The sequence below is a fragment of the Oncorhynchus nerka genome, linkage group LG12, assembly GCF_034236695.1.
Source record: "Oncorhynchus nerka isolate Pitt River linkage group LG12, Oner_Uvic_2.0, whole genome shotgun sequence".
NCBI classification, from domain to species: domain Eukaryota; kingdom Metazoa; phylum Chordata; class Actinopteri; order Salmoniformes; family Salmonidae; genus Oncorhynchus; species Oncorhynchus nerka.
In genome coordinates, this window is record NC_088407.1 from 17,397,973 (window position 1) to 17,470,061 (window position 72,089).

Consider the following 72,089-nt stretch of genomic DNA (forward strand, 5'->3'; position numbering starts at 1 on the left):
GGCCAACTCAGCTACTGCTGTCATAGAATGTACAGTATACAGGCCAACTCAGCTACTGCTGCCATAGAATGTACAGTATACAGGCCAACTCAGCCAGTATACAGGCCTCAGCTACTGCTGTCATAGAATGTACAGTATACAGGCCAACTCAGCTACTGCTGTCATAGAATGTACAGTATACAGGCCAACTCAGCTACTGTCATAGAATGTACAGTATACAGGCCAACTCAGCTACTGCTGTCATAGAATGTACAGTATACAGGCCAGCTACTGCTCAGCTACAGGCCAACTGCTGCTGTCATAGAATGTACAGTATACAGGCCAACTCAGCTACTGCTGCCATAGAATGTACAGTATACAGGCCAACTCAGCTACTGCTGTCATAGAATGTACAGTATACAGGCCAACTCAGCTACTGCTGTCATAGAATGTACAGTATACAGGCCAACTCAGCTACTGCTGTCATAGAATGTACAGTATACAGGCCAACTCAGCTACTGCTGTCATAGAATGTACAGTATACAGGCCAACTCAGCTACTGCTGTCATAGAATGTACAGTATACAGGCCAACTCAGCTACTGCTGCCATAGAATGTACAGGCCAACAGTATACAGGCCAACTCAGCTACTGCTGTCATAGAATGTACAGTATACAGGCCAACTCAGCTACTGCTGCCATAGAATGTACAGTATACAGGCCAACTCAGCTACTGCTGCCATAGAATGTACAGTATACAGGCCAACTCAGCTACTGCGGTCATAGAATGTACAGTATACAGGCCAACTCAGCTACTGCTGTCATAGAATGTACAGTATACAGGCCAACTCAGCTACTGCTGCCATACAGTATACAGGCCAACTCAGCTACATAGAATGTACAGTATACAGGCCAACTCAGCTACTGCTGCCATAGAATGTACAGTATACAGGCCAACTCAGCTACTGCTGTCATAGAATGTACAGTATACAGGCCAACTCAGCTACTGCTGTCATAGAATGTACAGTATACAGGCCAACTCAGCTACTGCTGTCATAGAATGTACAGTATACAGGCCAACTCAGCTACTGCTGCCATAGAATGTACAGTATACAGGCCAACTCAGCTACTGCTGCCATAGAATGTACAGTATACAGGCCAACTCAGCTACTCAGCTACTGCCATAGAATGTACAGTATACAGTACTCAGCAGGCCATAGAAACAGTATACAGGCCAACTCAGCTACTGCTGTCATAGAATGTACAGTATACAGGCCAACTCAGCTACTGCTGTCATAGAATGTACAGTATACAGGCCAACTCAGCTACTGCTGTCATAGAATGTACAGTATACAGGCCAACTCAGCTACTGCTGCCATAGAATGTACAGTATACAGGCCAACTCAGCTACTGCTGTCATAGAATGTACAGTATACAGGCCAACTCAGCTACTGCAGGCCAACTCAGCTCATAGAATGTACAGTATACAGGCCAACTCAGCTACTGCTGTCATAGAATGTACAGTATACAGGCCAACTCAGCTACTGCTGTCATAGAATGTACAGTATACAGGCCAACTCAGCTACTGCTGTCATAGAATGTACAGTATACAGGCCAACTCAGCTACTGCTGCCATAGAATGTACAGTATACAGGCCAACTCAGCTACTGCTGTCATAGAATGTACAGTATACAGGCCAACTCAGCTACTGCTGTCATAGAATGTACAGTATACAGGCCAACTCAGCTACTGCTGTCATAGAATGTACAGTATACAGGCCAACTCAGCTACTGCTGTCATAGAATGTACAGTATACAGGCCAACTCAGCTACTGCTGTCATAGAATGTACAGTATACAGGCCAACTCAGCTACTGCTGCCATAGAATGTACAGTATACAGGCCAACTCAGCTACTGCTGTCATAGAATGTACAGTATACAGGCCAACTCAGCTACTGCTGTCATAGAATGTACAGTATACAGGCCAACTCAGCTACTGCTGCCATAGAATGTACAGTATACAGGCCAACTCAGCTACTGCTGTCATAGAATGTACAGTATACAGGCCAACTCAGCTACTGCTGCCATAGAATGTACAGTATACAGGCCAACTCAGCTACTGCTGTCATAGAATGTACAGTACAGTATACAGGCCAACTCAGCTACTGCTGTCATAGAATGTACAGTATACAGGCCAACTCAGCTACTGCTGTCATAGAATGTACAGTATACAGGCCAACTCAGCTACTGCTGTCATAGAATGTACAGTATACAGGCCAACTCAGCTACTGCTGTCATAGAATGTACAGTATACAGGCCAACTCAGCTACTGCTGTCATAGAATGTACAGTATACAGGCCAACTCAGCTACTGCTGTCATAGAATGTACAGTATACAGGCCAACTCAGCTACTGCTGTCATAGAATGTACAGTATACAGGCCAACTCAGCTACAGAATATACAGGCCAACTCAGCTACTGCTGCCATAGAATGTACAGTATACAGGCCAACTCAACATAGAATGTACAGTATACAGGCCAACTCAGCTACTGCTGTCATAGAAGGCCAACTCAGCTACTGCTGCCATAGAATGTACAGTATACAGGCCAACTCAGCTACTGCTGTCATAGAATGTACAGTATACAGGCCAACTCAGCTACTGCTGTCATAGAATGTACAGTATACAGGCCAACTCAGCTACTGCTGTCATAGAATGTACAGTATACAGGCCAACTCAGCTACTGCTGTCATAGAATGTACAGTATACAGGCCAACTCAGCTACTGCTGTCATAGAATGTACAGTATACAGGCCAACTCAGCTACTGCTGCCATAGAATGTACAGTATACAGGCCAACTCAGCTACTGCTGTCATAGAATGTACAGTATACAGGCCAACTCAGCTACTGCTGCCATAGAATGTACAGTATACAGGCCAACTCAGCTACTGCTGTCATAGAATGTACAGTATACAGGCCAACTCAGCTACTGCTGCCATAGAATGTACAGTATACAGGCCAACTCAGCTACTGCTGCCATAGAATGTACAGTATACAGGCCAACTCAGCTACTGCTGTCATAGAATGTACAGTATACAGGCCAACTCAGCTACTGCTGCCATAGAATGTACAGTATACAGGCCAACTCAGCTACTGCTGTCATAGAATGTACAGTATACAGGCCAACTCAGCTACTGCTGTCATAGAATGTACAGTATACAGGCCAACTCAGCTACTGCTGTCATAGAATGTACAGTATACAGGCCAACTCAGCTACTGCTGTCATAGAATGTACAGTATACAGGCCAACTCAGCTACTGCTGTCATAGAATGTACAGTATACAGGCCAACTCAGCTACTGTCATAGAATGTCATAGAATGCTACAGTATACAGGCCAACTCAGCTACTGCTGCCATAGAATGTACAGTATACAGGCCAACTCAGCTACTGCTGCCATAGAATGTACAGTATACAGGCCAACTCAGCTACTGTCATAGAATGTCATAGAATGTCAGTATAGGAGCTACTGCTGTACATGTACAGTATACAGGCCAACTCAGCTACTGCTGTCATAGAATGTACAGTATACAGGCCAACTCAGCTACTGCTGTCATAGAATGTACAGTATACAGGCCAACTCAGCTACTGCTCATAGAATGTACAGTATACAGGCCAACTCAGCTACTGCTGTCATAGAATGTACAGTATACAGGCCAACTCAGCTACTGCTGTCATAGAATGTACAGTATACAGGCCAACTCAGCTACTGCTGTCATAGAATGTACAGTATACAGGCCAACTCAGCTACTGCTGTCATAGAATGTACAGTATACAGGCCAACTCAGCTACTGCTGTCATAGAATGTACAGTACAGGCCAACTCAGCTACTGCTGCATAGAATGTACAGTATACAGGCCAACTCAGCTACTGCTGCCATAGAATGTACAGTATACAGGCCAACTCAGCTACTGCTGCCATAGAATGTACAGTATACAGGCCAACTCAGCTACTGCTGTCATAGAATGTACAGTATACAGGCCAACTCAGCTACTGCTGTCATAGAATGTACAGTATACAGGCCAACTCAGCTACTGCTGCCATAGAATGTACAGTATACAGGCCAACTCAGCTACTGCTGCCATAGAATGTACAGTATACAGGCCAACTCAGCTACTGCTGTCCAGAATGTACAGTATACAGGCCAACTCAGCTACTGCTGCCATAGAATGTACAGTATACAGGCCAACTCAGCTACTGCTGTCATAGAATGTACAGTATACAGGCCAACTCAGCTACTGCTGTCATAGAATGTACAGTATACAGGCCAACTCAGCTACTGCTGTCATAGAATGTACAGTATACAGGCCACTCAGCTACAGGCCATAGAACAGTATACAGGCCAACTCAGCTACTGCTGTCATAGAATGTACAGTATACAGGCCAACTCAGCTACTGCTGTCATAGAATGTACAGTATACAGGCCAACTCAGCTACTGCTGTCATAGAATGTACAGTATACAGGCCAACTCAGCTACTGCTGTCATAGAATGTACAGTATACAGGCCAACTCAGCTACTGCTGTCATAGAATGTACAGTATACAGGCCAACTCAGCTACTGCTGCCATAGAATGTACAGTATACAGGCCAACTCAGCTACTGCTGTCATAGAATGTACAGTATACAGGCCAACTCAGCTACTGCTGTCATAGAATGTACAGTATACAGGCCAACTCAGCTACTGCTGTCATAGAATGTACAGTATACAGGCCAACTCAGCTACTGCTGCCATAGAATGTACAGTATGCTGTCATAGAATGTACAGTATACAGGCCAACTCAGCTACTGCTGCCATAGCCATAGCCAACTCAGCTACAGTAGAATGTACAGTATACAGGCCAACTCAGCTACTGCTGTCATAGAAATGTACAGTATACAGGCCAACTCAGCTACTGCTGTCATAGAATGTACAGTATACAGGCCAACTCAGCTACTGCTGTCATAGAATGTACAGTATACAGGCCAACTCAGCTACTGCTGCCATAGAATGTACAGTATACAGGCCAACTCAGCTACTGCTGTCATAGAATGTACAGTATACAGGCCAACTCAGCTACTGCTGTCATAGAATGTACAGTATACAGGCCAACTCAGCTACTGCTGTCATAGAATGTACAGTATACAGGCCAACTCAGCTACTGCTGTCATAGAATGTACAGTATACAGGCCAACTCAGCTACTGCTGTCATAGAATGTACAGTATACAGGCCAACTCAGCTACTGCTGTCATAGAATGTACAGTATACAGGCCAACTCAGCTAATGTACAGTATACAGGCCAACTCAGCTACTGCTGTCATAGAATGTACAGTATACAGGCCAACTCAGCTACTGCTGCCATAGAATGTACAGTATACAGGCCAACTCAGCTACTGCTGCCATAGAATGTACAGTATACAGGAATATACAGGCCAACTCAGCTACTGCTGTCATAGAATGTGTATACATACAGTATACAGGCCAACTCAGCTACTGCTGTCATAGAATGTACAGTATACAGGCCAACTCAGCTACTGCTGCTAGAATGTACAGTATACAGGCCAACTCAGCTACTGCTGTCATAGAATGTACAGTATACAGGCCAACTCAGCTACTGCTGTCATAGAATGTACAGTATACAGGCCAACTCAGCTACTGCTGTCATAGAATGTACAGTATACAGGCCAACTCAGCTACATAGAATGTACAGTATACAGGCCAACTCAGCTACTGCTGTCATAGAATGTACAGTATACAGGCCAACTCAGCTACTGCTGCCATAGAATGTACAGTATACAGGCCAACTCAGCTACTGCTGTCATAGAATGTACAGTATACAGGCCAACTCAGCTACTGCTGTCATAGAATGTACAGTATACAGGCCAACTCAGCTACTGCTGTCATAGAATGTACAGTATACAGGCCAACTCAGCTACTGCTGTCATAGAATGTACAGTATACAGGCCAACTCAGCTACTGCTGTCATAGAATGTACAGTATACAGGCCAACTCAGCTACTGCTGCCATAGAATGTACAGTATACAGGCCAACTCAGCTACTGCTGTCATAGAATGTACAGTATACAGGCCAACTCAGCTACTGCTGTCATAGAATGTACAGTATACAGGCCAACTCAGCTACTGCTGTCATAGAATGTACAGTATACAGGCCAACTCAGCTACTGCCATAGAATGTACAGTATACAGGCCAGCTCAGCTACTGCTGCCATAGAATGTACAGTATACAGGCCAACTCAGCTACTGCTGTCATAGAATGTACAGTATACAGGCCAACTCAGCTAGAATAGAATGTACAGTATACAGGCCAACTCAGCTACTGCTGTCATAGAATGTACAGTATACAGGCCAACTCAGCTACTGCTGTCATAGAATGTACAGTATACAGGCCAACTCAGCTACTGCTGCCATAGAATGTACAGTATACAGGCCAACTCAGCTACAGTATACAGGCCAAGCTACTGTCATAGAATGTACAGTATACAGGCCAACTCAGCTACTGCTGCCATAGAATGTACAGTATACAGGCCAACTCAGCTACTGCTGTCATAGAATGTACAGTATACAGGCCAACTCAGCTACTGCTGTCATAGAATGTACAGTATACAGGCCAACTCAGCTACTGCTGCCATAGAATGTACAGTATACAGGCCAACTCAGCTACTGCTGTCATAGAATGTACAGTATACAGGCCAACTCAGCTACTGCTGTCATAGAATGTACAGTATACAGGCCAACTCAGCTACTGCTGCCATAGAATGTACAGTATACAGGCCAACTCAGCTACTGCTGCCATAGAATGTACAGTATACAGGCCAACTCAGCTACTGCTGTCATAGAATGTACAGTATACAGGCCAACTCACTGCTGCCATAGCTACTGCTGTCATAGAATGTACAGTATACAGGCCAACTCAGCTACTGCTGTCATAGAATGTACAGTATACAGGCCAACTCAGCTACTGCTGTCATAGAATGTACAGTATACAGGCCAACTCAGCTACTGCTGCCATAGAATGTACAGTATACAGGCCAACTCAGCTACTGCTGCATAGAATGTACAGTATACAGGCCAACTCAGCTACTGCTGTCATAGAATGTACAGTATACAGGCCAACTCAGCTACTGCTGTCATAGAATGTACAGTATACAGGCCAACTCAGCTACTGCTGTCATAGAATGTACAGTATACAGGCCAACTCAGCTACTGCTGCCATAGAATGTACAGTATACAGGCCAACTCAGCTACTGCTCATAGAATGTACAGTATACAGGCCAACTCAGCTACTGCTGTCATAGAATGTACAGTATACAGGCCAACTCAGCTACTGCTGTCATAGAATGTACAGTATACAGGCCAACTCAGCTACTGCTGCCATAGAATGTACAGTATACAGGCCAACTCAGCTACTGCTGCCATAGAATGTACAGTATACAGGCCAACTCAGCTAGCATAGAATGTACAGTATACAGGCCAACTCAGCTACTGCTGTCATAGAATGTACAGTATACAGGCCAACTCATACTGCTGTCATAGAATGTACAGTATACAGGCCAACTCATAGAAGCTACAGGCCAACTCAGCTACTGCTCATAGAATGTACAGTATACAGGCCAACTCAGCTACTGCTGTCATAGAATGTACAGTATACAGGCCAACTCAGCTACTGCTGTCATAGAATGTACAGTATACAGGCCAACTCAGCTACTGCTGCCATAGAATGTACAGTATACAGGCCAACTCAGCTACTGCTGTCATAGAATGTACAGTATACAGGCCAACTCAGCTACTGCTGTCATAGAATGTACAGTATACAGGCCAACTCAGCTACTGCTGTCATAGAATGTACAGTATACAGGCCAACTCAGCTACTGCTGCCATAGAATGTACAGTATACAGGCCAACTCAGCTACTGCTGTCATAGAATGTACAGTATACAGGCCAACTCAGCTACTGCTGTCATAGAATGTACAGTATACAGGCCAACTCAGCTACTGCTGCCATAGAATGTACAGTATACAGGCCAACTCAGCTACTGCTGTCATAGAATGTACAGTATACAGGCCAACTCAGCTACTGCTGTCATAGAAGAATCAGCTACAGTATACAGGCCAACTCAGCTACTGCTGTCATAGAATGTACAGTATACAGGCCAACTCAGCTACTGCTGTCATAGAATGTACAGTATACAGGCCAACTCAGCTACTGCTGCCATAGAATGTACAGTATACAGGCCAACTCAGCTACTGCTGTCATAGAATGTACAGTATACAGGCCAACTCAGCTACTGCTGTCATAGAATGTACAGTATACAGGCCAACTCAGCTACTGCTGTCATAGAATGTACAGTATACAGGCCAACTCAGCTACTCAGCATAGAATGTACAGTATACAGGCCAACTCAGCTACTGCTGTCATAGAATGTACAGTATACAGGCCAACTCAGCTACTGCTGTCATAGAATGTACAGTATACAGGCCAACTCAGCTACTGCTGCCATAGAATGTACAGTATACAGGCCAACTCAGCTACTGCTGTCATAGAATGTACAGTATACAGGCCAACTCAGCTACTGCTGTCATAGAATGTACAGTATACAGGCCAACTCAGCTACTGCTGCCATAGAATGTACAGTATACAGGCCAACTCAGCTACTGCTGTCATAGAATGTACAGTATACAGGCCAACTCAGCTACTGCTGTCATAGAATGTACAGTATACAGGCCAACTCAGCTACTGCTGCCATAGAATGTACAGTATACAGGCCAACTCAGCTACTGCTGTCATAGAATGTACAGTATACAGGCCAACTCAGCTACTGCTGTCATAGAATGTACAGTATACAGGCCAACTCAGCTACTGCTGTCATAGAATGTACAGTATACAGGCCAACTCAGCTACTGCTGCCATAGAATGTACAGTATACAGGCCAACTCAGCTACTGCTGCCATAGAATGTACAGTATACAGGCCAACTCAGCTACTGCTGTCATAGAATGTACAGTATACAGGCCAACTCAGCTACTGCTGCCATAGAATGTACAGTATACAGGCCAACTCAGCTACTGCTGTCATAGAATGTACAGTATACAGGCCAACTCAGCTACTGCTGTCATAGAATGTACAGTATAGAATGTACAGTATACAGGCCAACTCAGCTACTGCTGTCATAGAATGTACAGTATACAGGCCAACTCAGCTACTGCTGTCATAGAATGTACAGTATACAGGCCAACTCAGCTACTGCTGTCATAGAATGTACAGTATACAGGCCAACTCAGCTACTGCTGTCATAGAATGTACAGTATACAGGCCAACTCAGCTACTGCTGTCATAGAATGTACAGTATACAGGCCAACTCAGCTACTGCTGTCATAGAATGTACAGTATACAGGCCAACTCAGCTACTGCTGTCATAGAATGTACAGTATACAGGCCAACTCAGCTACTGCTGTCATAGAATGTACAGTATACAGGCCAACTCAGCTACTGCTGCCATAGAATGTACAGTATACAGGCCAACTCAGCTAGCTATACAGGCCTGTCATAGAATGTACAGTATACAGGCCAACTCAGCTACTGCTGCCATAGAATGTACAGTATACAGGCCAACTCAGCTACTGCTGTCATAGAATGTACAGTATACAGGCCAACTCAGCTACTGCTGCCATAGAATGTACAGTATACAGGCCAACTCAGCTACTGCTGTCATAGAATGTACAGTATACAGGCCAACTCAGCTACTGCTGTCATAGAATGTATACAGGCCAACTCAGCTACTGCTGTCATAGAAGTACAGCCAACTCAGCTACTGCTGTCATAGAATGTACAGTATACAGGCCAACTCAGCTACTGCTGTCATAGAATGTACAGTATACAGGCCAACTCAGCTACTGCTGCCATAGAATGTACAGTATACAGGCCAACTCAGCTACTGCTGTCATAGAATGTACAGTATACAGGCCAACTCAGCTACTGCTGTCATAGAATGTACAGTATACAGGCCAACTCAGCTACTGCTGTCATAGAATGTACAGTATACAGGCCAACTCAGCTACTGCTGCCATAGAATGTACAGTATACAGGCCAACTCAGCTACTGCTGTCATAGAATGTACAGTATACAGGCCAACTCAGCTACTGCTGTCATAGAATGTACAGTATACAGGCCAACTCAGCTACTGCTCATAGAATGTACAGTATACAGGCCAACTCAGCTACTGCTGTCATAGAATGTACAGTATACAGGCCAACTCAGCTACTGCTGTCATAGAATGTACAGTATACAGGCCAACTCAGCTACTGCTGTCATAGAATGTACAGTATACAGGCCAACTCAGCTACTGCTGTCATAGAATGTACAGTATACAGGCCAACTCAGCTACTGCTGCCATAGAATGTACAGTATACAGGCCAACTCAGCTACTGCATAGAATGCCATAGAACTCAGCTACTGCTGTCATAGAATGTATACAGGCCAACTCAGCTACTGCTGTCATAGAATGTACAGTATACAGGCCAACTCAGCTACTGCTGTCATAGAAGAATGTACAGTAGAATATACAGGCCAACTCAGCTACTGCTGCCATAGAATGTACAGTATACAGGCCAACTCAGCTACTGCTGCCATAGAATGTACAGTATACAGGCCAACTCAGCTACTGCTGTCATAGAATGTACAGTATACAGGCCAACTCAGCTACTGCTGTCATAGAATGTACAGTATACAGGCCAACTCAGCTACTGCTGCCATAGAATGTACAGTATACAGGCCAACTCAGCTACTGCTGCCATAGAATGTACAGTATACAGGCCAACTCAGCTACTGCTCATAGAATGTACAGTATACAGGCCAACTCAGCTACTGCTGTCATAGAATGTACAGTATACAGGCCAACTCAGCTACTGCTGCCATAGAATGTACAGTATACAGGCCAACTCAGCTACTGCTGTCATAGAATGTACAGTATACAGGCCAACTCAGCTACTGCTGTCATAGAATGTACAGTATACAGGCCAACTCAGCTACTGCTGTCATAGAATGTACAGTATACAGGCCAACTCAGCTACTGCTGTCATAGAATGTACAGTATACAGGCCAACTCAGCTACTGCTGTCATAGAATGTACAGTATACAGGCCAACTCAGCTACTGCTGTCATAGAATGTACAGTATACAGGCCAACTCAGCTACTGCTGTCATAGAATGTACAGTATACAGGCCAACTCAGCTACTGCTGCCATAGAATGTACAGTATACAGGCCAACTCAGCTACTGCTGTCATAGAATGTACAGTATACAGGCCAACTCAGCTACTGCTGTCATAGAATGTACAGTATACAGGCCAACTCAGCTACTGCTGTCATAGAATGTACAGTATACAGGCCAACTCAGCTACTGCTGTCATAGAATGTACAGTATACAGGCCAACTCAGCTACTGCTGTCATAGAATGTACAGTATACAGGCCAACTCAGCTACTGCTGTCATAGAATGTACAGTATACAGGCCAACTCAGCTACTGCTGCCATAGAATGTACAGTATACAGGCCAACTCAGCTACTGCTGTCATAGAATGTACAGTATACAGGCCAACTCAGCTACTGCATAGAATGTACAGTATACAGGCCAAGAATGTACAGTATACAGGCCAACTCAGCTACTGCTGTCATAGAATGTACAGTATACAGGCCAACTCAGCTACTGCTGTCATAGAATGTACAGTATACAGGCCAACTCAGCTACTGCTGTCATAGAATGTACAGTATACAGGCCAACTCAGCTACTGCTGTCATAGAATGTACAGTATACAGGCCAACTCAGCTACTGCTGTCATAGAATGTACAGTATACAGGCCAACTCAGCTACTGCTGTCATAGAATGTACAGTATACAGGCCAACTCAGCTACTGTCATAGAATGTACAGTATACAGGCCAACTCAGCTACTGCTGTCATAGAGTATACAGGCCAACTCAGCTACTGCTGCCATAGAATGTACAGTATACAGGCCAACTCAGCTACTGCTGTCATAGAATGTACAGTATACAGGCCAACTCAGCTACTGCTGTCATAGAATGTACAGTATACAGGCCAACTCAGCTACTGCTGTCATAGAATGTACAGTATACAGGCTGTCATAGAAACAGTATACAGGCCAACTCACTGCTGTCATAGAATGTACAGTATACAGGCCAACTCAGCTACTGCTGCCATAGAATGTACAGTATACAGGCCAACTCAGCTACTGCTGTCATAGAATGTACAGTATACAGGCCAACTCAGCTACTGCTGCCATAGAATGTACAGTATACAGGCCAACTCAGCTACTGCTGTCATAGAATGTACAGTATACAGGCCAACTCAGCTACATAGAATGCTGCCATAGAATGTACAGTATACAGGCCAACTCAGCTACTGCTGCCATAGAATGTACAGTATACAGGCCAACTCAGCTACTGCTGTCATAGAATGTACAGTATACAGGCCAACTCAGCTACTGCTGTCATAGAATGTACAGTATACAGGCCAACTCAGCTACTGCTGTCATAGAATGTACAGTATACAGGCCAACTCAGCTACTGCTGCCATAGAATGTACAGTATACAGGCCAACTCAGCTACTGCTGCTCATAGAATGTACAGTATACAGGCCAACTCAGCTACTGCTGTCAAGAATGTACAGTATACAGGCCAACTCAGCTACTGTCATAGAATGTACAGTATACAGGCCAACTCAGCTACTGCTGCCATAGAATGTACAGTATACAGGCCAACTCAGCTACTGCTGTCATAGAATGTACAGTATACAGGCCAACTCAGCTACTGCTGTCATAGAATGTACAGTATACAGGCCAACTCAGCTACTGCTGTCATAGAATGTACAGTATACAGGCCAACTCAGCTACTGCTGCATAGAATGTACATACAGCCAACTCAGCTATGCCACAGAATATACAGGCCAACTCAGCTACTGCTGTCATAGAATGTACAGTATACAGGCCAACTCAGCTACTGCTGTCATAGAATGTACAGTATACAGGCCAACTCAGCTACTGCTGCCATAGAATGTACAGTATACAGGCCAACTCAGCTCAGCTAGAATGCAGTATACAGGCCAACTAGAATGCTGTCATAGAATGTATACAGGCCAACTCAGCTACTGCTGTCATAGAATGTACAGTATACAGGCCAACTCAGCTACTGCTGTCATAGAATGTACAGTATACAGGCCAATCAGCTACTGCTGTCATAGAATGTACAGTATACAGGCCAACTCAGCTACTGCTGTCATAGAATGAATACAGGCCAACTCAGCTACTGCTGCATAGAATGGCCAACTCAGCTGCTGTCATAGAATGTACAGTATACAGGCCAACTCAGCTACTGCTGTCATAGAATGTACAGTATACAGGCCAACTCAGCTACTGCTGTCATAGAATGTACAGTATACAGGCCAACTCAGCTACTGCTGTCATAGAATGTACAGTATACAGGCCAACTCAGCTACTGCTGCCATAGAATGTACAGTATACAGGCCAACTCAGCTACTGCTGTCATAGAATGTACAGTATACAGGCCAACTCAGCTACTGCTGTCATAGAATGTACAGTATACAGGCCAACTCAGCTACTGCTGTCATAGAATGTACAGTATACAGGCCAACTCAGCTACTGCTGCCATAGAATGTACAGTATACAGGCCAACTCAGCTACTGCTGTCATAGAATGTACAGTATACAGGCCAACTCAGCTACTGCTGCCATAGAATGTACAGTATACAGGCCAACTCAGCTACTGCTGTCATAGAATGTACAGTATACAGGCCAACTCAGCTACTGCTGTCATAGAAGTACAGGCCAATACAGGCCATAGAAACAGTATACAGGCCAACTCAGCTACTGCTGCCATAGAATGTACAGTATACAGGCCAACTCAGCTACTGCTGTCATAGAATGTACAGTATACAGGCCAACTCAGCTACTGCTGTCATAGAATGTACAGTATACAGGCCAACTTAGCTACTGCTGTCATAGAATGTACAGTATACAGGCCAACTCAGCTACTGCTGTCATAGAATGTACAGTATACAGGCCAACTCAGCTACTGCTGTCATAGAATGTACAGTATACAGGCCAACTCAGCTACTGCTGTCATAGAATGTACAGTATACAGGCCAACTCAGCTACTGCTGTCATAGAATGTACAGTATACAGGCCAACTCAGCTACTGCTGTCATAGAATGTACAGTATACAGGCCAACTCAGCTACTGGCCATAGAAACAGTATACAGGCCAACTGCTGCTGTCATAGAATGTACAGTATACAGGCCAACTCAGCTACTGCTGCCAACTCAGCTACTGCTGTACATAGAATGTACAGTATACAGGCCAACTCAGCTACTGCTGCCATAGAATGTACAGTATACAGGCCAACTCAGCTACTGCTGCATAGAATGTACAGTATACAGGCCAACTCAGCTACTGCTGTCATAGAATGTACAGTATACAGGCCAACTCAGCTACTGCTGTCATAGAATGTACAGTATACAGGCCAACTCAGCTACTGCTGTCATAGAATGTACAGTATACAGGCCAACTCAGCTACTGCTGTCATAGAATGTACAGTATACAGGCCAACTCAGCTACTGCTGTCATAGAATGTACAGTATACAGGCCAACTCAGCTACTGCTGCATAGAATGTACTATACAGGCCAACTCAGCTACTGCTGTCATAGAATGTACAGTATACAGGCCAACTCAGCTACTGCTGTCATAGAATGTACAGTATACAGGCCAACTCAGCTACTGCTGTCATAGAATGTACAGTATACAGGCCAACTCAGCTACTGCTGTCATAGAATGTACAGTATACAGGCCAACTCAGCTACTCTGTCATAGAATGTACTACAGGCCAACTCAGCTACTGCTGCCATAGAATGTACAGTATACAGGCCAACTCAGCTACTGCTGTCATAGAATGTACAGTATACAGGCCAACTCATAGAATGTACAGTATACAGGCCAACTCAGCTACTGCTGTCATAGAATGTACAGTATACAGGCCAACTCAGCTACTGCTGTCATAGAATGTACAGTATACAGGCCAACTCAGCATAGAATGTACAGTATACAGGCTGCTGTCATAGAATGTACAGTATACAGGCCAACTCAGCTACTGCTGCCATAGAATGTACAGTATACAGGCCAACTCAGCTACTGCTCATAGAATGTACAGTATACAGGCCAACTCAGCTACTGCTGTCATAGAATGTACAGTATACAGGCCAACTCAGCTACTGCTGTCATAGAATGTACAGTATACAGGCCAACTCAGCTACTGCTGTCATAGAATGTACAGTATACAGGCCAACTCAGCTACTGCTGTCATAGAATGTACAGTATACAGGCCAACTCAGCTACTGCTCATAGAATGTACAGTATAGAATGTACAGTATACAGGCCAACTCAGCTACAGAATGTACAGTATACAGGCCAACTCAGCTACTGCTGTCATAGAATGTACAGTATACAGGCCAACTCAGCTACTGCTGTCATAGAATGTACAGTATACAGGCCAACTCAGCTACTGCTGTCATAGAATGTACAGTATACAGGCCAACTCAGCTACTGCTGTCATAGAATGTACAGTATACAGGCCAACTCAGCTACTGCTGCCATAGAATGTACAGTATACAGGCCAACTCAGCTACTGCTGTCATAGAATGTACAGTATACAGGCCAACTCAGCTAGCTACTACAGGCCAACTCAGCTGTCATAGAATGTACAGTATACAGGCCAACTCAGCTACTGCTGTCATAGAATGTACAGTATACAGGCCAACTCAGCTACTGCTGCCATAGAATGTACAGTATACAGGCCAACTCAGCTACTGCATAGAATGTACAGTATACAGGCCAACTCAGCTACTGCTGTCATAGAATGTACAGTATACAGGCCAACTCAGCTACTGCTGTCATAGAATGTACAGTATACAGGCCAACTCAGCTACTGCTACTGCTGTCATAGAATGTACAGTATACAGGCCAACTCAGCTACTGCTGTCATAGAATGTACAGTATACAGGCCAACTCAGCTACTGTCATAGAATGTACAGTATACAGGCCAACTCAGCTACTGCTGCCATAGAATGTACAGTATACAGGCCAACTCAGCTACTGCTGTCATAGAATGTACAGTATACAGGCCAACTCAGCTACTGCTGTCATAGAATGTACAGTATACAGGCCAACTCAGCTACTGCTGCCATAGAATGTACAGTATACAGGCCAACTCAGCTACTGCTGTCATAGAATGTACAGTATACAGGCCAACTCAGCTACTGCTGTCATAGAATGTACAGTATACAGGCCAACTCAGCTACTGCTGTCATAGAATGTACAGTATACAGGCCAACTCAGCTACTGCTGCCATAGAATGTACAGTATACAGGCCAACTCAGCTACTGCTGCCATAGAATGTACAGTATACAGGCCAACTCAGCTACTGCTGTCATAGAATGTACAGTATACAGGCCAACTCAGCTACTGCTGTCATAGAATGTACAGTATACAGGCCAACTCAGCTACTGCTGTCTCAGCTACTGCTCTCAGCTACTGCGGTCAAAGAATGTACAATATACAGGCCAACTCAGCTACTGCTGCCATAGAATGTACAGTATACAGGCCAACTCAGCTACTGCTGTCATAGAATGTACAGTATACAGGCCAACTCAGCTACTGCTGTCATAGAATGTACAGTATACAGGCCAACTCAGCTACTGCTGTCATAGAATGTACAGTATACAGGCCAACTCAGCTACTGCTGTCATAGAATGTACAGTATACAGGCCAACTCAGCTACTGCTGCATAGAATGTACAGTATACAGGCCAACTCAGCTACTGCTGTCATAGAATGTACAGTATACAGGCCAACTCAGCTACTGCTGCCAACTCAGCTACTGCTGTCATAGAATGTACAGTATACAGGCCAACTCAGCTACTGCTGTCATAGAATGTACAGTATACAGGCCAACTCAGCTACTGCTGTCATAGAATGTACAGTATACAGGCCAACTCAGCTACTGTCTGTCAGTATACAGGCCAACTGTACATAGAATGTACAGTATACAGGCCAACTCATAGAAGCAGTATACAGGCCAACTGCTACTGCTGCCATAGAATGTACAGTATACAGGCCAACTCAGCTACTGCTGTCATAGAATGTACAGTATACAGGCCAACTCAGCTACTGCTGTCATAGAATGTACAGTATACAGGCCAACTCAGCTACTGCATAGAATGTACATAGAATGTACAGTATACAGGCCAACTCAGCTACTGCTGTCATAGAATGTACAGTATACAGGCCAACTCAGCTACTGCTGTCATAGAATGTACAGTATACAGGCCAACTCAGCTACTGCTGTCATAGAATGTACAGTATACAGGCCAACTCAGCTACTGCTGTCATAGAATGTACAGTATACAGGCCAACTCAGCTACTGCTGTCATAGAATGTACAGTATACAGGCCAACTCAGCTACTGCTGTCATAGAATGTACAGTATACAGGCCAACTCAGCTACTGCTGTCATAGAATGTACAGTATACAGGCCAACTCAGCTACTGCTGTCATAGAATGTACAGTATACAGGCCAACTCAGCTAGGCATAGAATGTACAGTATACAGGCCAACTCAGCTACTGCTGTCATAGAATGTACAGTATACAGGCCAACTCAGCTACTGCTGTCATAGAATGTACAGTATACAGGCCAACTCAGCTACTGCTGTCATAGAATGTACAGTATACAGGCCAACTCAGCTACTGCTGTCATAGAATGTACAGTATACAGGCCAACTCAGCTACTGCTCATAGAATGTACAGTATACAGGCCAACTCAGCTACTGCTGTCATAGAATGTACAGTATACAGGCCAACTCAGCTACTGCTGCCATAGAATGTACAGTATACAGGCCAACTCAGCTACTGCTGTCATAGAAATACAGGCCAACTCAGCTACTGCTGCCATAGAACAGTATACAGGCCAACTCAGCTACTGCTGCCATAGAATGTACAGTATACAGGCCAACTCAGCTACTGCTGTCATAGAATGTACAGTATACAGGCCAACTCAGCTACTGCTGCCATAGAATGTACAGTATACAGGCCAACTCAGCTACTGCTGCCATAGAATGTACAGTATACAGGCCAACTCAGCTACTGCTGCCATAGAATGTACAGTATACAGGCCAACTCAGCTACTGCTGTCATAGAATGTACAGTATACAGGCCAACTCAGCTACTGCTGTCATAGAATGTACAGTATACAGGCCAACTCAGCTACTGCTGTCATAGAATGTACAGTATACAGGCCAACTCAGCTACTGCTGTCATAGAATGTACAGTATACAGGCCAACTCAGCTACTGCTGTCATAGAATGTACAGTATACAGGCCAACTCAGCTACTGCTGTCATAGAATGTACAGTATACAGGCCAACTCAGCTACTGCTGTCATAGAATGTACAGTATACAGGCCAACTCAGCTACTGCTGTCATAGAATGTACAGTATACAGGCCAACTCAGCTACTGCTGCCATCAGTATACAGGCCAACTCAGCTACTGCTGTCATAGAATGTACAGTATACAGGCCAACTCAGCTACTGCTGTCATAGAATGTACAGTATACAGGCCAACTCAGCTACTGCTGTCATAGAATGTACAGTATACAGGCCAACTCAACATAGAATGTACAGTATACAGGCCAACTCAGCTACTGCTGTCATAGAATGTACAGTATACAGGCCAACTCAGCTACTGCTGTCATAGAATGTACAGTATACAGGCCAACTCAGCTACTGCTGTCATAGAATGTACAGTATACAGGCCAACTCAGCTACTGCTACTGTCATAGAATGTACAGTATACAGGCCAACTCAGCTACTGCTGTCATAGAATGTACAGTATACAGGCCAACTCAGCTAGCTACAGTATACAGGCCAACTGCTACTGCTCATAGAATGTACAGTATACAGGCCAACTCAGCTACTGCTGTCATAGAATGTACAGTATACAGGCCAACTCAGCTACTGCTGCCATAGAATGTACAGTATACAGGCCAACTCAGCTACTGCTGTCATAGAATGTACAGTATACAGGCCAACTCAGCTACTGCTGTCATAGAATGTACAGTATACAGGCCAACTCAGCTACTGCTGTCATAGAATGTACAGTATACAGGCCAACTCAGCTACTGCATAGAATGTACAGTCATAGAATGTACAGTATACAGGCCAACTCAGCTACTGCTGTCATAGAATGTACAGTATACAGGCCAACTCAGCTACTGCTGTCATAGAATGTACAGTATACAGGCCAACTCAGCTACTGCTGTCATAGAATGTACAGTATACAGGCCAACTCAGCTACTGCTGTCATAGAATGTACAGTATACAGGCCAACTCAGCTACTGCTGTCATAGAATGTACAGTATACAGGCCAACTCAGCTACTGCTGCCATAGAATGTACAGTATACAGGCCAACTCAGCTACTGCTGTCATAGAATGTACAGTATACAGGCCAACTCAGCTACTGCTGTCATAGAATGTACAGTATACAGGCCAACTCAGCTACTGCTGTCATAGAAACAGGCCAACTCAGCTACATAGAAGTATACAGGCCAACTCAGCTACTGCTGTCATAGAATGTACAGTATACAGGCCAACTCAGCTACTGCTGTCATAGAATGTACAGTATACAGGCCAACTCAGCTACTGCTGTCATAGAATGTACAGTATACAGGCCAACTAGCTACATAGAATGTACAGTATACAGGCCAACTCAGCTAACTCAGCTACTGCTGTCATAGAATGTACAGTATACAGGCCAACTCAGCTACTGCTCATAGAATGTACAGTATACAGGCCAACTCAGCTACTGCTGTCATAGAATGTACAGTATACAGGCCAACTCAGCTACTGCTGTCATAGAATGTACAGTATACAGGCCAACTCAGCTACTGCTGTCATAGAATGTACAGTATACAGGCCAACTCAGCTACTGCTGTCATAGAATGTACAGTATACAGGCCAACTCAGCTACTGCTGCCATAGAATGTACAGTATACAGGCCAACTCAGCTACTGCTGTCATAGAATGTACAGTATACAGGCCAACTCAGCTACTGCTGTCATAGAATGTACAGTATACAGGCCAACTCAGCTACTGCTGCCATAGAATGTACAGTATACAGGCCAACTCAGCTACTGCTGTCATAGAATGTACAGTATACAGGCCAACTCAGCTACTACATAGAATGTACAGTATACAGGCCAACTCAGCTACTGCTGTCATAGAATGTACAGTATACAGGCCAACTCAGCTACTGCTGTCATAGAATGTACAGTATACAGGCCAACTCAGCTACTGCTGTACAGTATACAGGAATCATAGAATGTACAGTATACAGGCCAACTCAGCTACTGCTGTCATAGAATGTACAGTATACAGGCCAACTCAGCTACTGCTGTCATAGAATGTACAGTATACAGGCCAACTCAGCTACTGCTGTCATAGAATGTACAGTATACAGGCCAACTCAGCAGCTACTGCTGCCATAGAATGTACAGTATACAGGCCAACTCAGCTACTGCTGTCATAGAATGTACAGTATACAGGCCAACTCAGCTACTGCTGTCATAGAATGTACAGTATACAGGCCAACTCAGCTACTGCTGTCATAGAATGTCATAGAATGTACAGTATACAGGCCAACTCAGCTACTGCTGCCATAGAATGTACAGTATACAGGCCAACTCAGCTACTGCTGTCATAGAATGTACAGTATACAGGCCAACTCAGCTACTGCTGCCATAGAATGTACAGTATACAGGCCAACTCAGCTACTGCTGTCATAGAATGTACAGTATACAGGCCAACTCAGCTACTGCTGTCATAGAATGTACAGTATACAGGCCAACTCAGCTACTGCTGCCATAGAATGTACAGTATACAGGCCAACTCAGCTACTGCTGTCATAGAATGTACAGTATACAGGCCAACTCAGCTACTGCTTCATAGAATGTAACAGTATACAGGCCAACATCATGCCTGAGACTTACAGCCAACTCAGCATGTCATAGAAACACAGGCCACTCATTCATTCTGTACAGTATACAGGATTGGTCATAGAATGTACAGTATACAGGGCTACTGGGCCATAGAATGAAGTAGACAGGCCAACTCAGCTACTGCTGGAATGTACAGTATACAGGCCAACTCAGCTACTGCTGTCATAGAATGTACAGATACAGGAAGGAGAATGGGAGGGATGCTGTCATAGAATGTACAGTATACAGGTCATTCTTTCCTTGTACAGTATAACACTATAGACATCATGGATTACAGACAGGCCACTCATTCATTCTGTACTGAAGAATGGGATGGAAGGGATGGAAGGAGAAGGGGGATGGAAGGAGAAGGGGGATGGAAGGAGAAGGGGGGATGGAAGGAGAAGGGGGATGGAAGGAGAAGGGGGGGATGGAAGGAGATGGAAGGAGAAGGGGGGATGGAAGGAGAAGGGGGATGGAAGGAGAAGGGGGATGGAAACAGAAGGGGGGATGGAAACAGAAGGGAGGAAGAATGTACAGTGGAGCTACTGGGAAACAGAAGGGAGGAATGGAAGGAGAAGGGAGGAATGGAAGGAGAAGGGGGGAGGGAAGGAGAAGTAGGGGTGGAAGGAGAAGGGAGGATGGAAGGAGAAGGGGGATGGAAGGAGAAGGGGGATGGAAGGAGAAGGGGGGTGGAAGGAGAAGGGGGGGGATGGAAAGAGAAGTGGGGGATGGAAAGAGAAGTGGGGGGATGGAAAGAGAAGGGGGATGGAAGGAGAAGGGGGATGGAAGGAGAAGGGAGGAATGGAAGGAGAAGGGGGATGGAAAGAGAAGTGGGGGATGGAAGGAGAAGGGAGGAATGGAAGGAGAAGGGAGGATTGGAAGGAGAAGGGGGGGTGGAAAGAGAAAGGGGGATGAGTGAAGGAAGAAGTGTGGAATGTGAGGGATGTGTGTGTGTGTGTGTGTGTGTGTGTGTTCAGGGAGTTGTTAAGAGGTTAAATTGGTGATCAGAGGAAAGGTTGATCACTGCTCACTGGGGAAATGGATACACACACACGAGCAGAAGAAGAAGGGAGGGAGAGGAATAAGAGGTGGAAGGAGAGAAGGGAGAAGTCATATCAGACTACATGTACCGACAAAGCCCCGCGGTGGTGCTGCGATGTCTGGGGCCTACCACTGTTACTGGGGAGGGTCAAACATGCATCCCTGCCACGCTTAGATCCAGAGCACAGGGCTTTGATCACAGAGCTTTGATCCCAGTAACGAGTGCCCGTCTCCCCCTTGTTGAACAGGTGGGTTGCCCCCCCTGGAGCCTTCTGGAGCTAAGAAATCTGATGGAGACTCATGCTGGGGGGGAGAATGATAATAATAATAATAATGATGACTATCAGAAACAAACAAAAGGAATATCAATAGTCTAAATAAAGAGATCGATTAAAAATAAATGAGAGAATGAAAGTGAAGAGAGGATAGATGGAAGGAGGAAGGTGGGGGGGATGGGGGATGAGAGGAGAGGGGATGGAGAGAAGGAGGGATGAGAAGAGCAGAAGGGAGGGAGGGATGGGATAAGAGGGGGAAGAAAGGAAAAGAGCAGAGAAGGATGAAGGGAAGGAGATAAGGGGAAAGGAGGAGAGGTTGTTGACTGCAGCCAGCTCACAGAGGGATAGCAGCAGTGATTCATTGGTCATGTGACTCCCCCCCTCCCTCTGTCCTCCATCCCTCCCTTCTCTCCTCTGCTGGGTGAGTCATCCTTCGCTCCTCCATCCTCATGCAGAACCACTGCAGAACCCTCAGGCAGCCACACACACACACACTAAGTGCACACAGCATGCGCAGTCAGGCACACACTCACACAGAGACACATACATACTGCAGTCCACTGGTGTGCGTGGCCAAAGAGCTCTATTTTCACGTCATCTGACAATAGCGAAGGGTACCAACCGAAGTGCCAATGCCGTTCACCAAACTCCAGGTGCCGGTGGTCAGAGCTCTTTGGCCACACATTCCAGTGGTGGGTTTATCGTTGTAGAACAGAAGCATATACAGAAAACAACCTCACACCTGCGGTAAAACATGGTGGTGGATCTTTCATTTTATGGGGCTGTTTTGCTTCCACTGGTCCTGGGGCCCTCGTTACGGTCAACGGCATCGTGAACCTTACGCAGTACCACAAAATCTACATTTTGCAACGGCCATCTCAGTCCCTGAACTTGAAGCCCATTGAAAACCTGTATTTTGAATTAAAGAGGACAGTCCATAAGCGCATATGAAGGATATCAAGGATCTGGAAAGATTCAGTATGAAGGAATGGTCTAAGATCCCTCCCAATGTGGTCTCCAATCTCATGAAATATTTTTGTAAAAGGCGCAGTGTCATTATCCTTGCAAGGAGAGTGGGCTAGAGTAATGAAAACAGGGGCACCAATAATTGACCACTATCTTTTAAAAAAATTACGTGGTATTACTTCTTAAACAAAATCTCTTCCTCTTACAATTTGTATTAGTATAAAATAGAATTTCCTAATTTTTCCCTCAGTATTTGTATTATGTATTTTATAGTATTTTTTGCTGGACCTGGCTGTAATGTAACAGAGTAGATCCGGTCCAGTCCAACCAGCTACAGATAGTTCATCTGGTAGAACCAGCTACAGATAGTTCATCTGGTATAACCAGCTACAGATAGTTCATCTGGTATACCCAGCTACAGATAGTTCATCTGGTATACCCAGCTACAGATAGTTAATCTGGTATACCCAGCCACAGATAGTTCATCTGGTATAACCAGCCACAGATAGTTCATCTGGTATAACCAGCCACAGATAGTTCATCTGGTATAACCAGCCACAGATAGTTCATCTGGTATAACCAGCCACAGATAGTTCATCTGGTATAACCAGCCACAGATAGTTCATCTGGTATAACCAGCTACAGATATTTCATCTGGTATAACCAGCCACAGATAGTTCATCTGGTATAACCAGCTACAGATAGTTCATCTGGTATACCCAGCTACAGATATTTCATCTGGTATACCCAGCTACAGATAGTTCATCTGGTGATTCATTGGTCATGTGGCTCCCCCTCCCTCTGTCCTCCATCCCTCCCTTCTCTCCTCTGCTGGAGAGTCAGCTCCTCCCATCCTCATAGAGCCATAACCAGCCACAGATAGTTCATCTGGTATACCCAGCCACAGATAGTTCATCTGTTATAACCAGCTACAGATAGTTCATCTGGTATACCCAGCCACAGATAGTTCATCTGGTATACCCAGCCACAGATAGTTCATCTGGTATAACCAGCCACAGATAGTTCATCTGGTATAACCAGCCACAGATAGTTCATCTGGTATAACCAGCCACAGATAGTTCATCTGGTATACCCAGCCACAGATAGTTCATCTGGTATACCCAGCTACAGATAGTTCATCTGGTATACCCAGCTACAGATAGTTCATCTGGTATACCCAGCTACAGATAGTTCATCTGGTATACCCAGCTACAGATAGTTCATCTGCTATACCCAGCTACAGATATTTCATCTGGTATACCCAGCTACATATAGTTCATCTGGTATACCCAGCTACAGATAGTTCATCTGGTATACCCAGCTACAGATAGTTCATCTGGTATACCCAGCTACAGATAGTTCATCTGGTATACCCAGCTACAGATAGTTCATCTGGTATAACCAGCTACAGATATTTCATCTGGTATAACCAGCTACAGATAGTTCATCTGTTATAACCAGCTACAGATAGTTCATCTGGTATACCCAGCTACAGATAGTTCATCTGGTATACCCAGCTACAGATAGTTCATCTGGTATACCCAGCTACAGATAGTTCATCTGGTATAACCAGCTACAGATATTTCATCTGGTATACCCAGCTACAGATAGTTCATCTGTTATAACCAGCTACAGATAGTTCATCTGGTATACCCAGCTACAGATAGTTCATCTGGTATAACCAGCCACAGCCAGGCCATATTAGGACATGATACATACAAATGGAATACACACCCACATATTTTTTTTCTCCTTCAGTCCCTCTCTCTCTCTCTCTCTCTCTCTCACACACACACACACACACGGTGCACCCAACGACCTGCATTATTATGTGATATACTCCCAGTCATTTTCCATCTCTGTGTACTGATGATGTATTGATGGTGTGCATCCCAAATGGCACCCTGTTCCCTATGTAGTTCCCGCTAGAGTGCACTACTTTTGACCAGGGCCCATAGGTAAAAGTAGTGCACTATGTAGGGAATAAGGTGCCGTTTGGGACGTAATCAGAAGGAAAACAGAATGGAGCAGCATTTTAACATTCTATGTTTATTTCAGGGCCCCATACCGCCACCAAGGATAATAGCTTTCTCAAAAAAGGTTTGGGCTAATCACTGCCATTTAGAAGAGAAGGATGGCGGGAGGGCGGGAATCTGCGAAAGAGGTGAGGGAGGAGAGGAAATGAGAAGAGGAAGATGAGGAGGGGAGGTCAGGAGGAGGGGAGAGTTCACCAACGTCAACATCATAGCAGGAACAGTCTGTGGGAATGCAGTACAGCCTCAAATTATCAGCCCGTGTGGGGGGTGGGTACTCTATTTCCATTGCAAATCTGAGAGCCCTTTCCTGCCTACTCTGATACTAAGCCACCCACACCTTTGGAACCGACACACACACCCCTCGCTCTCCCTCACTAGCGCTCTCTCCAAGCCTTTGTCAGTGACTGTAATGTGGGCTTGCTGAAGCAATACAGAGGGTTAGAGAAAGGTATCCGGCTGTGTAGGAGCCGAGTAGTACCATGTGAGGGTTAGAGAGAGGTATCCGGCTGTGTGGGAGCCAGGTAGAACCATTTGAGGGTTAGAGAGAGGTATCTGGCTGTGGGGGAGCCAAGTAGTAACATGTGAGGGTTAGAGAGAGGTATCCGGCTGTGTGGGAGCCAAGTAGAACCATGTGAGGGTTAGAGAGAGGTATCCGGCTGTGTGGGAGCCGAGTAGTACCATGTGAGGGTCAGAGAGAGGTATCGGGCTGTGTGGGAGCCAAGTAGAACCATGTGAGGGTTAGAGAGGTATCTGGCTGTGGGGGAGCCAAGTAGTACCATGTGAGGGTTAGAGAGAGGTATCTGGCTGTGTGGGAGCCAAGTAGTACCATGTGAGGGTTAGAGAGGTATCTGGCTGTGGGGGAGCCCAGTAGAACCATGTGAGGGTTAGAGAGAGGTATCTGGCTGTGTGGGAGCCAAGTAGAACCATGTGAGGGTTAGAGAGAGGTATCTGGCTGTGGGGGAGCCAAGTAGAACCATGTGAGGGTTAGAGAGGTATCTGGCTGTGGGGGAGCCCAGTAGGACCATGTGAGGGTTAGAGAGGTATCTGGCTGTGGGGGAGCCAAGTAGAACCATGTGAGGGTTAGAGAGGTATCTGGCTGTGGGGGAGCCAAGTAGAACCATGTGAGGGTTAGAGAGAGGTATCTGGCTGTGTGGGAGCCAGGTAGAACCATGTGAGGGTTGGAGGGGACAAGGGACTGAAGTCTCAAATGTATTTAGGCATATTTAGTACTATTTTAGGAAGTATGCCAGGGAAGTGTGTTCATTGTATACTTGCAAGATCGATATTGATATGTTGGCGTAGAGCCATATCTCCATCAGCTAGTCAGCCCAGAGCTACTGCTGCGTCCCCATGGTAGCTCTGAGACGGCCATGTCAGTTTGGTGCCAACATGATGCCCTGAATGCCAAATTCATCCTCGATACTTTGTGACCGCTCTGAAAACATTGAATAGTTTGTGGTGGGTTAGGTATTGCCTGAATAAATCCACCTGTACTCCTATTCTCTGCCCTTATTTACAGACGGACTGTCGTCCTTTATCTCATCCCTCCATCTCCCTCGGACTCGTCTCGCTCTCTCTCCGCTGTATGGCAAGGCTGAGCTGCACTCCAACACGGTCACAAAAGAACGGTGACTCATTCACTTAGAGGCTCCATCTCTCTTTCCCCTTTCTTTCTCTCTCCCTATCTTACACAAACAGCTTGGCTTTGGATTCCCTCTGAATTTAAAACAGTAGCTACATCAACAGGTATGCATTTACACCTATAGGAGAATGACATTTCCCACTAACACATGCATCCACTTTCTAACATATGTCGACACAAAAACACTCCCTTATCTCCCACAAAACAGCTTCCGACACATGAAACGTCTTGAATTTCAAAACAGCAGCTACATCAACTGGTAGCTGTGCATTAAAGTCTATAGACTGGCACTTCCTACTATCGGAACCCATTAAAAACATGCATGGGCATTCTGTAGTTAACACAAAATGCTTTAACAAACTATTACTAGCTACAGTTACATTTAAAATAAGGACAGATGCTCTTATCCAGGCCGACTTACTGTCAGTACATTCAACTAAGGTAGGTAAAACATTTAAACAATTCAGAAGGCACAAATACACAATAATTTTAAAATGTGATTTTATTGTCATTATAAAATTACATTGCCACACGATTCCCTGTCTGAAACCCATTGTAAATCGTCATTGCAAATAAGAATTTGTTAACTGACTTGCCTAGTTAAATAAACAAATTCAGGGAAGAGGGCACCATGACTGGACCATAGTTCAGTAGTTATTTATCAGACCTCCTACCCCTAATGCTAGATTACAAAAGGAATAAAGTGCCTGAAAAACCTCAACACTACTCAAAATATCTTCCAATTTCAGATGCAGTTCCAATAATCCACACTAGACCACTAAGAAGCTCTGTCCCATTGCTCAGATCACTTCATCCCACTTTGAACAGAACACTATATAGGGCAGATGAGATGGAGGATTGAAAAGATTGAGTATGACTTGATCTAACCCATCCTCACCATAAACGCTGCAGACCGGAGGCACTGGTGCTCTCTCCTAGAAGCCTTACGTTACTCCAGACACAAAGAGGATTGAGTATGACTTGATCTAACCCATCCTCACCATAAACGCTACAGACCGGAGGCACTGGTGCTCTCTCCTAGAAGCCTTACGTTACTCCAGACACAAAGAGAATTGAGTATGACTTGATCTAATCCTGCAGACCGGAGACACTGGTGCTCTCTCCTAGAAGCCTTACGTTACTCCAGACACAAAGAGGATTGGGTAAGTAGGTAAGTCATATATTGGGCATGAATTCTAAGTGGTATGCCAGCGTGGATATTGGAACACAGCCTATGTATTGCTACTACTTGGGAGTGAAGCAACGTATTTGGGAAAGCACACTAGCAAGTAGTATGTTGGTATGCAGGTTGGAACGTACCTTGTTAAAAGCAAAGGGCTAAAGTCTGGTTACAAGAACACACATTTATAGTCTGAAGCTAAACTCTACTAGCTGCAGTTTCTTCCCTCTTGTTGCAGACAAACACATGAGTACTCTTTGGAAAGTAGCTATTCCAGATCTGCCATGTGGTATAGTACTGCATTTAGTGTGTGTGTATAGGAATGGTAGCTAGGTCCATTTTTGTGTGTGTATTTCTCAAAAAAAAGTCACATGCATCTTAAAGTAGTTCACATTTTTATGCATTGCAGCTCAAAAACAAACTGACACTATTTTTTGCCCTGTGTTCGTTTTAACTAAGTTGAATCATCATCATCATCATCATATACCATCACGTTGCACCCTCTAAACACATTCATGTTAGCACATCCACACAAGTGCTAAAACAGCACAGACTTCTCCATAGGTTAGTTGCTCAACACAAGAAAGCCTGGGCGAGAGAGAGCAAGACAGAGAGATGGTCTGAAACAGTTCCGGAATAGAACACAGAACTAGAATTCTAAAGGAACTCTGGATGGAAGTGGAATTTTGGGTAGAATCATTTTCAGATTGTTTCCCTTCCTCTTTATATGAATGTCAAGGTTACTTCTTTTTGTTCCCTGACAAGATCCTACTATAGGTTCAACAAAGCTCACCAACGCAGACAATCAATGTGTTCCCTTAAAAACAGCAAACGTATTATATTACTATAATTAATAATAATCTCATAACATGTGATTCATATACAAAACATTTTAAAACAGCAATTTATTTAAAAACAAATTCATGTCCCCCAAATGGCACCCTATTCCTTATGTAGTGCCCTACTTTGACCAGAGCCCATATGCACTATATATAGGGAATAGGTTGCCATTTGGCAACGCAACCCTAGTCTGATCAAAAGTAATCTGGTCAGTGATGTTTTAATGTTTAATTGCATCCCCAACTATAAAAAGGGTTGAGATGTGTTCTGACTTGCCTCTTTTGAGGGAAATGTCAAAGGTCAAATCAGACCTGGGTTCTAAAACTATTTCAAATACTTAAAGTCGAGCTTGATTAAGCTTCCTGGCACAATGGAACCAATAGAATGGTCTCCAGGCAGGCCAAAGCAAACGCGGGAAGTACTTGAAGGATTTTCAGATACTATTTGAACCCAAATCTGGGTTACATTACAGTAGTAATAGATACATCTTCCAGCCAAAAGTGGAATGATTTTCAGAGCTAATATACATTACGGTTGCAATATTCCGGTAACTTCCCAAAAATTCCCAGGTTATCCTAAAATAGTTGTATAACCCCAGGAATCAGACAGGATTTAACAACAAATCCAGAATCCACCATACAGGATTTCTGGAAAACTTGAGAATTTTGGGAAAGTTCATTTTGCAACCTTAAACCATCATGATAATATACAATTAATGTCAGCAATGCTTTGAATTCAGTAGTACCAGAACGTCAAAGGTGTGAATCTCATCGGACCCCCGCTTAACCCAAACCCCTCCATTTACCCCCTCCCCATACACACCCACATCACAAACCCCCTTTCCTCCCCCCTGCACCTGGAACCCAAAGAGTCTTTGTCTGTAGCCTGATAAAGTGTTGTGAGCAGAGTACCCTGCTGTCACTATGCCAGACCCATCTCCTCTAGAACACTCCTGGGTGATTCATCCTCCTGTAGGGGGAGATAGAGAGAACAGCATAGAATTACATTTTACAAGTCTAGAATGTACATTATTACATTATGAGGGTCTATGACCTCATCCCCTCTTGTAATTCAGCAGTATCTCTGTGGGGAACAGATGCTCTGACAGGATAATGATTACCACCACCGTACAACACAAAAAACATAGATCATTCATTCTAAGGTAGAGTCCTAGCAAGTATGGTAGGGAGAACTCCAAAATACACCGATTGAGGTTGAGTGAGACCCAAACGTTGGTTAAAAACAGCCATTCAATAGTTTGAAGTATGAATAACACTGGTTAGCTGGAGTTTCACATTATTTTTAATAAGAGATCACTTCTTCTTCCTCCTGTGGTGTGTGTGTGTGTGTACCTCCTGCAATAGGTCGGCCTGTTCGATGGCCTTAAGTACACTCTTCTTGGACGTGTCCTGGATCTCTCCCCCGATCAGAAACTCATCCAGTATAAAGTAGGCCTTCTCAAAGTTAAAGATGATGTCCAGCTCACAAACCTGCCAGGGCGCACACACACACACACACACACACACACACACGGGAGGAATCAGAATCACCTTTATTTACTAAGTACACTTACATAAAAACACAGAATTTGAGGGGAGAGAGGGTTTAAGAGAGGGATGGTGACCATTACAGTCCATTCAGAAAGTTCAGACCCCTTCACTCTTTGCCACATTTTTGTTACGTTACAGCCTTATTCTAAAATTGATTAAATAAATAAAAATCCTCAGCAATCTACACACAATATCCCATAATGATAAAGCAAAAACAGATTTCGAAATGTTTGCAAATTTATTACGAATAAAAAACAGAAATACCTTATTTTACATACATGTTCAGACCCTTTGCTATGAGACTCGAAATTGAGCTCAGGTGCATCCTGTTTTCATTGATCATCCTTGAGATGTTTCTACAACTTGGAGTCCAATTAAACTGATTGGACATGATTTGGAAAGGCACACACCTGTCTATATAAATTCCCACAGTTGACAGTGCATGTCAGAGCAAAAACCAAGCCATGAGGTCGAAGAAATTGTCTGTAGAGCTCCGAGACGGGATTATGTCGAGGCACAGATCTGGGGAAGGGTACCAACAAATGTCTGCAACATTGAAGGTTCCCAAGAACACAGTGGCCTCACTCATTCTTAAATGGAAGAAGTTTGGAACCTTCCCAGAGCTGGCCACTCGGCCAAACTGAGCAATCGGGGGAGAATGGCCATGGTCAGGGAGGTCACTGACAGAGCTCTAGAGTTCCTCTGTGGAGATGGGAGAACCTTCCAGAAGGACAACCATCTCTGCAGCACTCCACCAATCAGTTCTTTATGGTAGAGTGGCCAGACAGAAGCCACTCGACTGTAAAAGGCAGATGACAACCCACTTGGAGTTTGTCAAAAGGCACCTAAATGACTCTCAGACCATGAAAAACAAGATTCTCAGGTCTGATGAAACAAAGATTGAACTTTTTGGCCTGAATGTCAAGCGTCACGTCTGGAGGAAATCTGGCACCATCCCTACAGTGAAGCATGGTGGTGGCAGCATCATGATGTGGGGATGTTTTTCAGCAGCAGGTACTGGGAGACTAGTTAGGATCGAGGCAAAGAAACAGAGCAAAGTGCAGAGTTACTTTTTTTTTTTGGGGGTGGAATTTTTACCCCTTTTTCTCCCCAATTTCGTGGTATCCAATTGTTGTAGTAGCTACTATCTTCTCTCATCGCTACAACTCCCGTACGGGCTCGGGAGAGACGAAGGTTGAAAGTCATGCGTCCTCCGATACACAACCCAACCAGCCGTACTGCTTCTTAACACAGCGCGCATCCAACCCGGAAGCCAGCCGCACCAATGTGTCGGAGGGTACACCGTGCACCTGGCAACCTTGGTTAGCGCGCACTGCGCCCGGCCCGCCACAGGAGTCGCTGGTGCGCGATGAGACAAGGACATCCCTACCGACCAAGCCCTCCCTAACCCAGACGACGCTATGCCAATTGTGCGTTGCCCCACGGACGTCCCGGTCGCGGCCGGTTACAACAGAGCCTGGGCGCGAACCCAGGGACTCTGATGGCAAAGCTGGCGCTGCAGTACAGCGCCCTTAACCACTGCGCTACCCGGGAGGCCCCAGTACAGAGTTCCTTGATAAAAACCCGCCCAGAGCACTCAGGAACTCAGACGGAGGTGAAGGTTCACCTTCAAAACAGGACAACGACCCTAAGCACACAGCCAAGACAACGCAGGAGTGGCATCAGGACAAGTCTCTGAATGTCCTTGAGAGGGCCTACCAGAGCCCGGACTTGAACTCGATCGAACAGCTCTGGACACACCTGAAAATAGCTGAGCAGTGACGCTCCCCATCCAACCTGGTAGAGCTTGAGAGGATCTGCAGAGAAGAATGGGGCAAACTCCCCAAGTACAGTGTGTTCCAAACTTGTAGCGTCATACGCAAGAAGACTCAAGTCTGTAATCACTGCAAAAGGCGCTTCAACAAAGTACTGAGTAAAGGGTCTGGATACTTATATAAATGTGATATTTCAAAAAAAAAAAGTGGAATAAATTGTAAAAAAATTGAGAAACCTGTTTTGATTTATCATTATGTGGTATTATTTGTAGATTTAGGGAGAGGGGCACAGAGCGAGGAGAGGGGCACAGAGCCAGGAGAGGGGCACAGAGCCAGGAGAGACATTTGGCCACAGGAGTGAACAAAAAAAGCGAGAGGGTTGGCTACAGGAGAGGGGGATGAGAGAGAGTTGGCAATAGAATAAAAGATGGTGAAGGAGAGTGAGGGATGAGAAAGAGAGAGAAGAAAGAATAGGAAAATAGAGTGATAAAAATATAGAGTAGGAGTGAGAGAGCAAAAGAGAGGGTGGAGAAACAGCGTGAGGGTTGAGAGAAAGAGCTGGAGTGACTCACACTGCCGAAGTACTTATCCAGCAGCTCTACGAAGCGGTGGATGACCTCCAGAGTAATGAGCTCGTTGTCCTGCTCTTCCACCGCACAGCAGAAATACAGACTGGCATACCTGACACACACACCTGTTGTGTTATTGAAGATCTACACACCCACACTTTAATCGTTGAGGTTAACTAAGGTGTTCCGCAGGAGGGAATAACCGGGGAATCTAGAACCCGCCAACCAGGACTTCTGGAAAACCTGGGAATTCAGGGAAAGTTAACAGAATTTTGCAAACCTAGGTTTAGCTGAGAATAAAAGGTCCTTGGGGAATCTCTGGAGCGCCAGTCCAGTCCGTAACCCAGGAAAACTAAGAACTACTGAAAGAGAATCTTGATATGCTGCTGTTAACAATGCCAATCTATGCAGTGTAGCAGCTACATCCTCAGCCTTTCTACCAAAGCAGTGGCGGGTGGCTCTTTGTTATTGTTTGAATGCAGATTGCCTCTTTAATGACTCAAGTCTATGCAGTGTAGTCAGACAATTCAAGGGGTGTGATATTCAAAATGTCATGTGCCAGTCTTATACACCATAGTGTGTGCATCTGTGTGTTAGAGCATTAGAGAAGTCAGCTCGTTGGCTCCCTCCCCTGGCCAGAAACACGTACTGCACGACTGCAGCGCACAATGATAAAGAATCACTGAGCGTCAAAGCATCACACACCAAGGACACTGACGGCCGAGAGATATTTAGTACATCTGTCCATTGTCCGCAGTAAATTTTTTGTTCACTCAAATCATTTGCCGTCTGCCTAGATAGCTTAAGAAAGCAACGCTGTTTGGCTTATGCCCACTTCTAAATATGTAGTTAGCTAATGTTGATAGCTACCTAAAATGTGTAGTAAGTCCTTGTTGTGGCCATCTGGCTCGTATCAACATTATCATTAAAGCAAAGGATTTGTTCTTGCAAGTGCACATTATCAAACCTAACAAAAAAAAGAAGATTTGTGCGCAAAACTCCTAAGCTAAATGTAAAAGACATTAAGACTTGCTTTAGAAAAACAATTAAGCAGCATACTATAATTTATTTAAGTTAGTCCGGGCTCTCCAATTGGCTCAGTTAAATTGTCGACCACTGACAGGCACGTTCTTTGCTCTAGTAAAAGAAGGAACGGCCTACTACTGTGATAAGTACCTATCGACCCGTCAGGTCTCGGTGTGTCTAACCTCTAAGCTACTGTGGGATCCTATGGGCAGCTTTAACCCAGAGTGCTGTGTGTGGATGCCTTCTGCATGAGTGTTATAACAGAATCACCGAGCATCCGCTGTATTGAAACACACTGTACAATCTAAAACGCTGTCTGCTGTGAGACATCAGTGTTGGGAGAAAACAATACACATGCCTGAAAGACAGCCTGGAAACTGTGCGATTCACTGTGATCACACACACAGTCATATCACGAGGTGACATTCTGTCTCTTTTAATCCACCCCCTCCCCCGGAACCACGTTTTAAGGGCAATTATTAACGTCCCCCCTGGAAACACATTTGAATGGCAATTATTACCAGTAAAGTGGGGCCAGATGTTTTGATGGGGGGGAATGATTAGAACGTAACACCAAACACTGAGTCACTGGTTGACTCATTATTCCAACCATGACAACTCATTTTCGGAGACAATTGTGGAATGAGCTTCTGAAATGACAACTAACACTTTCCAGAGGCCCCCTAGAGAAAGTGAGTATGCATCATTTCAGATACTAATGCACATATAGCTCACAGATCGCAGCCCATGGAGCACATGCTCAAGTGTGTGTGTGAACAGTGCATAGCGCCTACCTGCTGTTCCACACAACCATGAAAACGTAGGTATACAACAAACAGCCTGACCTTTTAGGAAAGTGTAGGATGTGGTACTGTACATGTAGGAGGTGATTATGTCATGAATATTATGAATGTATATATACTGTGTGTGTTGAGACAGAGAGACAGAGATATTCCAGTACCTCTTGTAGACGATCTTGAGGTCCCTCCACTCCAGGAAGCTGCTCATTTTGGGTTTGCGGGCCAGGACCACCTGCATCAGTTCCCTGACCATCTTCTTCTTGTCCCTCTCAGCCGTGGCAGTGTACCACTTCTGGAGACGCAGCTTCCCCTGCCGACTGAACAGCAGCATGAAACGCATCTATACAGGGGGAGGAGATAGCAAGACACTGAAATATATTGGTTGTCCAAGACTAGGTTTAATCTGTGTCTGGGAAACCAGGGAGCGTGGAGGAGGAAGCAGGGGGTATGATAGACAGAGGCTACCAGAAGGGAGATCTAGGCATAATAAAGATAAATATTCAGTTGTTGGATCAATACTGGACACACACACCACACCACACACAGTGAGTCTGATACATTAACAGCCTGCACTGGGATGATGGTAGAGCGCAGTGGGAGGGAGTGGAAGAAATGAGGAAGACAGACCGGGAGGGAGTGGAAGAAATGAGGAAGACAGACCGGGAGGTGGGAGGGGAAGAAGATGAGGCAAGACAGACCGAGAGCAAGGTGGGACCGAGAGCAAGGTGGGAGGGAGAGGGAGACAGACCGAGAGCAAGGTGGGAGGGAGAGGGAGACAGACCGAGAGCAAGGTGGGAGGGAGAGGGAGACAGACCGAGAGCAAGGTGGGAGGGAGAGGGAGACAGACCGAGAGCAAGGTGGGAGGGAGAGGGAGACAGACCGAGAGCAAGGTGGGAGGGAGAGGGAGACAGACCGAGAGCAAGGTGGGAGGGAGAGGAGACAGAGAGCAAGGTGGGAGGGAGAGGGAGACAGACCGAGAGCAAGGTGGGAGGGAGAGGGAGACAGACCGAGAGCAAGGTGGGAGGGAGAGGGAGACAGACAGAGAGCAAGGTGGGAGGGAGAGGGAGACAGACAGAGAGCAAGGTGGGAGGGAGACAGACAGGAGCAAGGTGGGAGGGAGAGGGAGACAGACAGAGAGCAGGGAGGGAGGGAGACAGACAGAGAGCAAGGTGGGAGGGAGAGGGAGACAGACAGAGAGCAAGGTGGGAGGGAGAGGGAGACAGACAGAGAACAAGGTGGGAGGGAGAGAGCAGAAGACAGATGAGGAAAAACGATGGAGGAAGAGAGAGGAAGACAGACAGAGCCCTTACCTCATGACTCTCAAGTGCATTATTTTTTCAAAACATTTCCACAGGATTCTACTGCAGGTATTTCTAAACTGGAGTAATGCTGTCAGGGGTACGCCGAATACAAATGTGATAAAAAAAAAAAATCAGTTTAAGAAATCATATATTTATTTATTTTTCCCCTTCCCATTTTCAAACAGTACATTTATATTTTCCAATGGGGTTATACATTTGGGTGAGGTCCCCCCCTCGCCTGAGTAGCCTCGTTTCACTGCCAAAAATGTAATTAAACCATCTAGTGTTCAGCTAAATAAAAACAATGTCAAATACAGGAAGCCTAGTCAAATAATTAACACCCAATTACATTAACCGTTACTCTCTCACGGGAAACCTTCACTCTCGCACAGACATTTAGAAATGAAACATGACAATTTGAAAAATAAGCCACGGGAGTTTGAGCAAGAAAAAAGACGACTTTCGGGTAGCAAGACATGTATAAAAGCAACAGATACCATTAATAAGAAGGGGCTAGAAGAGTCTTATATGGTGAGCTACCGAGTGGCTTGGACAGGCAAGCCCCATACTATTGTAGAGGAATTAATTATTGCTGCTGCCACGGATATGGCTGGGACAATGTTGGGGGAAATAGCCCCCCCAAAAAAACCTATACAAACAATGTCTTCATCAAACACTGTTTCACGACGTACAGCGACATGGCAGGAGATGTTTTGAAACAATTACTGCTTCACATACAAGCCAGTGAATTCTATGCGTTACAGCTGGATGAGTCAACAGGGCCTGGCACAGCTCCTGGTATATGTCCATTACGTTCATGTTGGGTCAATTAAGGAAGACATCCTCTTCTGCAAACCACTGGAAACCAGGACAACAGGAGAGGATATTTTTAAAGTAGTGGACAGCTTTGTGACATCAAATGGACTTTGGTGGTCAAGATGTGTTGGTATCTGTACTGATGGCACAAAAGCCATGACAGGGAGACATAGTGGAGTGGTAACACGCGTGCAAGCAGTTGCTCCCGACGCTACTTGTGTACACTGCAGCATCCACCGAGAGGCTCTTGCTGCCAAGGGAATGCCTGACAGCTTGAAAGATGTTTTGGACACTACAGTTAAAATGGTTAACTTTGTTAAAGCAAGGCCTCTGAACTCTCGTGTATTTTCTGTATTATGCAATGATATGGGCAGCGAACATGTAACGCTTTTACAAGATACAGAAGTGCACTTGTTATCAAGGGGCAAAGTATTGATGTTTTTTTAATTGAGAGACGAGCTTAAAGTTCTTTACTGACCATAATTTTCACTTGTCATCATGCAAGCAGTCAGACGAGTTTCTCACACAACTGGCCAAGGACATCCACTTTGTGCACGACTGGCCTAGGACATCCACTTTGTGCACGACTGGCCTAGGACATCCACTTTGTGCACGACAAGTCATTTTTCCAAAAACTGTTTACAGACAGATTATTTCAATATCCCAATTTCAGTGGGTCAGAAGTTTACATACACTAAGTATGTAAACAGCTTGGAAAAATCCAGAAAATGATGCCATGGCTTCAGAAGCTTCTGATAAATTATGTCAATTGGAGGTGTACCTGTGGATGTATTTCAAGGCCTACCTTCAAACTCAGTGCCTCTTTGCTTGACATTATGAGAAAATCAAGAGAAATCAGCCAAGACCTCAGAAAAAAATAAAATAATTGTAGACCTCCACAAGACTGGTTCATCCTTGGGAGCTATTTCTAAATACTTGAAGTTACCACGTTCATCTGTACAAACAATAGTAGCAAGTCGCTCTGGATAAGAGCGTCTGCTAAATGACTTAAATGTAAATGTAAATAAACACCATGGGACCACGTAGCCGTCATACCGCTCAGGAAGAAGATGCGTTCTGTCTCCTAGAGATGAATGTACTTTGGTGCGAAAAGTGCAAATCAATCCCAGAACAGCAGCAAAGGACCTTGTGAAGAAGCTGGAGGAAACAGGTACAAAAGCATCTATATCCACAGTAAAACAAGTCCTATATCGACATAACCTGAATGGCCGCTCAGCAAGGAAGAAGCCAATGCTCCAAAACCACCATAAAAAAGCCAGACTACAGTTTGCAACTGCACATGAGGACAAATATTGTACTTTTTGGAGAAATGTCCTCTGGTCTGATGAAACAAAAATAGAACTGTTTGGCCATAATAACCATTGTTATGTTTGGACGAAAAAGGGGGAGGCTTGCAAGCCGAAGAACACCATCCCAACCGTGAAGCACAGGGGTGGCAGCATCATGTTGTGTGGAAGTGCTTTGCTGCAGGGGGGACTGGTGCACTTCACAAAGTAGATGGCATCATGAGGTAGGAAAATCATGTGGATATATTGAAGCAACATCTCAAGACATCAGTCAGGAGGTTAAAGCTTGGTCGCAAATGGGTCTTCCAAAAGGACAACGACCCCAAGCATACTTCCAAAGTTTTGGCAAAATGGCTTAAGGACAACAAAGTCAAGGTATTGGAGTGGCCATCACAAAGCCCTGACCTCAATCCTATAGAAGATTTGTGGGCAGAACTGAAAAAGTATGTGTGAGCAAGGAGGCCTACAAACCTTTTGCTAAGGTGTATGTAAACTTCAACTGTATGTGAGAGTGGATTCTCAGCCCTCATTAGCATGAAAACTAAACACAGGCACAGACTGTGTGGAAAATGATTTAAGTCTGAGACGCTCTCTAATACAACCCAACATTGCAGAGTTATGTGCATCCTTTCAAGCACACCCTTCTCATTAAGCTGTGGTGAGTTATTCACAATTTTTGACGAACAAATAAGGTTTTATATGTAAGATGGCTAAATAAAGTAGAGGTCGGCCGATTAATTGGAATGGCCGATTTCAATATTTCATAACAATCGGAAATCGGTATTATTGGACACCGATTTTTTTTACACCTTTATTTAATCTTTATTTAACTGGGCAAGTCAGTTAAGAACACATTATTTTCAATGACTGCCTAGGAACGGTGGGTTAACTGCCTCGTTCAGGGGCAGATCGACAGATTTTAACCGTGTCAGCCCGGGGGATCCCTTGTGTTCCTTGTTTGAGCCCAGGGAGGACAGAAGCTATACTGTTACACTGGCAATAATAAAGAGCCTATAAGAACATCCAATAGTCAAAGGTTAATGAAATACAAATGGTATAGAGTAGAGGTCGACCGATTCTGATTTCTCAACGCCGATAACGATTATTGGAGGACAAAAAAAAGCAGATTTTTTTTTTTACGTATATATACACAGACACACACTTTTGAAATAATGACAATTGCAACAATATTGAATGAACAATGTAACACTTATTTTAACTTAATATAATACATAAATAAAATCTATTTAGTCTCAAATAACATGAGAACATATGTTAAAACGAACCACCAGCCTTCATGGGTCTTCAATATTCCCAGTTAAGAAGTTTTAGAACACAAACACAGCTCTGAAGTGACAATGATACTGAAGAGTCTGCTTAGGAGACAAATACTGTCAACTGTTTGAATAAAAATAGAGTTCGAGTTACCTGTGATGAATGTTGAAAACAAAAACTGTAATTACTATATGCAGGAAATCCTATTTTAATAATGGACATGGTAAGAATTGACTACCAAAGTGCGAGTCATAATTCCCATGACGCCTTCTAGCAAAATCTGAAAAGCGGTTCCTTCATTCATTTATTCCATAGGATATTTTTAGATTCACTTAAAATAAGGTCTGTGTTTCATGTAGGCTTACACCAGCTGGCCAATTTGATTACTGTGTAGATATCCATAGGACAAGGTAACATTGATCAATATTGGCTAAATATAAGCGAAGATCATTTTTATGAAAATATTTTGACAAATGTTACCTTATCCTAGTGAGATTTACACGGGTCTCAAAACGCTGAGGTGGTTTAAGCACGAAACACAGACCTTATTTGAAGTAGATCAAGACATTCTCTATGGAAGACATGAACGGTAAAATAACGAAGGAATCCCTTTCAAGTTCAGCCGCAAGTTATTACAGTAATTATAACGCGTTGACTATTTCTCTCTAAACCATATACCTTAGACTATTACGAGCCTGCTGCTGCCTACCACCCCTCAGTCAGACTGCTCTATCAAATCATAGACTTAACAATAATAAACACACAGAAATACGAGCCTAGGTCAAATCCGGAAACTATAACCTCGAAAACAAAACGCTCATTCCGTTCCGTATTTTATCTAACGGGTGGCATCCATAAGTCTAAATATTCTTGTTACATTGCACAACCTTCAATGTTGTGTCATAATTACGTAAAATTCTGGCAAAATAGTTTGCAAAGAGCCAGGCGGCCCAAACTGTTGCATATACACCGACTCTGCGTGCAATGAACGCAAGAGGTGACAATTTCACCTGGTTAATATTGCCTGCTAACCTGGATTTCTTTTAGCTAAATATGCAGGTTTAAAAATATATACTTCTGTGTATTGATTTTAAGAAAGGCATTGATGTTTATGGTTAAGTACACATTAGAGCAATCAATGACAGTCGTTGATTGATTGTTTTTTATAAGATAAGTTTAATGCTAGCTAGCAACTTACCTTGGCTTCTACTGCATTCGCGTAATAGGCAGGCTCCTCGTGGAGTGCAATGTAATGTAATCAGGTAGTTAGAGTGTTGGACTAGTTAACTGTAAGGTTGCAAGATTGAATCCCCCGAGCTGACAAGGTAAAAATCTGTCGTTCTGCTCCTGAACAAGGCAGAACGTTCCTAGGCCGTCATTGAAAATAAGAATGTGTTCTTAACTGACTTGCCTAGTTAAATAAAGTTTTAAAAAATAAAATCTTTTTTTTTTTTTACAAATCGGCGCCCAAAAATACCAATTTCCGATTGTTATGAAAACTTGAAATCGGCCCTAATTAAATCGGCCATTCCGATTAATCGGTTGCCCTCTAGTATAGAGGGAAATAGTCCTATAATTACTATAATAACAACAACCTAAAACTTACCTGGGAATATTGAAGACTCATGTTAAAAGGAACCACCAGCTTTCATATGTTCTCATGTTCTGAGTAGGAACTTAAACATTAGCTTTCTTACATGGCACATATTGCACTTTTACTTTCTTCTCCAACACTTTGTTTTTGCATTATTTAAACCAAATTGAACATGTTTCATTATTTATTTGAGGCTAAATTGATTTTATTGATGTATTATATTAAGTTAAAATAAGTGTTTATTCAGTATTGTTGTAATTGTCATTATTTTCAAAAATAAAATAAAATAAAATAGGCCTATTAACTAGTTGCTCCTACCCTCTACTTTTTTGAACATTTTGTTAAAAATCGCGCAACATTTCAGCGCCCTGCTACTCATGCCAGGAATATAGTACGTTCATATGGTTAGAATGTGTGGATAGGAAACCCTCGGACGTTTTTAAAACTGGTTAAATCACGACTGTGGCTATTACATAACGTGCGTTACATCGGAAAGCGCAGGAAAACCTGATCACAGAAAATGGAAATAAATATCCTTGCGCCACTTCCAGCAATTGTTAACAGTGAGCCGAATTAGATAAGACCGAGCATTCAGAATCCCAACTGATTCTTGGTTGAACCGAAACAGGGGCACCACTTACCTCCGGTCTCCGCCCAGATCATTCCGGAAGAGCTCTCTCCTGAAATTTTTTCCAAGACGACAGCTAATGATTTTTACAACGCCTATGGATGATTTTTATCGCTTATTAACGTTTACTAATACCTAAAGTAGCATTACAAACGTATTTCGAAGTGTTTTGTGAAAGTTTATCGTCTACTTTTTGAATTTTAAAAAATGACGTTACGTTGTGAAATCGCAGTTTTTTTCGTTTATCACACAGTCTACATATAACGATATCTTGGCTTTATATGGCCCGATTTAATCGAAATAAAGACCCAATAGTGTTTATGGGACATCTAGGAGTGCCAACAAAGAAGATGGTGAAAGGTAATGACTGTTTTCTATTTTATTGTGCGGTTTGTGTAACGCCGAAATGCTAATTATTTTGTTTACGTCCCCTGCTGTGCTTTTGTGTTGTAGTGTATTGGTGCATGCTATCAGATAATAGCTTCTCATGCTGTCGCCGAAAAGCATTTTAAAAATCTGACTTGTTGCCTGGATTCACAACGAGTGTAGCTTTAATTTGATACCCTGCATGTGTATTTGAATGAACTTTTGAGTTTTAACTAATACTATTAGCATTTAGCGTAGCGCATTTGCATTTCCAGAGCTCTAGTTGGGACGCAAGCGTCCCAAGTAGAGGCAAGAGGTTAATCGGTATCGGCTTTTTTGGTCCTCCAATAATCGGTATCGGCGTTGAAAAATCATAATCTGTTGACCTCTAAAATAAAGAGCAAAATGATTGATTATTATTATTTGTGCCCTGGTCCTATAAGAGCTCTTTGTCACTTCCCACGAGCCGGGTTGTGACAAAAACTCACTCATTCTTATGTTTAATAAAAATGTATCAATTAGTGTGTGTGGCAGGCTTACAAAGATGGCAAAAAAACAACATTTGAGAGTGCGCTAACCCTGGTGCTAGAAGGGGTACACAGCTGGAGGTTGAATGTTTGAAGGGGTATGGGACTATAAAAAGGTTGGAAACCACTGGTCTACTGTATGCCCACAGTGTTAATATTGAGGAGGAACAACTGTCCAGTAGCAGAGATTGCTATAGAACACTGGAACTCCCTGGCACCATGTGGCCTGATGGAGCGTCAATCTCCTCGATACTAATGTAGCACAAACATTAACCCCGGTAGCATATGGCCCAACTCACACCAACCATTCTCATTAACTCTGGCCCGGATCTCATTCTCAACTCTAATACAGCCTGCCTACAACATTATCATATGTTAAAGTCACCTTCTAAAATTACCCCATAAACATATGTGCGTAGTGCATAATGCCTGCCTATCTGCGTGTGTGTGTGTGCGTGTGTGTGAGTGGGTGAGAAAAAGAGAGAAAACAAGAAAGAACAGTGAAGATGTGAGAACTAAACAGTGTGTCCTCAGAGACACTACAGAGCGAGAGAGGCATGTGATGCGGTAGAAGCAGCCATGTTGTGTACAAGAATAGAATTCTCTTTGGGAGTATTCTTAGTCTCATCTGTGTCAGATCCTAAAATATGATGTGATGTTGCAGCAGCAGTCATAAGTCTGTCAATGGACCCACAGTATTGTAGCCTGGGCACAGATCTCCTATGGTCGTTGTCGCATTTGGCATGACAATGACCATATATGAGTTGGCAAGACAGCGCAAACAGATTGAACCAGGCTAACATTCAATTTAGCCAACAGACTTGACAGAGCTCTTGTGTGTACAATATGTCCATGTAAAACACAATTAGAACTCAGAGACCCATCACTCTTCAAGAAGCAATGACCAGACAACCATAAATATTAGTTAGTTTAGTAATCAAATATTATTGACAGCAACTGTAAAAGTTCAACTGAGGCTAAAGCAAACAATATTAGATTGAAAGCTATACAGAGAACATCAGTAGTTAGTGTCATCTCCCCTGTAACTATTCCGCAGGTCGTTGTTGTAAATGAGAACATGTTCTCAGTCAACTTACCTGGGTTAAAAAATAAAAAAAAGTAGCCTGAGTGCCCGTCTGTCTGTGCCATCATGGCAACTCCTTGTCACTTAGTGCCAAACAAGGAGTTGCCATGATGGCACAAACAGACTGGCACTACGGATAGTTAGTTACCACGAAAAACACAGAAGCAAAGCTGAGCTACACATGATGTTAGGGACCAAAGGTTAAATACACAGAACTAGACGAACCGTACAAACTAGAGCTGGGTGATAGACAAAAATCCACTATAAATGAATTATCACGATAATTTGAACATTAAGTTTATCACAATGTGTAAGTCTTTTTTATATTAACCATTAAAACTGTTACAGTTATAGCTTTCAATAGTCCCATTGTAGCAAATTTATTTCGTTTCAAACTTTACATTTATCTCGTAGAGCCCTATAGGTTATTTATCATAACGATATTAGCAAAATGTTCAAGATAAGTGTTTGGTTGGTGTCGATCATTTTTGGTTCATCGTCCCAGCTCTAGTACAAACTACTCACACCAATCAATAATACAGACTACTTGGGCTATGCTAGTTCCACTTTACTTACAGTCAAACCCGCCCAGTGCTTTCTCTCTAGTATAAATCTGACAGAGAGAAGAGACACGGAAGGGGTGTTATGTCCTGTAGTAGGATACTGGTGACATGGAGACAGCATTTCCCATTTGTACTGATGAAAGGAGTGTTTTTAAATTTGACAAAGGTGGACATGGTCTAACAGTCAACAGTTCATCATTGTCCACACTTGTACAATAAAAGGTATCAGGGCAGCAATACAATAGGTAGTTAGCCTAACTGACTGACAAACAGGTCCGCAACAGAGAAACTAGTGCCTGAATAGCACATTTAAATCAAAACACATTGTTCATTTGTATCATTGCAGGTATCTAGATAGATTTTTGTCTAATCACTATAGTATCTGGCTAAGCAAATATCAAAGGTTAGTTTGAAGCCTCGAAGCTAACTTGCTAACTAATGAGCATACAGCTTGCTGACGAAGTTAGAATGTATATTAGATACAATTCGAATGTACAGCCTGTCTATCAGCAAGCAGTTACCTGTATTTTAGCATTAACCACTTTACATTGCTAACTAGGTAACACAGTTCAACTGTCAGTTGGCCAACCGGCTTGGTTTACACTGCTTCCTGAAACCATACACTTTGCTAGCTAATGAGCTAGCAGGTTAGCTTTAGCTAGTCAACTATTTTTATGGCGATACTATCGCCGACAATACTTACCATTTTATCGGGTTCTCGACGCAAATATTAACGCGTTTCTTCCTATATGAATGACTTGGTTTTAAACGCAGCAAGCGTCAACACTCCATCTCTGTTTCAGCAGAACAGTACGGCTAACGCGAACAACCCGTTCGGCCAGTCAACTAGCTAGTAGTAGGAAAGAATCCGGTGACTGACGTCAGCACGCTGAACATGCGCATTGCGCATTTTGAGGCAACCGTTTTGTAGCCAGGCCAACTCGCTAGATTTTTTTTATTTTAATGTATTGCAACAATAATAACAATAATACACATCTATACAGGGACAATCCTGTGAATACAATGAACAAATAAAATACTAAAACACCAGGCGAACCGCCCCCACCACACACACGCACACAATTAATACCCTTGTCAAACCAAAGGCCTTTGAAAATGGATTTCCTGATCATTTTAATAACTCTATTATTCCAAATCAATGTTTTATGAGGGGAAAAATTGTGCAGAAAAATCCAATTTACTGATGAAACTTAGACAATTTCACAGGTAATTATGGAGGGTCAAAATCACATTTCATTTCAAGTCCACCAAGTTAATTAAACAGACTGTTAGGGATATGATACCGCACAGCAGCAGGATTAGACAGACGTAATTTCAACAATGAATTCTAAAAGCACCCACTAATGACTCAAAATCAATAGCCTGTAAACCTCCACAATCATAGTTTTTCACTAATTGAGATTTCCGAATAGAATGCTTTTTATTCCTCCAAACAAATCTAAGTATAACAGAATTTACTTTTTTAAATGTTATTAGAATAAATACAAAGGGACTGATTTGGGTAAATGATTCTAGAAAAACCATCAGTCTTGGACAAAAGAATTACAACCCAAAATGTAGATATTGTCACATCTGCTCCTGCTACACCCTCTGGTGTTCATCCGGTGTCTTCTTGACCTGCAGTTACTCCCCCTGTACACTCTCTCTCTCTCTCCCTCTCCCTCTCTGTGTGATTGTGTGGTTGGAGACAGGTGTGCTGGAGTCAGTGCAGATCCCTACCAGCTGCAACTCGTTCCATAATCAAGAGCTCTACAAATACTCAGTCCTGCCACTTCTACTCTGCCAGATTGTAATCTCTGCTCAGTCAGTTCATGATTCTAGCAATTTATGATTATGCAAGATCCTGTTATGCTGCTGTGCCTGTATCCCTGCCTGACACTGTTTATCCTCTCATTGCAGTTTACTACTCTGTCTCCTGTTCCACATCTCACCACCCAACTACCCTGCTCTGGATTTGACTCACCACCACTACCTTGGATTCCCCTCAGGACCTGTTCACCCTGTTCTACTCAGCTAACTCCAACCTCAGTCTCCACATCTGGTTTATCTGCAACTCATCTGAGCTTCCCTGGATCTGCACTCCATATCTCTCTAACAAATATTTTGGTCCATTCATCCCTGTTTCCTCTGAGTCTGCTCTTGGGATCCCCTGTGTCGCCCCACTTTACAGATATCACGTTGCAGCCACTGACTTAATGAGACTCTCGTGGAATTAATTCTGTTACCGATGTTCAACAATTCTCCATCTGAAAGGTTTTTGGTGATGACAATACCGAAATATTTAACTTTTTATTAGGTATGGTGGAAATGTTGATGGACTCACAGCAATGAATTGGCATGAGATCACATTTGTTAAGGTTGAGAGTCAACCCAGAGGCCATGGACAATATCTTGATTCTGTCAATAGCCAAGGGAATAACAGCCCTATCCTTTAGGAAAGGGTGGTATCTTCTGCAAACTGACTGATATTTATATCTTTACCAAAAAAATGCAGATCCCTTTTAAATGATACGAATTGTTAAGAAATACAGCTAGTAAATCTGTGGCTTAAATAAGAGGGGAGATTGGACAACCCTGTCTAATTCCTCTAGCGATTGAGAAAAGTTGGGGATGTGCCATTACTCATAACCACTGAAATGCTCGTATCATTCTACATCATTCCTTATCACTTTACAGAAATTCTCCCCGAACTCAAAAGTAGAGAGTTCGAAATAAAAATTTGTTTTAAAGTGGCAAAAGTCTTTAAAAAAAACATATGAAGCCATCATCTTCTATGAATTCACTGTAATCTAAAATATTTAAAACCAATTGTACATGGTTATGAATACTCCTTCCTTTAAGGCTGATTGAGTTTCACTGATCTTATCATCAAGGTCTTGTTTCAGCTTATTGGCATAGACATGGGCTAGTCATTTGAAGTCAGTTGCCAATAACTTGACTGGTCTCCAATTGTCCAGGTAAAGAGTTCTTTGGTTTGGGTATAATAACTATTAGTCCCTGTCTCAACACGCTAGATCTAGGCCTATTTCAAGCTATTACCTTAGTAAAACTAACTGTAGACATCACGTGCTTTCATTTGCGTTCATGGGTAGCCTATATTTTGTAATCTGATTTGTTGTGCATGATGAGTATTCTTGGGAGGATCAGGGGCATGGAGTGTCTCTTGCACAAGTTCAGTATGTTCGGGTGGTGTTGCCATGACAAACAAGACAGTTGATGATGTGGTTTCCATGGAAATTGAGTTCTTACGAAATGATGGCCAAAATGTGTTCATTTAGTCAAAGAGAGATTTTTATAGATTTATACACAAGTTAAATTGGCGGTTTTATCAGAGGCTCTACATATTGCAGGCAATATTACATTTAGGCCTGCTCTGTTGCCTACATTTAGTGCAACCACAACATGCAGGCTGCACACAGCTTATGTCACACTGTGGGGCCTATTTTATTGTATTCAGAATCTGAATTAAAACCAATATTTCTGGATCCAACTACTCCAATTAAATAATTGATTTTCTAAGTCACAAGTTCATGTTATGGACAGGAGGTTGACACTAATATGCAAACATTTGAAATTGTAAGCGTCAACACATTAGTTTTTTTTTAAGTTGTCATTTTAATAAATATATAAATACTTTAAAAATACAACTTGTTGGAACAAGCAGAGCAATACAGAACAATACAAATAAAATTCATACATATTTTTTCCCATTCAATCATTTTCCCTTCATATCAATTTCTTTTTCAACCATACCAATTGCTCACATTACAATTAAAAAAATATATCCCATAAGAACAAATAACAGATATATAAACTTTCACTTATCAAAATATATGCATTTTCCCCTTTCGGTAAGGTGGATATGTGTAATTAACTTGTAGTTAATGTCAAGGTCATAGATGTAACTTTTCATGGTCGGTTTCAGTAGCAAGTTGATTGACAGGTATCCCTGCCAATGGAATGATAGGAGTGTCCATGGTCATTGTGATCGAGTCTGTGTTTCAAGGGTTCCTATTGGTCACTAGTGTTGCTGGGGTTGGTTGACTTGACCCATGAACAGAACAGCACCTGGGATGGGAAAACAAATATATTTTATATTAGAGAAAGAACAAGTTAGGAAGTATGCCAATGTGTCAGAGGGACAAAGATAATTCCAACAAGATCATGCAGTATATGAATTTACTCGAACGTGTATGCACTTGTATAAAGAGGGCACAGCTAGCTAGACTTATGGTGAGTGGAGACAGTGGATAACCAAGACTAACATATATATATATTTTTTTACATAGATGGTGATGTAGCAACAGGAGGCTGGTGGCACCTTATTTGGGAAGGACGGGCTAGTGGTAATGACTGGAGTGGAATCAGCGGAATGGCATCAGATATATCAAACACGTGGTTTGCATGTGTTTTATGCCATTCCATTTGCTCCATTCCAGCCATTATTATGAGCCGTCTTCTCCTTAGCAGCCTCCACTGATGTAGGTATAGTAGGGGAAACTCACCTGTGGACTTGTGATGGATGAGGAAGAGGAAAGGTCTATTCATTGTGATCTCCTCTACAGCCATACGAGAGAACAGGATGGCAGCTGGAAAGAGGCAAAGACAGGAGAGGAGACGATGCAGTCAAAACGCAACTCAGATACTATCATCAATTCATCTTTTCGTGCCTCTCTATGATAGGCAATGCAGTCAAAACACAACTCTCTATTATTTATTATTGTAAAGTTAGCATCAATTGCTTATGAATTACCATAGCATACATCCATATCACAGGAGGCTGCTGAGGGGAGGACGGCTCATAATCATGGCTGGAATGGACTGAATGGAATGGCATTGTATACCATCGTTGGATACCATTCCATCCATTCTGTTCCAGCCATTACTATGAGCCCGTCCTCCCCAATTAAGGCGCCACCAGCCGCCTGTGCTCCATATAATAAATACTGAATTGAGTCTGTCATCAACATGTAGTCTATGGATCCTTTACCTGTGGCAGCTGATCCCTTGGTTCCCTCCTCGTTCACCTCAATCTTGACTTTCTGCAGAACCTTGGACACACACAGAGGCTGCTCAGCTGAAAGAGAGCGAGAGAAAGAGAGGGAGGGAGGTTATATTCTTTTGTCTAAAAAGATTAAGAAAACATACAGTATATTTGTTGAACACTGATTATACAGAAGTGGAAGGCTAGTGTGGATATTGGAACGGAGCCCATCCTATTCCATAGGCCCTGAGTCGGGTCATAATAGTGCACTGTGTAGTAAACAGAGTGCCGTTTCAGACACCAAGCGCTAACTGATGAATAGTATGGTAAAGTACTCACTGGTGATGCGTGTGAAGTCTGCCTTGGCCAGGTTGAACATATCCCCCAACCCCATCTGGATTAGAATAGACTTCAGTTCCACCTCAGAGTCCAGGGTGAACCTAGGCAGGACCAGTTGACGTTTAACGCTCCTCATCTCCTGTCTCCACTGCTGCAGCCGCTGGGTGGTCAGCTCGCTACTGAGGGAGCTCACTGGCATCTCGGGCTCGAAGGGGGAGACCAGCAGCATGCTCAGGGACTCGCCTTCGTACGGAACCTCGATGACGTCGTAGTCCACGCCGTCGGGGGTCATAAACTCACCTGTAGAGGAGGAGAGGACAGATGGAGGTTGGAATAGTTTTGTTTTGATTGGTGGAGGTAGCAGTCATGATTGGTTTAAACACTGTAGCTGCTGGCTTGGGGCTGACTTGTAGGAATGACTGTTAAAGAGTACATTCCCTAAGAGTCTTAACTGTAAAAGGGAGTCAATGGGAGATGTGAGTTACGCGCACAGATCTCATGTCCTGTGAGTGAGGTCTTCTTAAAGTAACACGAGTGTTTACACACAAAAAGGCTGGATTAAAAGGGAAACTCTAAAGTGTTTACAGTGCCGACGTGCTACCCACCGTATTTGAAGCGGTGTGTGAGCCTCATCATGGGTACGGGCACGGAGCTGCCGTTGGCACAGTGGAATAGCCTCTCCTCTGTCATCTTGGGGTCAAAGGGAACCTTCCATAGCCCCTGGAAGTGAAGGGCGTTCAGCAGGACCATACGGGTCTCATCGGTCAGAGCACCGGAAGACAGGAATGAAGGGATGGTACCTGGATGGAAAGAGAAGAGAGAGGTATGGGGGTTTGTTGAGACAGTGGGGTCAGTACTGACACAAATGTTTGATGCCATGGTAAAATTGACTAATAAAGTATATTCCATTCTGTTCGGTTCCATTCTATTTTATTCTGTTCCATTCCATTCTATCATCATTCTGATGAATACTAAACTATCCTCCACTTTGTGTCATCTGTGTACTACTGTATCTCACCTGCAGTGTGGTCAGAGACCCAGGCGTTGATGATGTCCAGGGCCTGGTCTGGCCTGGAGAAGTCCAGCTGGTGAGGGGAGGCCTGGAAGGCTTTCCCCAGCCCCCTTCTGAAGCCTTTCTCCAGAGCCATCTTTCTCTCCACCATGACGCCGCTGGCTAGCTCCACTCCCTCCTCACTGGAGATGTCTCGCTGGAGAAGACGCTGCTGACGCGCCATCCCTCGCTCTGGAGGAGGACAGAAGGATTGATTGATTAATTGATTTGAATTTCTGGTTAAAGGTACAAAGAAGGCTGGAGAGAGAGAGGAGGAGGAGGTAGAGGAGAGGAGAGAATGAATGAGTCACAATTGCATAGAGAGATGTTGAGATAGTAGGAATGAAATCTAATTTTATTCGTCACATGCTTCGTGGACTAACAGTGAAATGCTTACTTACTGGCCCTTCCTAACAATGCAGAGAGAAAGAAAATAGAGAAATAATGGAAAAGTAAAACAATAACAAAACTAGTAATAGATAAATGATAACTGAGCTATATACAAGGGGTACCAGCACAGAGTCGAATGTTGCTCGTCACTAGTCTCTTTTTGTTATGAATATGTCAGCCTACGGTTATGTCATCGTCAAGGCCTCATTGTTAAGGTAAAGTCTACCATCTGTATCGCTTTGTAAATGTCCCCTGTGTTATCAGACACACAGCAGCCATTCTTCCTTGCCTTGTAGTGAGAAACCCAATTTGGCGTTCAGGGTCTTCAGGGTGTTGCCCCCAGCTCCCAGCTGAGCCATGGCCAGAATGGTGGCCACGCCGTAGGGGGAGAAGGCCAGGTTAGACCCCTTGGAGTTCTGGGCCACCTGGGAGAAGACCCGCATCCCAAAGTCTGTCTGTTTCTCCTGCAGGTTAGAGATGGCGGCTCCGGACAGGCCGAGGAAGAACCACACATACAGGCACAGCATCCTGGGGAGACATGGAGGAGAGGGGGAGGAGAAGGTTAGACTCTAACAACATTATATACAGGTAAAGCATTCAAAGGAGAGAAGGAGGAGAGGAGAGAGCGATTAGTGAAATGACAGAGATCTAACAATATTGTATAAAGGGAAATTAGGAGAGGAGAGGGGAGGAGAGGAGAGGAGAGGGGAGGGAGGAGAGGAGAAGAGAGCAGAGGAGAGGAGAGGAGAGGAGAGGAGAGGAGAGGAGAGGAGAGGAGAGGAGAGGAGAGGAGAGGAGAGGAGAGGAGAGGAGAGGAGAGGAGAGGAGAGGAGAATTAGTGAAATGATCGAAGGATCAAAGAAGAAAGATCAAATTTGAAAATATGTCAGATTCTTAGCTACACAAGAGTGTTACCCGAGGGGTTACGTATAAAAATGTTAATACCATATGTTTTCTTGAAACACCCAGGTCAGTTTTTGAGTCAGCATAAAATACCTTGCAGTTGGCACACTTTCTGCTGGCTAGCTATTAGAATTCAGAACCCTTTTAAAAAGCATTTCACAGCTTGTTTATAGCTAAATCTGTTTGTAGTTGAGCTAACTTCTCATTCCACCAGACTAGTACAACCAGAGGTATGTTACAACACTTCTGGAGGAAGGATAGTAAATCAGAATAGTTCACATTCAGTCATATTCACGAGGCACAAACTGAAGGAAACGGACTAAGACTGGGAGGGACTATACCAGGACTTGTCCAATAAAAAATGTACATTTTACTGTTGGATTGCTATGGTGTGCACTAATTAATATGACCCTGGTTCTCAATGGAAAACAGACCTTGGCACAGAGACACAGTGACCCTGGCATTGGATTGCTGTGGGTACAGACAGACATGGGTGAGACAAAACAAGAGACAAGACACAGGTGCTAGCCTTGAACATGCGGGTGTGAGACAGACAGAGGGGGAGAGAGAGAGGGAGAGAGAGTGAGAGAGAGAAGGGGGGAGAGAGAGAGTGAGAGAGCGAAAGGGAGCGAGGGAGCAAGAGAGAGAGACGGAGAGAGAGAGAGAAAGAGAGGCAGACAGACAGAATGTGAGCATGTGTGAGAGAGAAAGAGACAGAAGTGTGTTAGAAAGTAGATAGGATGAAGTTGAGCTGCTGAGCGGAGAGGGGAGGGGGGTAAGCACCCCAACCCTAAGTAACCCTAACCCTCTAACCCATCAAAGACCATGGCTTGTGCAGAACGGTCAGTACAAGAAGTGTTTCTTGCGGTTCCTACACTAGTGTTGTCTACTACTCCTCTACTCAGGCTCCCCCAGTTCAAACATAATGGTCTGCAGGTTCTGTTTGTCCAACTTGACTCACCTCTCGTCCTGTCAAAAGCCCTTTCACTGTGTGGTGACTGACCTAGTCACTGGAAAACAGACAATAGCTGTGCCCCGGGACTTCTACAGAACAGTCTACTGAAGTATAGACTTCAAATATTGACTCTTATACCATGGCATTGTTGAATACTCGTTTCTGATTGGCTTGAAGGGAAATAAAACTGTTACAACCTCTGAGATAGTTTATAGACACCCGCGGACAGACAGAAGGTAAATATATAAGTTTCCATTTAGTGATTTGTTACATAATAATAACAACAAATTACATTTCTAAGAAGTTTGCATGAGGGGTATATTCCAAAACCTGTTCTAAAGAATAGAATAATCCAAACTCACTCTTAAATTGAAGTTGAAGTGTTGAAAGATGAACTAGTTGAAGATGATCTTGAAGTTGCTTGAGAGTTGCTTGAGAGTCTCTGCAATAGTAGTGGGTCAGTCTTTTCCCTGTCAGTTAGAAGAGAAGCACCGGTTGAGTGTGAGTGTCTGAGTGAGAGTTCTACTGGTTTTTATAGCGTAGTCGTAGCGACATGCTTCCCCCTAGGCCACTCCCTCTACCCTCCAAGCCCCGCCCATGTAGACACGCGCCGAGAGGAAGTTATTAGTGACTATGAGGTCATCATCCGTAACTGTCTGGACTGGTCTCACTCCTTAGTGAGGCTGTGGCACACACACATGTGCAAACCAACACACACACACACACACACACACACACAAACACACATTAGTACATAGACACACACTAATGCACACACACTCTCTCTCTCTCTCTCTGACACACACACACTCTCTCTCTCTCTGACACACACACACTCTCTCTCTCTCTCTCTCTCTCTGACACACACACACTCTCTCTCTCTGACACACACACACTCACTTATGTTCTTTGTCACTCTCTTTATGTTTCTTTTTGCACTCGGAGAAAGAGTGAAGGAGTATGTCCAGTCATGCTGTTGGGAGTGCCCACTGTCTGGCAAGGGCTGCTGGGAAGAAAAAATCCCTACTCACCAACTGGCCGATGTCCAGTTCATGCTTACTAAACCAATGTAACCATTGTTATCTTTAGACATGCCCTCACTGAGAGCAATGAGGCTCACTATTCATGTTTAAGAGAATTAACGTGTGTACGGCTTAAAATAGTGGTTTTATGAGAGGAGAGGAACTGAGACGGACAGAGAGAGAGAGTTTTTATTGTTTTTTAATTTTTGTATACATGTTTCCACCAAGGAAACCCACTGAGAAAGGAAGCTCTCTCATTGAAATGTTCTGCTTGTTCCACCTTGTACTGTGTCTACTCATTCATCATCATCTCTCTCTCTCTCTCTCTCTCTCTCTCTCTCCCTCTCTCCCCTCTCTCTCTCTCTCTCTCTCTCTCTGTCTCTCTCTCTCTCTCCCTCTCCCCCCTCGCTGTTGCCCTCTCTCTTTCCCTGACAACAACTCTTTCTCTCCCTTTCTCTTTCCCTCTCTTTCCCTCTCTCTCTCTCTCTCCCCCTGCCAACCCCTCTCTCTCTCCCACTTTCTCTCTCTGCCAACCCCTCTCTCTCTCCCTCTCTGTCTCTCAATTTAAGGGCTTTATTGGCATGGGAAACATATGTAGATAATTAACAAAAGTGAAATAAACAATAAAAATGAACAGTAAACATTACATTCACAAACGTTCCCAAAGAATAAAGACATTACAAATGTCATATTATGTGCAAATAGTTCAAGTAGGGAAATATGGGTTGTATTTACAATGGTGTTTGTTCTTCACTGGTTGACCTTTTCTTGCTGCTGTGATGGCACACTGTGGTATTTCACCAAATAGATATTTATCAAAATTAAAATTAAATTTTGTTTTCACATCCTTTGTGGATCTGTGTAATCTGGGGGAAATACGTGTCTCTAATATGGTCATACATTTGGCAGGAGGTTGGGAAGTGCAGCTCAGTTTCCACCTCATTTTTAGGGCAGTGTGCACATAGCTTGTCTTCTCTTGAGAGCCAGGTCTGCCTACGGCGGCCTTTCTCAATAGCAAGGCTATGCTCAGTGAGTTTGTACATAGTCAGTCACAGTGGACAGGTATTCTGCCACTGTGTACTCTCTGTTTAGGGCCAAATAGCATTCTAGTTTGCTCTGTATTTTTGTTAATTCTTTCCAATGTGTCAAGTAATTATCTTTTTGTTTTCTCATGATTTGCTTGGGTCTAATTGTGTTGCTGTCCTGGGGCTCTGTGGGGTGTGTTTGTGTTTGTGAACAGAGCCCCAGGACCAGCGTGCTTTGGGGACTCTTCTCCAGGTTCATCTCTCTGTAGGTGATGGCTTTGTTATGGAAGGTTTGGGAATCGCCTCCTTTTGATGGTTGTAGAATTTAACTTATCTTTTCTGGATTTTGATAATTAGCGGGTATCGGCCTAATTCTGCTCTGCATGCATTATTTGGTGTTCTGCGTTGTACACGGAGGATATTTTTGCAGAATTCTGCATGCGGAGTCACAATTTGGTGTTTGTCCCATTTTGCGAATTCTTGCTTGGTGAGCGGACCCCAGACCTCACAACCATAATGGTATCAATAACTGATTCAAGTATTTTTAGACAGATCCTACTTGGTATGTCAAATTTTATGTTCCTTTTGATGGCATAGAAGGCCCTTCTTGCCTTGTCTCTCTGCTCGTTCACATCTTTGTGGAAGTTACCTGTGGCGCTGAGGTTTAGGCCGAGGTATGTATAGTTTTTTGTATGCTCTAGGGCAACGGTGTCTAGATGGAATTTGTATTTGTGGTCTTGGCAACACCATTATTTCTGTCTTACTGAGACTTACTGTCAGGGCCCAGGTCTGACAGAATCTGTGCAGAAGATCTAGGTGCTGATATAGGCCTTCCTTGGTTGAGGACATAAGCACCAGATCATCCGCAAACAGTAGACGTTTGACTTCAGATTCTAGTAGGGTGAGGCTGGGTGCTGCAGACTGTTCTAGTGCCCTCGCCAATTTGTTGATAAATGTGTTGAAGAGGGTGGGGCTTAAGCTGCATCCCTGTCTCACCCCACGGCCCTGTGGAAAGAAATGTATGTTTTTTTTTTTGTCAATGTTAACCGCACATTTGTTATTTGTGTACATGGATTATATAATGTCATATGTTTTTCCCCCAACACCACTTTCCATCAATTTGTATAGCAGACCCTCATGCCAAATTGAGTCGGAGGCTTTTTTGAAATCAACAAAGTATGAGAAGACTTTGATTTTGTTTTGTTTGTCAATTAGGGTGTGCAGGGTTAATACGTGGTCTGTCATACTGTAATTTGGTAGAAAGCCAATGTGACATTTGCTCAGTACATTGTTTTCACTGAGGAAATGAACTAGTCTGCTGTTAATGATAATGCAGGTTGCTATTGACGCATATCCCACGGTAGTTATTGGGATCAAATTTGTCTTCACTTTTGTGGATTGGGGTGATCAGTCCTTGGTTCCAAATATTGGGGAAGATGCCAGAGCCAAGGATGATGCTCAATAGCTTAAGTATAGCCAATTGGAATTTGTGGTCTGTATATTTTATCATTTCATTGAGGATGAAGCGGCAGGTAGGTAATGGGAGGTAGCTACCAGGGTGGCAGGTAGCCTAGTGGTTAGAGCATTAGACAAGTAACTGAAAGGTTGCAAAATCAAATCCCCAAGCTGACAAGGTAAAAATCTGTTGTTCTACCCCTGAACAAAGCACTGTTCCTAGGCCGTCATTGAAAATAAGATTTTGTTCTTAACATACTTGCCTAGTTAAATAAAATAAAAAGGATACAATCAACACCACAGTCTTTTTTGGGTTGGAGGGTTTGTATTTTGTCCTGTAGTTTATTCAATGTAATTGGAGAATCCAGTGGGTTCTGGTAGTCTTTAATATTTGAATCTAAGATGTGTATTTGATCATGTTTTAGTTGTTTGGGGGAGTGTTTTCCATGGAACCAACTAGTTTCCCATCTGCAGTCTCTCTCTCTCTCCCTACCAACCCCCCTCTCTCTCCCTCTATCCCTACCAACCCCTCTCTCTCACTCTCTTTCTCCATACCACCCCCCCTCTCCCTCTCTCTCACCCTCTCTCTCACCCTGCCACCCCCTCTCTCTCGCTGCCAACCCCTCTCTCTCTCTCATTCTCTCTCCCCCAAACCCCCTCTATCTCTCTTGCTCTCTCACTCTCACTCTCCCTCCCTACCATTCTCTCTTTCCCTGCCAACCTCTCTCTCCCTGCCAACCCCCTCTCTCTCTCTCTCATTGTCTCTCCCACAAGCCCCTCTCTCTCCCTATCTCTTTCCCTCACTCTCCCTACCCCCCTCTCTCTCCCACAAACCCCTGTCTCTCCCTATCGCTTTCCCTCTCACTCTCCCTACCTTCCCTCTCTCCCTCCCTCTCTCTCTACCAACCCCTCTATATTCCTCTCTTCCCTCTCACTCTCCCTGCCTACCCCTCTCTCTCTCCCTATCTCTCTCTTCCTCTCTCTCTCTCACTTTCTCTCCCTGCCAACCCCTCTCTCTATCCCACCAACTCTATCTCCCTCTCTCCCTGCCAAACCCCCTCTCTCTCTCATTCTCTCTCTCCTACCAACCCTTCTCTCTCTCTCCCACAAACCCCTGTCTCTCCCTATCGCTTTCCCTCTCACTCTCCCTACCTATCCCTCTCTCTCCCTCCCTCTCTCTCTCTACAAACCCCTCTCTATTCCTCTCTTTCCCTCTCACTCTCCCTGCCTACCCCTCTCTCTCTCCCTATCTCTCTCTCTCTCCTTTCTCTCCTGCCAACCCCTTTCTCTATCCCACCAACTCTATCTCCCCTCTCTCTCCCTGCCAAACCCCCCCTCTCTCTCTCTCTCTCTCATTCTCTCTCTCCTACCAACCCTTCTCTCTCTCTCCCACCAACCCCTCTCTCTCTCCCTCTCTCGCCCACCAACATTTCTCTCTCCCTCTCTCCCTTTCTCTCTCCCATCAACCTCTCTCTCTCTCTCCCTCTTTCCCACCAACCTCTCTCTCTCTTTCCCACCAACCGCTCTCCCTCTCTCTCCCACCAACCGCTCTCCCTCTCCCTCTCTCTCTCTCCCACCAACTCCTCTCTCTCCATTGTTGAGGGATGACACACACAGATCTGACACATCAGAATTCCAAATTTGGTTCTGTAGCTGCCAGCATTCCATGACCCCATACTCACAAAGTGTCTGCACGTTCACAGATGTGTGTGTTTGTGAGAAACAAACAGACAAACAGACAGTCAGACAGACAGACAGACAAACACAACAGTGGAAGTGAGGTTACCATTTTCTAAATATCTCCCTGGTCTGGTATGAGGTCATTGTCCCAGGGACTGTGGACAGAAAGCGAAGGGGACAATCCTGTTTGTTTGTTTGTGTGTGTGTGTGTGTCTGTGCGTGTGTGTGCGTGCGTGCATGTGTGTGTGTGTGTGTGTGCGTGTGTGTGTGTGCGTGCATGTGTGTGTGTGTGTGTGTGTGTGTGTGCGCGTGTGTGTGTGCGTGTGTGTGTGTATGCTTTGACATTTTGGACTGTACATAAGCATTTTCGCTACACTCGCAATAACACTCGCAATAACATCTGCTTACCATGTGTATGTGACCAATGAAATTTGATTTGATTTGACATTTTCCAGTTCTGCAACAGCTATGTGTGTTTAAAACGTGTGAAAAGTCAAATGAACCGCCACTTCACCAGAAGCCCTAAGGCCAAAACACAACAAAAGGAAAACTTGTTCGGGTCAAGTTTGATTCAGGAATGCTGGACGATCTCACAGAATTCTAGTTCCTTTCCACTCTCCTTCACCTTCAGGGTGAGCTTGAGGCAACACACTTGTGATGCGAAAGAAGACATTGTAGTAAGTTTGAATCTACGATGTCATAGACTGTTAAGATTTTATTGTTGCTTTTTAAACAAGAAGTGTCATTGTTGTTGCTGTTGTTGCGTGTTCCCATGTGTTCATGCGCTTTACTGCCTGGTTACACACGACATGTTGAGAGTGTGTTGTAGATGTAAACACAACTGTTTTTCCCATCAAACAAATGAACTTCCAGTGTAGGGAAATTACACACAAACACAAATAAAACACAGCTCACAGCATTGTCCTGACATCATAGTCATCATTATTTATTTTTGTAGGACACTTCAAAACTGAATCTCTGTCATTGTCATATTTGTTTGTATAATGAGACTAAAAATACCACTTGTCTCAAACAGACATGCTGTCACCATCGAACCCACCACCCACCCACCCACACACACCCCTCGCCCCCCTTCATTTGGTACATTCCTTATTAGGTTGTCAATGGAAATCTGGTTTGACGGCCCACTCCATTTCCTTTGAAGAGGGAAGAGATGAGCATGGGAATGGGAACTCACTCTGGAACATTGGTAGTCACGCACTGTTCTGTTACTACGGGCAACAGACCAGGGGTTCTCTGTAAAAGGAATTAGGCCTAACCCAAAACACATTTTGGATGAAAGACAAATAGCTTTTATGCAACATATAAACTCCCCTTTCAGAACCACTTTCTCAAACAAATTAGTTGAACATTTGTTTCAATTCTACTTAGGTTAATCAGGCCTGAAGGTAAACCAAAAAGATGCGCGTTTAAGGAACCATTTTAGGCCTACCGATTGAGCAATTGGGAAAGAGATGAAAGATAAACTGTCAAATATTTGAAATATGTATTGAGAAATCATCAGTGAAATTTTGGGTGTTTCTACAATTCCACAGGGAAAGAGGAACCGGTAAGCTTCTGCGGTTTTAGGGAACAGTTTTAGGCCTACTCATAGAGCGATGTAGAAAGAGAGAAACATATGATATACACTGCATTGAGAAATCATTAGCGTCAGTACAACTGCACTCATGCAGTTTGACAAGATACATTGTTTGATCATCATCTGATCATCACAGTCACACACATTTGATCACACATTCTTGGCCAGCCTTATCTGCAGTGGCTCATATCTAGATTCACTGGAACATTTTGGGGTGTAATTTTACATGATGGGGGTCTAATATAAATCTGGAGTAATCACTGTAATCCATCTGTTATCACTATCAAACTCCACGTGAAATCAGTAGAGCTGGGCGATACGGACTAAAATACATTTTGAGATAAATTGCCTGAATTGATGCTATAACGATAAATAGAATGATAAGTTTACAACATTGTGTATAATATGAATTTGTTTATTATGCTTTAAACTACTACTACTATTTTGATAGTGGTAGCCATCAATTGTCCCATTAACAATCTTCCATATTAGCAAACTTCTTTCATTTCAAACTTCTCATTTCTCTAGTATAGATTACTTATCGTAATGAAAGATATCGGCAAAATGCCGGCAATAACTCGGTATGGTCGGTGTCGATCATTTTCAGTTTATCTTCCAAGCTCTAATAAACTCATAGACAGATAAACTGCTACATTAAAACGTAGCTCTCTCACTTTCACAGAAAAATGTATTAAACATGTGTTTAACTGCATGATGTGTAGATACATACGACTGATATACTACCTACCATTTAGCAGACACTTTTATCCAGAATGACTTACAGTCATACATTTTAAGTATGGGTGGTCAAGGGAATCAAACCTATTATCACGACCGTGCACCAAACATGCTCTACCAACTGAGCTATAGAGGTCAGCTCTAGACAGGATATTTTCGGCCCTGAGTCAGCTGGCCTGCAATCACTACAATTATTTGTCGTCTCTATAAAATGATATATATGCGCTGTGTATTACAACTCATAGACATCTGGTATGAATGTTTGAGTAGAGAATAAAATCTTGTTAAAGTCAGGTAGCCTAGCGGTTAAGGGTGTTGGGCCAGTAACCGAAAGTTTACTGGTTTGAATCCCGAGCCGACTAGGTGAAAAATCTGTCAATGTGCCCTTGAGCAAGGCACTTAACCCTAATATCTCTGGATAAATCCTATTCTTAATGTAATCTCATAAGGCATGTTATTCTTAATGTAATTTTATAGGGCATATTATTCTTAATGTAATCTAATAAGGTATATTATTCCTAAAATTAAATTTGTCATCATCAAACTCCATACATAGGCCGTTCAAATCAAATCAAATAAAATGTTATTGGTCACAGACACATGGTTAGTAGATGTTAATGCGAGTGTAGCGAAATGCTTGTGCTTCTAGTTCCGACAGTGCAGTAATATCTAACAAGTAATCTAACAACTCCCCAACAACTACCTTACACACACAAATGTAAAGGGATGAATAAGAATATGTCATATAAATATATGGATGAGATATTGTGGTGCGGCATTGGCAAGATGTAGTAGATGGTATAGAGTACAGAATATACATATGAGATGAGTAATGTAGGATATGTAAACATTATATAAAGTGGCATTGTTTAGGTAACTAGTGATACATTTATTATGTCCATTTATTTAAGTGGCCAGAGATTTGAGTCTGTATGATGGCAGCAGCCTCTCTATGTTAGTGATGGCTGTTTAACAGTCTGATGGCCTTGAGATAGAAGCTGTTTTTCAGTCTCTCGGACCCAGCTTTGATGCACCTGTACTGACCTCGCCTTCTGGATGATAGCGAGGTGAACAGGCAGTGGCTCGGTGGTTGTTGTCCTTGATGATCTTTTTGGCCTTCCTGTGACATCGTGTGGTGTAGGTGTCCTGGAGGGCAGGTAGTTTGCCCCCGGTAATGCGTTGTGCAGTTGCTGTACCAGGAGGTGATACAGCCCGACAGGATGCTCTCGATTGTGCATCTGTAAAAGTTTGTGAGTGTTTTAGGCGACAAGACAAATTTCTTCAGCCTGCTGAGGTTGAAGAGGCGCTGTTGCACCTTCTTCATCACGCTGTCAGTGTGGGTGGAACATTTTCGCTTTTCCGTGATGTGTATGCCGAGGAACTTAAAACTGTCCACCCTCTCCACTACTGTCCCGTCGATGTGGATAGCTGCTCCCTCTGCTGTTGCCTGAAGTCCACAATCATCTCCTTTGTTTTGTTGACGTTGAATGAGAGGTTATTTTCCTGACACCACACTCCGAGGGCCCTCACCTCCTCCCTGTAGGCCGTCTCGTCGTTGTTGGTAATCAAGCCTACTACTGTTGTGTCGTCTGCAAACTTAATGATTGAGTTGGAGGCGTGCTTGGCCACGCAGTCATGGGTGAACAAGGAGTACAGGAGAGGGCTTAGAACGCACACTTGTGGGGCCCCAGTGTTGAGGATCAGCGGGGTGGAGATGTTGTTTCCTACCGTCACCAGCTGGGGGCGGCCCGTCAGAAAGTCCAGGACCCAGTTGCACAGGACGGGGTCGAGACCCAGGGTCTCGAGCTTAATGACGAGTTTGGAGGGTACTATGGTGTTGAATGCTGAGCTGTAGTCAATGAACAGCATTCTTACATAGGTATTCCTCTTGTCCAGATGGGATAGGGCAGAGTGCAGTGTGATGGAGATTGCATCGTCTTTGTATCTATTGGGGCGGTAAGCAAATTGAATTGGGTTTAGGGTGACAAGTAAGGTAGAGGTGATGTGATCCTTGACTAGTCTCTCAAAGCACTTCATGATGACAGAAGTGAGTGCTACTAGGCGATAATCATTTAGTTCAGTTACTTCTGCTTTCTTGGGAACAGGAACAATGGTGACCATCTTGAAGCATGTGAGGACAGCAGACTGGGAATGGCGAGAGATTGAATATGTCCTTAAACACTCCAGCCAGCTGGTCTGCGCATGCTCTGAGGACGTGGCTAGGGATGCAGTCTGGGCCATCAGCCTTGCGAGTGTTAACACGTTTGAATGTTTATACCATGTGTGTGTGAGGGATACTATTCCTATTAACTTCTATGCTCAACCTCTTCCAATCAGCCCACTTCACCGTACTACTACAATGGAACTGCTATTTAGGCCAGGATTCAAACTGGACCGTGGAAGACACTTTTTGTAGTGTCGTTGACATGTATAGATCATTTCCTATGGAGCAAAAACACCTGCAGTGTTTACATTGAATGTATAGATCATTTCCTATGGAGCAAACACCTGCAGTGTTTACATTGAATGCGATCTCCGTGACGACGCTAACATTGGCCATAAATGGATTGAATCTGGGCCTTAATGTATTTCAATACATCAGCTCCTGAACCTTTACAGTATCTCTCGAATAAGAAAATAAATAATGATAAATAAAGATAAATAAAGTTGGCAGTGGTATGTGAAAACAACATTGACTCAAGACTGTGGAGAAGAGCTAAGGCCATTTCCCTTCAGCATTTTCTGAAGGGAAATGACAACATGGGATGTTTTTCTTCTTCTCCTCATCGTCCTGCTGTTATGATCCATGTTTCAGTAGTTGACCTGTTCAAACTGTTTTCTGAATCTAGTGTTATATTGCGTTTGTGTTACTCTTGTCTGTAACTGTTCTGTACTGGGTCATGTGGTTGATGTTTTGTGTGGACCCCAGGAGCAGTAGCTGCTGCAGGATGAACAGCTTAATAAATAAACCAAATTAAACTGAACATACTTTACAGCCAAGGTATGAGAAAACCACAACCACACAATGACTCAGCACTCTATACAATAGTTCATCCAAATATAGACTAAAATAGACTACTGGTTCCTATTTCCTTCTTGGTGCTTATTTAGGCTAGTTGTCAAGATAACACATACACACTTAAAGTATTTTGCAATGTAACCAAGAGGACAGCTGGATACTATTATTATTAATGTGGTCGTGATAGCAAACAAATAGACAACTGTGAAAAAGAGGAGAAGAATGGAGAGATTGTGGGCGAAAGGTCATAGGTCGTGGGACCAGATGGTCTGGGAGAATGAGGGATGGAGGATGGAGGATGTGATGTGTGAGGGAGGAATAACTGGATGAGGGAAGGAGGGCAGGTAACATTAAAAGGGTGATGACAGAGGGCTGAGAGGGGAACACATGGTGAGTAGGTGGAAAAGGGATTCCCTGGAAGAGAGGCCAGCCCAGCCAGACATGCAGACCTCTGCATTTCCCTGACTCCCACTCAGCCTTCGTATTTGGCATTGAGTAAGCAATGAGACGTTTTCCACCAGCAGCGAAGACATACCCAAACAGGCCAAAGGGCTTTTTACATTACTGAGCATAACCAAGCTGTTCTGAGCTGGCCTCGTTACACATCCATCGCAGTTAGGATGGTGCAGTATATCCTCGTTGTGTTTATTCAGTCCACTAATAATGTTCTGGGGACTGGGGACTCCCTCACGGAGAGATCTGTTGAACCACATCTTCCTCGTCTCTTACTGGTTGAGTAATACAGTAGATTAAGTTTTCCTTCCACATTGATGTGACCGAAGGTTGCAGTAGTACTAGACAGTAATATCATTGTGTTCACCCACAATATCCTATGAATGGAAATGACAAAGAATGACCAACTGAGAGTGTTACTGAGCAGTATGTTAAAAATGAGAGTGATCTGTTCTACTATATGTTAAAGGTCATGGCGGGGGGGTCAACTTGCTACGATGATCTGACCTCGCTACGTTAATTCTGCTTTTGAATGATGACCCTTTAATAACCCTTTCATGTAAAGTTCAAGGTTCTTCTGACGTTGTTATTTCTTTTTTGACGCATGTCTTGTCAGATAATGGCGGTTGTTTGCCCAACGAACAGTACTCAACAACAGGAAGTGAATAAGAAGGTGAAACAGTCAAGGGGGAAAACAACATTTCCTGAACACATCGCAGAGTGAGAATAGATATGATAAGTAATATCCTTTGACATTATTACACGCACGCACGCACACACGCACACACAAACACACACACACACAATCACACACACAATCACACACACACAATCACACACACACACACACACACACAATAACTAGAAATGTGTGGAATTCTACAGGAGGGTCAACAAAGCATGAATGGTCATGCAGACACCATTGTCCGTTGGAGATTTCAAGCAAAGATGTCTCAGAACTACTGGAAGGGAACATGTTTTTCGAATCAATGGCTGAGACCCAAATGGGACTCTATTCCCTATATAGTGCTCTACTTTTGACCAAGCCGCTGTGTAGGGTATAGAGTGCCATTTGGGACTCAGCCAATGATGATACAAAGAAGAGAAGGGAAGACATTGTTTTGATGCTGATAATTGTGGACTGCGGACAGAGTCTAACGCCTGAAGAATTCAGCGAGACAACGCACTCACTCTCAAAGAAAGTTCCAGACCAATGACTGGAATAATTTCTAAATGGTTGACGCCGTGCAATTAGCCCAATCATGGAGAAATACTAGGGCCCAGAGTTTCTTCTGAGCACATGACCAGACCAGGAAAACTCCAGGCCCTATTAAAGGCTACAACTCGTTCAGTGTATATTCCAGGCTGCAACTAGGACCCCAAGACTTTCCTAATCATGTCGCCACTTCATGTCTAGGTGCAGGCAAAATGGAGTAGAGGCTCAACTCGAACTGGTAGATTCAACATTTATTGTCATTTGCTTTGTCATATTTCGCCTGTCCCACATGAAAAAGTACTATACTATACTATGATATAAATACTGTGGTATTGCTATATTTATTTACTATAGTATGTACTGTAGTGTTTTAGCAGACATTACTGTAGTATACTGTAGCATTTACTGTAGTGTTTTAGCAGGCATTATTGTAGTATACTGTAGTGTTTTAGCAGACATTATTGTAGTATACCGTAGTATTTACTGTAGTGTTTTAGCAGACATTACTGTAGTATACTGTAGTGTTTTAGCAGACATTACTGTAGTATACTGTAGTATTTGCTGTAGTGTTTTAGCAGGCATTACTGTAGTATACTGTAGTATTTACTGTAATGTTTTAGCAGACATTATTGTAGTATACTGTAGTGTTTTAGCAGACATTATTGTAGTATACTGTAGTATTTGCTGTAGTGTTTTAGCAGACATTACTGTAGTATACTGTAGTGTTTTAGCAGACATTACTGTAGTATACTGTAGTATTTTAGCAGACATTACTGTAGTATACTGTAGTGTTTTAGCAGACTTTACTGTAGTATACTGTAGTATTTACTGCAGTATTTTAGCAGACATTACTGTAGTATACTGTAGTGTTTTAGCAGACTGTACTGTAGTATTTACTGTAGTATTTTAGCAGACATTACTGTAGTATACTGTAGTGTTTTAACAGACATTACTGTAGTATACTGTAGTATTTACTGTAGTGTTTTAGCAGACATTACTGTAGTATACTGTAGTGTTTTAGCAGACTTTACTGTAGTATACTGTAGTATTTACTGTAGTGTTTTAGCAGACATTAATGTAGTATTTACTGTAGTCTTTACTGTAGTGTTTTAACAGACTTTACTGTAGTATACTGTAGTGTTTTAACATACTTTACTGTAGTATACTGTAGTATTTACTGTAGTGTTTTAGCAGACATTAATGTAGTATTTACTGTAGTCTTTACTGTAGTGTTTTAACAGACATTACTGTAGTATACAGTAATTATATGACATACAAGGCAACATTCAAAAAACATTTTACGTAAACAATTAGCAACTAAACGTCCATAGTGTGTTTTTAAATCACAATGACCACTTTCAGGATACACATGAGCATAAAATACTTTTGGGAATCAGTTTTTGTCATCAATGTTGTCACATTATTGAGCATTTGTATTTAAAGATAGACTGTGGAAGTTTACTAACTCATGAAACTACCACCTTTCTTGTTTGAGGCTAACATGATATGCTTTTTCTCATGCCTGCACCCGCACGCCTGACCAGCATCACCACCCTGGATGGTTCCGACCTTGAATATGTGGACATCTATAAGTACCTAGGTGTCTGGCTAGACTGTAAACTCTCCTTCCAGACTCATATCAAACATCTCCAATCGAAAATCAAATCAAGAGTCGGCTTTCTATTCTGCAACAAAGCCTCCTTCACTCACGCTGCCATTGCTTCCAACACTCTACTCAGCAAACTGGATGCAGTTTATCACAGTGCCATCCGTTTTGTCACTAAAGCACCTTATTCCACCCACCACTGTGACTTGTATGCTCTAGTCGGCTGGCCCTCGCTACATATTCGTCGCCAGACCCACTGGCTCCAGGTCATCTACAAGTCCATGCTAGGTAAAGCTCCGCCTTATCTCAGTTCACTGGTCACGATGGCAACACCCATCCGTAGCACGCGCTCCAGCAGGTGTATCTCACTGATCATCCCTAAAGCCAACACCTCATTTGGCCACCTTTCGTTCCAGTACTCTGCTGCCTGTGACTGGAACGAATTGCAAAAATCGCTGAAGTTGGAGACTTTTATCTCCCTCACCAACTTCAAACATCTGCTATCTGAGCAGCTAACCGATCGCTGCAGCTGTACATAGTCTATTGGTAAATAGCCCACCCATTTTCACCTACCTCATCCCCATACTGTTTTTATTTATTTACTTTTCTGCTCTTTTGCACACCAATATCTCTACCTGTACATTTATCACTCCAGTGTTAATCTGCAAAATTGTAATTATTCGCCTACCTCCTCATGCCTTTTGCACACAATGTATATAGACTCCCCTTTTTTTCTCCCCTTTTTTTCTACTGTGTTATTGACTTGTTAATTGTTTACTCCATGTGTAACTCTGTGTTGTCTGTTCACACTGCTATGCTTTATCTTGGCCAGGTCGCAGTTGCAAATGAGAACTTGTTCTCAACTAGCCTACCTGGTTAAATAAAGGTGAAATAAAAAAATAAAAAATAAAAAATGAGTGTGATGTCATGTGCCTCTTTTGTCCAATGAGGTCATTTGTTGACAATATTTTCTGCAGGTAAGAATAAGTTAAGGCTTCACCCTCAAACTACCAACATATTTCACATACAGTACATGGATTACAAACTATTGAAAAAGCAACAATCACAGCAAAATATCAACTTAATTCTTATCAAAACATCATTAGACATGTCAATAATATTTACTTTATTTTTTACCAAAATAGATTGTTATTTTAGCAAAATTACTGTTAATTTTTGAATTCTGTAAAATGAAAATGTACTTTTCCCCTTATATATTCTGAAGCTTTTTTCCAAAGTACAATCCACATTTACCATTATTTTGGTTGTGGTATCATTTGGCTTTTAAAATTTTGAAGTAGATATTTTTTCTCTCCATGTAGTAGAAAATACTTCCTTTTAAATGAGTTGTACACCAACATTTGAAATATACTTAATTTTATTGACAAAAAATGATTCATCCATTGACCCAGAGATTAAATGACCAAAAATACAGCTTAACTTTATTTACTCATTACCACACTGCTAGTGAAACAAGGGAATGGTAGGGCCTATGGCAGGATGCTTAAAAAAGAATACCTGTAACGGTTTTCCTCCTGGGAAGGAGAAGCGGACCAAAACGCAGCGTGGTTAGGGTTAAACATCTTTAATCAAGACGAATTACCGGGAAAAACACTACAAATATACAAAACAATAAATGTGAAAACCGAAACAGTCCTGTGTGGTGAAACAAACACAGACACGGAAACAACCACCCACAAAACCCAACACAAAACAGGCTACCTAAATATGGTTCCCAATCAGAGACCATGACTAATACCTGCCTCTGATTGAGAACCATATCAGGCCAAACATAGAAATAGACAAACTAGACATACAACATAGAATGCCCACCCAGCTCACATCCTGACCAACACTAAAACAAGGAAAACACACAAGAACTATGGTCAGAACGTGGCAATACCCAAATCCTCAAAGTCACTTCAAACCAAATGTTATAGCAACCAAAGTACCATAACAAGTTGCCCATATAGAATATTGTAGGGTATTATAGGAATTCTGGTATTTATATAACATTTTCTGTAGAATAACTATTTTTAAGAGAATACACACCAATGCAGTACTATGGGTTTATTCAGACTGTAGCTGGTTTCTGTATTACAGTTCTGCCAAGTATTCATACCACTGACTTTTATGAACTGTTTAGACTGCTACTAACCATATATCTAAGGCCATTTAGGTTTTGTGCACGATCAAACCTAGTTATAACCGTTTATAACCATAGACGAGGTCAGGGTACTCCATCTCTGCAGGTGATCTGTCTATCAGGTCAAGATCACGTCAACAGGTCCCCCTGAGGATATGAATTATCATATTATGCCTCCAGAGAAACCAAGATTCAAATAAATACAAGTTTTATATTTTCCTAGAAAATCGATTTATCTGAGATTATACACCAATACAGCTCTCTGTGTAGATTCAGTGTAGCTGAGTTCTTCTGTATTGCAGATCTATCAAGTATTTATATCACTGGCAGATATTTTATATGCACAAAAACGAGGTAGTTTTGGTTTTGTACACAGTCATACGATATTTGGTACAGAAAAGTACAATCTCAGGCGAGTACATGGGGAGCTATATCTCTGCAGATGATCTGATACAGGTTCACCTTCAACTCTCTGGTGGTATGGATGTCTCCAGAGAAACCTGTATTCAAGTAAAGGTCCTATCTATCAAATTACTATACGTGGAATTTGGTGTGTTAGGCTGGGGTGAAAATGCTGATACAGAAACACTAAACAATGTTTTGGATTTATTAAGAACGAGTTGATTGACAAAGTCATACAACATTGGAAGAATTGAATGAACCACCTTTGTGCTGTGATTTTAAAAAAATGCCTCTGGGGTCTTTAGTTTGAGGGTTAAGTTACTATGCTTGTATTAGCTCTATTGAGACAGCATACTAAGAGTCTGTTTCTGGTCTAACTTGCTCTTTACTAAATGTCTTTATTAGGACTAATAATGAGGTTATTAAGGATTGGCCAGTAACACATGACTTTTAATGTCTGAATAACAAAACCCTTAATTAAGGCCCATCATATGGCGGCAGGGTAGCCTAGTGGTTAGAGTGTTGGACTAGTAACTGGAAGGTTGCAAGTTCAAATCCCTGAGCTGACAAGGTACAAATCTGTCGTTCTGCCCCTGAACAGGCAGTTAACCCACTGTTCCTAGGCCGTCATTGAAAATAAGAATTTGTTCTTCAACTGACTTGCCTACTCAAAAAAAGGTCAAATGAATAAGACATAATAAAGGCCTTGTATACTTGTATACATACTTATAAACTACAAGTTAGTACCTAATATGTGCATCTAGTGTTTCTCATAATATTATACAGTAAAGCACTTCACAATCAAGGGATCACTACAGTATAGTATTCTATAGTAGGTGCTACAGGACCAAGGAATACAACATACACCAATACATTGTGTAGTATGTTATTCTACAGCAGGATTCCCCAAACTCGGTGAAGGAGTTCAACTAACATAAATCAGGATTGACTGAAGAATTGCAATATTTACCTGGAGCTAACGCCGCAAATAGCACTGCTGGGTGATTTGAAGTAATAGTCAATCAATCAATGTAATAATACTCTTAGCAAAAATGTTTATCTTTAATTTACAATCTGCAGAAACTATGAGAATAGAAAGGTTCCGAACTTTTGTGAAACATCACAGCACAGTTGAAAAATATATGGCAAACAGAAATCAAAACTGGATGGTGTTCAGAGATAGATGGGAGGGGTTGAGTGGAGCTGAAGGATGGAACTGGATGGTGTTCAGAGATAGATGGGAGGGGTTGAGTGGAGCTGAAGGATGGAACTGGATGGTGTTCAGAGATAGATGAGAGGGGTTGAGTGGAGCTGAAGGATGGGACTGGATGGTGTTCAGAGATAGATGGGAGGGGTTGAGTGGAGCTGAAGGATGGAACTGGATGGTGTTCAGAGATAGATGGGAGGGGTTGAGTGGAGCTGAAGGATGGAACTGGATGGTGTTCAGAGATAGATGGGAGGGGTTGAGTGGAGCTGAAGGATGGAACTGGATGGTGTTCAGAGATAGATGGGAGGGGTTGAGTGGAGCTGAAGGATGGAACTGGATGGTGTTCAGAGATAGATGAGAGGGGTTGAGTGGAGCTGAAGGATGGACTGGATGGTGTTCAGAGATAGATGGGAGGGGTTGAGTGGAGATGAAGGATGGAACTGGATGGTGTTCAGAGATAGATGGGAGGGGTTGAGTGGAGATGAAGGATGGAACTGGATGGTGTTCAGAGATAGATGGGAGGGGTTGAGTGGAGCTGAAGGATGGAACTGGATGGTGTTCAGAGATAGATGAGAGGGGTTGAGTGGAGCTGAAGGATGGGACTGGATGGTGTTCAGAGATAGATGGGAGGGGTTGAGTGGAGCTGAAGGATGGAACTGGATGGTGTTCAGAGATAGATGGGAGGGGTTGAGTGGAGATGAAGGATGGAACTGGATGGTGTTCAGAGATAGATGGGAGGGGTTGAGTGGAGATGAAGGATCGAACTGGATGGTGTTCAGAGATAGATGGGAGGGGTTGAGTGGAGATGAAGGATGGAACTGGATGGTGTTCAGAGATAGATGGGAGGGGTTGAGTGGAGCTGAAGGATAGAACTGGATGGTGTTCAGAGATAGATGGGAGGGGTTGAGTGGAGATGAAGGATGGAACTGGATGGTGTTCAGAGATAGATGGGAGGGGTTGAGTGGAGATGAAGGATGGAACTGGATGGTGTTCAGAGATAGATGGGAGGGGTTGAGTGGAGCTGAAGGATGGAACTGGATGGTGTTCAGAGATAGATGGGAGGGGTTGAGTGGAGATGAAGGATGGAACTGGATGGTGTTCAGAGATAGATGGGAGGGGTTGAGTGGAGATGAAGGATGGAACTGGATGGTGTTCAGAGATAGATGGGAGGGGTTGAGTGGAGATGAAGGATGGAACTGGATGGTGTTCAGAGATAGATGGGAGGGGTTGAGTGGAGATGAAGGATGGAACTGGATGGTGTTCAGAGATAGATGGGAGGGGTTGAGTGGAGCTGAAGGATGGAACTGGATGGTGTTCAGAGATAGATGGGAGGGGTTGAGTGGAGATGAAGGATGGAACTGGATGGTGTTCAGAGATAGATGGGAGGGGTTGAGTGGAGATGAAGGATGGAACTGGATGGTGTTCAGAGATAGATGGGAGGGGTTGAGTGGAGATGAAGGATGGAACTGGATGGTGTTCAGAGATAGATGGGAGGGGTTGAGTGGAGATGAAGGATGGGACTGGATGGTGTTCAGAGATAGATGGGAGGGGTTGAGTGGAGATGAAGGATGGAACTGGAT

The 72,089-nt window shown here is 43.4% G+C and overlaps 2 protein-coding genes across 3 annotated transcripts; both read right to left on the reverse strand.

Annotated features, from left to right (window-relative positions):
* Window positions 1-28,654: 28,654 nt before the first annotated feature.
* Window positions 28,655-45,167, reverse strand: LOC115137896 (AP-1 complex subunit sigma-1A-like). 2 transcript variants are annotated; one of them, XM_029674185.2, is made up of 6 exons: window positions 45,001-45,167; window positions 44,311-44,347; window positions 34,998-35,176; window positions 33,014-33,122; window positions 30,469-30,606; window positions 28,655-30,085 (listed from the first exon to the last, which is right to left on the reverse strand). In XM_029674185.2, the coding sequence occupies exons 3-6, from the start codon at window positions 35,174-35,176 to the stop codon at window positions 30,038-30,040; spliced, it is 474 nt and encodes a 157-aa protein (XP_029530045.1). In that variant the 5' UTR covers window positions 44,311-44,347; window positions 45,001-45,167; the 3' UTR covers window positions 28,655-30,037. The 2 variants fall into 2 exon arrangements, with proteins under 2 accessions (XP_029530045.1, XP_029530044.1); XM_029674184.2 differs by lacking the exon at window positions 44,311-44,347.
* Window positions 45,168-47,587: 2,420 nt separating this feature from the next.
* LOC115137888 (plasminogen activator inhibitor 1-like) lies at window positions 47,588-53,463 on the reverse strand. The gene is made up of 8 exons (XM_029674171.2): window positions 53,303-53,463; window positions 51,372-51,610; window positions 50,660-50,884; window positions 50,247-50,441; window positions 49,642-49,941; window positions 49,309-49,395; window positions 48,824-48,907; window positions 47,588-48,386 (listed from the first exon to the last, which is right to left on the reverse strand). The coding sequence occupies exons 2-8, from the start codon at window positions 51,607-51,609 to the stop codon at window positions 48,340-48,342; spliced, it is 1,176 nt and encodes a 391-aa protein (XP_029530031.2). The 5' UTR covers window position 51,610; window positions 53,303-53,463; the 3' UTR covers window positions 47,588-48,339.
* Between the last annotated feature and the right edge of the window lie 18,626 nt (window positions 53,464-72,089).

What these genes read in the sequence shown, in the direction of transcription:
- LOC115137896 (XM_029674184.2), bottom strand. An exon ending in TGGATAAGTACTTCGGCAGT is followed by an intron (nt 30,607 to 33,013) that starts GTGAGTCACTCC and finishes GCGCCCTGGCAG; the next exon opens with GTTTGTGAGCTGGACATCAT. An exon ending in AGGCCGACCTATTGCAGGAG is followed by an intron (nt 30,086 to 30,468) that starts GTACACACACAC and finishes CTCCCCCTACAG; the next exon opens with GAGGATGAATCACCCAGGAG.
- LOC115137888 (XM_029674171.2), bottom strand. Translation starts at nt 51,609, where the DNA reads ATGCTGTGCCTGTATGTGTGGTTCTTCCTCGGCCTGTCCGGAGCCGCC. An exon ending in ATTGGGTTTCTCACTACAAG is followed by an intron (nt 50,885 to 51,371) that starts GCAAGGAAGAAT and finishes GTCCTCCTCCAG; the next exon opens with AGCGAGGGATGGCGCGTCAG. An exon ending in CACACACCGCTTCAAATACG is followed by an intron (nt 49,942 to 50,246) that starts GTGGGTAGCACG and finishes CCTCCTCTACAG; the next exon opens with GTGAGTTTATGACCCCCGAC.